Source organism: Gallinula chloropus (genome assembly GCF_964237585.1).
Source record: "Gallinula chloropus genome assembly, chromosome: 2".
NCBI lineage: Eukaryota > Metazoa > Chordata > Aves > Gruiformes > Rallidae > Gallinula > Gallinula chloropus.
This window is the reverse complement of record NC_140086.1, coordinates 13,554,558-13,617,161: the sequence shown is the minus strand read 5'-3', so window position 1 is coordinate 13,617,161 and position 62,604 is coordinate 13,554,558. Positions and strand designations below refer to the sequence as shown.

General features: G+C 48.1%; 1 protein-coding gene across 1 annotated transcript; it reads right to left on the bottom strand.

Moving 5' to 3' along the window:
* Window positions 1–8,571: 8,571 nt before the first annotated feature.
* On the bottom strand, window positions 8,572–33,077 carry FBXO32 (F-box protein 32). The gene is made up of 9 exons (XM_084279894.1): window positions 32,952–33,077; window positions 29,801–29,913; window positions 28,046–28,095; window positions 27,284–27,376; window positions 20,491–20,584; window positions 19,427–19,611; window positions 15,718–15,900; window positions 14,447–14,590; window positions 8,572–13,755 (listed from the first exon to the last, which is right to left on the bottom strand). The coding sequence occupies exons 1-9, from the start codon at window positions 33,065–33,067 to the stop codon at window positions 13,666–13,668; spliced, it is 1,068 nt and encodes a 355-aa protein (XP_084136020.1). The 5' UTR covers window positions 33,068–33,077; the 3' UTR covers window positions 8,572–13,665.
* Window positions 33,078–62,604: the final 29,527 nt, after the last annotated feature.

Genomic DNA, 62,604 nt, shown 5'->3' with positions numbered 1-62,604 from the left:
GTCGTTACCTCACCCTGCCCTTCTCTGTAGCGCGCAGTTGCGGCAGCGCCCCAGCTCTGCGCCGGCAGCCACCCCGAGACAAGGTCCCGCTGGGGCTTTTAACCATTTAGCTGTAAAGCTCCCACTGTCTCCTAACTGCTGGGATGAAGCAAGGGTTCCCAGTCCTTGTTTACAGCCAGTGTAATCAGTTTGGCTCTTTACACTGTACTCGCCACAGAGCGCTGTGCTGTACGAAGCGGGCACAGTTCTATTTATACCAGTGCAAAAACAAAGTCGTCCCAAGTCGAGGAGGCGACACTCCCAGAGTATTTTTTTTCCTGGCTACATGACGCTATTTCTCTGGCAATTCAACTTTTTATCAGGCAAAGTCACACTCCCAGGAAGAAAATACAGCCTGCTGTACGTCAGGAATCCCACCAGTGTTTACCTGTGCCTGTCTGTTTGTCTTGTGAAGTAAATGCAGCTATTTAGCCAGGCAGCTTCTACCAGCTGCCACCTTGCTCATTATGAACGTGCAGCGCTGCCAGCAGAGTCCATAGAGTTGTCTCAGCACAGCTGAAAGCAGAGCTTGATCCGCTCTGCCAGAGGTACTAAAAATACCTTTTAATATGCTAAGGTATGTGCCTGGCCAGGAGTTGTTTTCAAATGTCCATGGAGTTGCTACAAAGTAAATGGAGCCGGACCAGCTCCATCCTGAGATGCAAAATAACCAGTGCTGGGAAGGGATGTGGAGTCCCCCCACAGTCCTGGCTGGGGGGCACCCGTGTGGCACCACCCCCCTCCCTGCTCCCAGCAGCAGGTTGGGAAGAAGGGATTTATTTGGAGGGGATTTGCGGTGTCCTACCTGCCGTTATTTATCAGAGGTGTTTTGCTGGGAAGATTGTTTGCTTAATCCTCATTTAACTTACTTGATAATTATTAAATAAAAGAAAAACCCCAAACCAGGCTGGGTGTTTCTGAGAACTGAAAGGACAAGCAAGGGGCTCACTTGCAGCAGGGAAGACCCACACAGGCTGTGTCCTGCCAGCCTCTCCAGGCTCACACCGTGCACAGAGGTCAGATCCATGCACAGAGGCAAAGCCCCAGCCTCCTTTGAGCTGCTGCCAAAGGCTGTGTAACCAGGAGCAAAGCAGTTTCCCTCCCTGATGGCTGCAGAGCCCAAACAAACCCTTTCTGACGATGCTTTCTGTGGTCTCACTGCTTTGAACTGCAGGTATCCATGGCTGTGGAGCAGATGTCCCCACTGCTGGCTCCCTGCATGGGCAACATGGACAGTGGAGGTGGCAAGGCATTGCCACCCCACTCAGGATGCTTGTGGGGTTTACAGAAATCCTCAGAAATGGGGATTATTTGGGCTTGGTCAATAAGAAAGCGCCCTGATTTAGCAAGTGAACTCCATGGCAAAATCCAACACGTGGAGCTTGTCCAGTATAGAGGACATCTGAGGCCTGACACAGGACCAAAGCATGTGGGTGGAGTCCAAAACACAGGTCACCATCTTCACCATGACTCGGTTTGGTCTGAGATGGCATCCTTGTATCTCACACTAAGGTCTTCTGCCCCACAGTAGAACCTGTTCCCAAGAACCTACCTCTTGCTGCTGCTTAATGGTGTTTGGAGGATGATCTGTGAAGCTCCTGTGGTATGGCCATCAGCACAGCTGGATTAACAAGTGGGAGCTTTGTTTCCAGCTCTCTGTAGTACAATGCTACTGTGCTGTGGCATGTGGGCTGGCTAGGGTTTCACTGCCAACTTGAGAAAATGAGGGCAAAGGATGATTAAATATTAAGTGGGATGTGAGACCCCAGCTGATGCAGTTCAACCGGTAACCTGAGGATGGGCTGGAGATAAAAGCGGCTTCCTGAGATACCTGAGAGGGCACTAAAGCAACCTGTCAGGGCCAGTGAGGAGAGTTTGGGGCTTCATTAGTTTCCAGCACTAGGAGGCCTCAGGAGTAACATGTGCTCATGGAGAGGGACAAAAAAGAGGATCCTTGGAATATCTGTATCCTTTCCTATCTGCATTTCCACCTCCTCCCTGTAAATCAGCCACCATTTCTGGCTGTGTTAGACTGCCAGGCAGGCTGTACTTACATCAGGCAGAATATATCCATGAAAAAAGAGAAACAAACCGTTTGTGATTAATGCAGAAACATTCCTTCCCCACCACAGGATGAGCCATGTCCTAAAGCCTCTCCTTCAGACAAAGCTGCTGCTGACATGGAAATTACTGACCTTCCTTGCGCGACAGAGCAGGGCTTCCGAGGGACAGCGTTAGTTGGTTGTGCCTGTACCGCTGCACATGGGCGCCTGTGTGCTGCTCTGGGTGTTCCTTCCAGTCAGACAGAGCTCCCTCCACAGCAGGCTGGTTTGCAGTGGGTATGGGTGCCCATGCTTGCTGAGCTCACATCAGCGTTGGCAATGAGCAGTGATAAATGGCGTCCTCGCCGCTCCCAGCAGCCATTGGCTCTTCCTGAGGAGGACCCACGCCTTGGCTGCTGCCACCTGGCTGGGTGTAAGGGCTGCCAGGGCTCCTGCTTCACCCCCCTCCATCACTGACACGAGCCAGGGCAAGTAAATGTGGATAAATGGAGGCCCTTTCCTTTCTGAGCCTTGTAGGCCAATGTTTTACCACATTCCTGGTGATTTTAGCTCCAATTGCCCCTCCCCATCCCATACCTCCTTGGAAACATTTAAAGATGTTATTTTTTCCTGATGGAAGATGTGCCAAAGCTTAGTTCCTTTAGGAAGGCAAACTGGCAGTGGAAACATTGACAACCACACAGGCAAATACTGTATTGCTTAAAACCCTTTCTTGAGATTGCTCCGTTGCCAGGGGAGCTCCTTGGTTGGTGCTGTTTGGGGTTGTTCTTTTCTTTTTGGGCTGTGCTAAAGACACCATGACATGAGCTCCAGTATTGTCCCAGTGATCTGGACACTTCACGCATCTTCAAAATTAAAAGCAACCATGATAAATTGAAGCAAATAAACAGTCGTGAGGAGGACCTAATCCCTTTCCCCCACGCTCCCTGCAGCCAACGGGGGTTCCAGAAGGGCAGGAGCGGCGGGGCTTGGGCTGAGCAGCACGGAGGATGCTTAGGAAGGCTTTGTTGCTCTGCCATGGGGATATTAACGGTTCTGGCCGGCTGACAGCATGTGCGGCGAGCGTAAACATTTGGCTCCAGCAAAGAGTTGCAGACGAGGGAGGCGAGTTGTGCATGAGATAAACAGGGTCCTTGCGATAGCGCCCAGCTGGGCAAGGGCTGTCTCTGGAGATGAGAGTGGGACTGCAGCACCCTCAGGGAGATGCAGCCATCAGGTCCTGGGTACTGCCTTGTGTCCCAGTACTCGGCGGGGGGGGGCGTGGGGGGGCTGAGAAAGGCTTGAAAATGCACCATTGGGGGCACATTAGGAGTTGGAGGAAAGAGGTCATAAGGAATAATGAAGATGCTTGCAGTACTGATTTGGATCATGGTGTGTTTTGCAGCCATTTTACAGGGGGTTGGGGAGATAGGTGGGTAAGAAGCACCCAGGCCTCTGCTTTCCAGCTCTTTCTGGGTAGACCAGCAGTTCACACTAGTTCAGGCTTAATTTGTGCTTTGGGTTCACGGCCACAGCCTTTTAAAACTCGGGTCTAACCCTCTGTGTTGGCAGACAGCAGTATGGCCGTGCTGCTGCCTGGGGTCAGTGAGCCTTGGGGCTCTTGCTCTCCTAAAACCCCAAGCCAAGGGATTTTTGCATTTTTGCAGTCCCTAATTCAAATAAAGAACAAGTAACTTTGTAAATATTCAGTAAAGACCTTGAGGGGTGTTACAGACCTGCTCTGCCTGGCCCCATGTGCCGGAGGGCGCGTGGCGCGTGGCAGCTTCCCCCTCGCCGCCAGCGCGATGCACGCCATCCCTGTGCGACACTGGGTAACTTGGCTGGTTTTTGTTCTTCCAAACGTTCAGCATAAGCAGGGAATAATCAAATGCAACTTTTCCACAGGGACCAGAGGAAATGAATTACTGCCTGGGTGTAGCTAAGGGCAGCGTCTGGCTCATTATTCTCTGTGAAATGATTCCCATGAGGCCTTGTGGAAACCCAGCTTGCTGCTTGCCTTTTTCTTTCTTTGTCATTTTTCTACTTCCTTAAACTTTCCAAAATACTCCACTCTGACATATTTTCGCCAGTCACATGTGTTAGTGAGGAGAGAAAAGGTTAAATTCTCCTTTGGTACTATAATGTAATTCATTTCCTGTTTTTCACAACTGTCTAGACACAGATCTAACGAGCATTAACCCCGAATCCTACCATTGGGTTAAAAAAAAAAAGGCTTTAAATATAAAAGTGCGTGGTAAGAGAAAGATTGTAGGTTTCTGCCTACTGCCAGGAGCCAGCTGTTTTAAAGATGAACCATTTAATTGTCTATAAGCGAAGGAAAATAATAAAATGACTTCAGTTTCAGAGGTTTAAAAAGGCTCCTGGCCACCTTACTTACACCAGCAGCAATCCAGGCGCTACTGAGCCGTGGTACCGACGGGCTGAGCCTCCCTTCACGAGTTATATTTGTCTGGATTTACACCTCCAGCTATATCCAAAAAAGAAAGAATAAATTCCACTTCAGTGGTAGAGCTATAAAAAGACTAGGAGAAAGTCATTTCAGAGATATCCCACATTGAAAACTGTGGTTGGGTTCTGGTGAGAGACTCATGGACAAAGTGCCCCCCTCCCCCCCCCCCCCCCAGGGCCCAGCTGAGGAAGGCCCCCCAACCCCCAAGGAGAAGAGCGATTGCTGAGGTACTGAGAGGCACCTCATGTTGGGAAGGCAAAGGTGAAGGCCACAGTGCCTTGGGTCCCAACCTACAGAGGCATTTAAACACTTCTTCAGTCATGACCAGACCCACAGCGACTCTCAGCAGCATAAGCCAGATCATGATTGGGCTGGCTGCTGGCCCTGGTTTAAGGCCTGCAGCCTTAGATCACCCTGGGGAGATGTAGCCTCCTCTGACACTCATCCCACAGGTTGCCACACCGGAGTAGGAGGAGGGAGGGATGGAGAGGTACATATTTCTGGCCCATAACTTGAGTTAAACCCCTCACAAAAGTGCAAGTTTTGCCTGTGGAGGAAAGGCAAGGAGAAAACACAACCACAGCTCACACCGACCCAGTGCAGGCAGCCAGCGAGGCCATCGCTGACCATTTGTCACACTCACCATTCCCATCACAGCTCACCCACAGAGCCATCATTTATGCACGTCACAAACAGCCTTATTCACACAGGCATATATTTTTAACTCTGTGCTCAAAAGTCCTGTCAAAATTCATGGTGCACCATGACTTGCATTTCCTGGACACTTCTCCAGGCATGAACACAAGCCCCACTGGGTCAGCTGGTTATTTATGCTGGGAGCAGGGAGCAGGCATCGTTCCTGTCCCACTACCTGATTCCAACAGCCACATGAAAGCAGCAGCATCCCCAAGAGCACCGGGCCAGGATGGATCCACCACCTTTGCTACAAAACCTGCGCTTGCTGCCCCCTGCGTTCAAGGCCTCTACTGGCCCAGACCAAAAAGATCCAAGGGAAACATATTAGAAAGACATTAGTTTGTTTTCTGCTAAAAAGCACGGGGTGCTATGTATCAGGCACAGCAAGGAGTGAACTGGTGTATTTCCAGCTTGGGGAAAGCCTTTGATCCCACACGAGATGGTTATAGAGCCATTTGGAAAACAACTCTCTCCAATGTCTGCAGTGTTGATGATAGGAGCAGCTCAGGTTTTGTCCAAAATAAAGCATTCCCCCACATTATTGACTGGGGTTCACCCAACACCCTCTGTAAAGCAGAGAAACAGCTGAAGCTTAGGGAAAGCTGGGGAATAACCTTAATATTTGCTGTGTAGGTAGGTTTCAGAATGCTTTTTGCCCAAACTCTGCTTCTTTATTAGGCTCTAAGACAGAGAGTGAGGGTGCTTCAAGGAATTGTACAGGGTGACTTGTTACCATTGATCAGGCCAGGACCACATCCATGCATCAGGCTGCCTCACTATCCACCCGAGTGCTCCTGAAAGGTTGGAGGACTAGTGGCAAGAACAAGAAAATGGGAAGGATTGCAGACAGACCTCACAGACCCACCCAACACATTCCTAAAAAGATGAAGTGTTCACAGAATCACAGCTTGATTTTGGGTTGGAAGGGACCTACCTCAGAGATCACCTAGTCCCAACCCCCTGCCACAGGCAGAGACACCTTCCATTAGCCCAGGTTGCCCAAAGCCCCATCCAACCTGGCCTTGAACACTGCCAGGGAGGGGGCAGCCAGAGCTTCTCTGGACAGCCTGTGCCAGGGCTTCACCTCCCTCACAGGGAAGAATTTCTCCCTAATATCTAATCTAAATCCACCCTCTTGCAGCTTACAGCCATTACACCTTGACCTGTCGCTTCACTCCCTGACAAACAGTCCCTCTCCAGCTTTCCTGTGCCCACAACTCTTTGAGTGCAACCAGCCAGCCAGTTCCTTACCCACCGAATGGTCCATCCATCAGATCTGATGTCATGTGGGACAGTCACATGTTTGCACAAGCCCAGATAGATCACATCTGTCATTCCTGCCTTATCCACCAATGCTGTAACCCCATCATACGAGGCCACCAAATTTCTCTGGCGTGTTTTGCCCTTGGTGAAGCCATGTCGACTGTCACCAATCACTTCATTTTCCATGTGCCTGAGCATAGTTTCCAGGAGGATCTGCTCCATGGTCTTGCCAGGCACAGCAGTGAGACTGACCGGCCTGTAGTTCCCCAGGTCTTCCTTTTTTCCCTTTTAAAATATGGGCATTGTTTTCCCCTTTTCTAGTCAGTGGAGACTTCACTGGAACTGCCACAACTTCTCAAATATGGAGAGGGTCTTAGCCGCTCTCAGGAACCACCGTTGCATCCTGTCAGGTCCCGTGGACTTGTGCATGATCAGGTTCCTTATATGTTCTCAAAACTGATCTTCTCCTGCAGTTCCTCTTTCTCCCTGTCCCTGCCTTTGCCTTCTAGGACTTGGCAGTGGCTGGAGCCCTTGCTGCTTAAGACTGAGGCAAAAAAGTAATTGAGTACCTCAGCCTTCTCCATATCCTAAGTAACCAGGTCTCCTGTATCATTCCAGAGAGGGCCCACGTTTTCCCTAGTCTTCCTTTTAACACTGGTGTATCTACAGAAGCTTTTCTTGTTGCCCTTGATATCCCTGGCCAGATGTAATTCGATCAGGGCTTTAGCTTTCCTGACCTGATCCCTGGCTGCTCTGGCAGTTTCTCTGTTTTCCTCCCAGGATACCTGCCCTTGTTTCCACTGTCTGTAGGCTTTCTTTTTGTGTTTGAGCTTGCCCAGAGCTCCTTCTTCATCCATATAAACCCTCTGGTATTTTTGCTTGACTTCCTCTTTGCTGGGATGCAGTGCTCCTGAACTTGGAGAAAGCCATCCCTGAATACTAGCCAGGTGTCTGGGGCCTCTCTTCCCTCCAGGGCTTTGTCCTGTGGTACTCTACCCAGCATGTCCTTGAAGAGGCCAAAGTCTGCTCTCCTGAAGTCCAGGGCAGTGAGCCTCCTGTGTGTCCCTCTCACTGCCCTAACCACCATTGCATGGTCATTGCAGCCAAGGCTGCCCTTGAGCTTCTCCTTGTTACCCCCCCTGAAAAATTTAATCTATTAAGTAAGTGAAATGGAGCATTTTAAATTAAAGTTTGAGTAGGAAACAACAGCTTTCCTATCCCCCTGTTGAGTAGTCTCTGGTGATCTTGTCGACTGCCAGTGTTACCAGAGACTCGTGTCTGGGGGGCAAAAGGGGGTACAAGCCTCTAACTATACTCCCAAGACACATCATAACTACACCATGACTTACAAAACAACTTTAACAGACCTCATGTGACAGTGCAAATGAAGACCAAAGCATCTGCATGCCGTGCTTGTTTTCTCAGTTGTTGTAGCTTTCATGAGGCAGGTCACTGTGTTGTACCCCAACTTCTCCTGTTCCAACTCGAGACACACTTCATTTGCCTTTGCAACTGGTTTTCCCCAATCTAGAGGGAGTTCCCTGCAGTGGGGTTCTACTCACGCTCCCTCTGAGCTGGAGTCGGGTGACTCTTACAGTCCCGACTAACCAGATGCTGTAACTGAAAAATCAACATCACTTTGATAACATGTACAGGGAGAAAAATTCATTTCCAAAAGCCAAGGTACAGTGAACCAGCAGCTTTACCCAGGACAGCCTCCTACAGATTCACAGAATTGTAGGGATTGGAAGGGACCTCCAGAGATCATTGAGTCCAACCCCCCTGCCAAAGCAGCTCCCTAGGACAGGTCACACAGGTCGGCGTCCAGATGGGTCTTGAGTATCTCCAGAGATGGAGACTCCACCACCTCCCTGGGCAGCCTGTCCCAGTGCTCTGGCACCCTCACTGTGAAAAAGTTCTTCTGCATATTGGTGTGGAACTACTGCCACATCATCCCAGGTTCTGGATGTTCCTGCAGAAGAGTCTCTGCTTACAGTCACCAGAAGCTCGAGGCCGGTGAGGTCGCTACCTTGGAAGCAATGAGACAACCAGCTCTGTGACTCACATGGTTTGAACATTTATTGCAATTCAGTGTCAAAAATGTTTTACAAAAATACGTTACTGCCTGCACAGAACAGCTGTAAAAATCAGAGTTGAACATGCATGGGAAGAAACAAAGTGTGCAAATTTATAATGGAAGGATTTTAACCACACAATAATATTAAACAGAAGTCTTACTATACAAAGGGATGCCTTTCACTTCTTACCTCTAGTTACAACTCCAAGGAAAAACAAAACAGAACACACACTCGCTTCCATCTCTAAGTAGGTATTTCTAATTACTGTAGATTAGTTCCTAAAGGTGAGTGTATTTGCTGTTTCAAATTAAAACTTTCTCTTGGTAGCAGACCTGTTAGCAGCCTGTGTAGCACATGATAGCTAAAGAAATGCAGTTTCCACCCCCAGTTGCCCTCCCAGGAAGGGAAGCAGCCATGCTTGGTTAACTGAGGGAAAACATCTCTCTGCTGTTCAAGGCAGGTTAATCATAGAATTGATACCTGAGACTGCATGGTCCAGGATAAGATGGATTTGTTCTCCCTGGGGCCAGACCCTGTAGAGTCACTTTACCTCCAACAAGATCACTGGAGGAAGATGTGGGATAGAATCGGGCACCAGTGAAGGCACTCAGACATGCTGACAGCCCCATCCCCAGAGCCTTTAACAAGCATCACTGTAAACAGCGAGCTGAGAAAAGCAACGCAAGCAGAATGCCCCAGGGGCCCAAACCCCGTAACCGTGAGTATCAACCAGATCAGCCATCAGCTCCACAGGGTCTGTGATTCTGCAAACAGGCTGGCTAGGAAGAGCAGTGTTTTAATGTAAAGCTAGGGCTTTTTGGCAAAGTGCTGATCTATGGGGAAGCTGTGCAACGTGTTTGTAAGAACAGCCCCAGAGGACAACGCTGGCGTGCTGTACTGAGCAGGAGATAAGCATGGAACAGCACATCTGATTTATTAGCTACATAACAGAATTTGAAATGTTCCTGCTCTAAATCAAATTGTAGTTACTGAGGACCAAGGAATTTTCTGGGCAGGAAAAGCTGGTTTAGTACCCACTTATGTTCTAGAAGGCAACAGCTTCCTAAGAGTAACCGAAGTCAAGCAGAAATGGAAACACAATGAGTTCTAAACCTGGGGGCAAAGAAAAATAATTTAAAAAAGCTATTTCCATATACAGAAAGTGGCAGGGTGCAATTAAATGTTTACATACAAAGCAATGTCTTCCTAAGTTTTCCTAATCACATTAAAAAAAAATAAAAGGAACTAGAAACTCCAACAATTAAAAAAAAAGAAACCCAAACAATGTAAGGGCAGGTGCACACATTTTCTGATCAAACTTTACCATATCATAGCTAATATAAAAGGCTTAAGGTATGTACAGCTGCAGTTGTGCCTCTTGAAGTGGCTATCACATTAAACTGAACTCCAAACACCTGCCTCTTCTAGAAAGCTGAAGTGGAGATCTCTGGGATCTCTCCCCTTCCCAAGTCTCCTTCCCTGCATGGATCTGTTTTTCCTCTTCACAGCATGGCATTCTACACTGTTGCACTGGTTACTGCATCCCTTGAAGATAATGGGATTTCTCTGGATGTGCTGGCAAAGAGAAAACCCTGAAGAGTGAAAAAGCCTTCCTTTCCTGGTACAAGAACCAATGCGTGTCTAATGGCAATACATCAGCTAACTGGAAGGTGAAATGTCATTTGAAAAGAATATTCTGTTTCCAAAACACAAGTAAAAGCCTGTTTTCCCTTTGCAACAGCTTTGCCACAATTGTCCTGAAACAAAGAGAGTTTTTGCCCCAGAGTAGCCTTACCCCATCCTGCCTCCAGGCCCTGTTACACTCTCTCATAACTCTGCCAGCCTCAGCCCAGCACAGCCTGTGCAGGGCTGAAATACTCATCCCTTTGTTTATAAGCAGACGAAGGTATTGGGATACAACAGCATTTTGTTTTAAATACAAGAGCATTGAATCCACCCCAGTATCTCCCTGTACCAGCCACTGGAGAAACAATGGCTCTTCAGAAGAGACCAAGGCCTTTTCTGACAGCGGCTGCAGCAGGAGGGTGAGGGCTGAGGCGGTAACCAAACCAGGCTTATTCAGTTTCCTTTCAGTCTGTTTTGTCCTCTGGTACAGCAGCTGCCTGGTTTGCTGCTGCTTTGCTGCTGCTTCACTGACAGCAACTTCCCAGGCCCCTGCCCAGGCGACACGCAAGTGTCTCTATGTATCAACAAATCGCCTTCAGCACTTTGACCCTTTGAGATCTACACAGTGCTAAGAAATATAAAATACCAAAACAACCCCACGCTAATTGAAGTAAGTTTTATAAATAGGAGCCCCAGTTGCACTTAAAAGTATGCTGTCAGCATGGCCCTTGCTCTCTGGGCAGGGGACACAAACTCTGTGCTCAAGTCCAGTGAAGGGCTGATCAAGGCAGCGACTGGAGCCAAGACATTCCCAAACTGCAGCTGAATGCTGGGATTTTCTGTCTTGTCATGCAGGGAATGCACTATGTCTGAGTCAAACCTGAGCTTAAAATTCACCCAGTCCTACAGTGAGTAAGTGCCACTGGCTAAGCACTGTCTCCAACTAGGCAGAAGCCCCCAGCATTTCATACTGAAATACCCATATTGCATCCCCATCACAACAGGCTGGCTCACTATGGGTAGCAGGGGCAAGACAACAAAACAAACCAACTGCTGAGTCAGGGCTGGAAACAGAAGATGTTGAGGCACCCAGGTCCTCTCGCTGCTAGAAAAATGAACTACAGGAATCTCCCAATACAGTGGCAAAGCTTCACTCTTTCACTTGCAGGTTTCTGTCCTTAATGGCCTCATTCACCAAGCCAGATTTCAGCTTCATCCACCCACTGCCATTGATACAGGAGTGAAAACAGAAACTGGCCTCCCTCACTTACAAACATTCCCCCCAAACAAGCACAAGTTCAGTTTTCCAAGTTAACAGCTTTTAAATCACTTTCAGTTGACATGAATATAGATCAGCAGGCTTATGCTTTCCACCAGCAAAATGATGGATGGGGCACAAACACCAGGATAAAGCTCCCTATCCTGTATGTGTTTTCTCCCCATCTCTGGAGAGCACCAAGCTCTCAGCCATGGCTGTGGGCAACACAGGCTCATGGAGCTCTCTGGAAAAGCAGAAGGTCTGGTTTGCTGTTGGAAGGCAGAAGAGCAGTTCTTGTCAGCATTTGCCTGGTTTTCCTCCCCACTTCCCCGCTGCTCCATCTAGAGGCAGCTATTTTTACCCTTTTCATGCCTCTTCCAAGAGTATGCAAAGTGATCTAGTTTGCAAAAATGCAAATACTGTCAAACTTTTAAAATATAAAGAGCTGCAGAAAAGTGTTGAAAGTCAGTTATAAAAATGTAAAAAAGAGAAAAGAATATTTAACAATAATTAACTCAAGTAGTTCTTCCTGAATTGTCCTGAGTACTCCTCTTCCTCACAATTCTTTGTACATAGTCACACACAACCCACGCAGTATTTACCCTTCTGAGGCATCCTGATTACATCACGCACAGAGAAAGTGCTATACAGGAAATCTACTGGCAAACAGCAAAAAACCTTTCACTGCAGGTTCTCAAATTGTTAGATATGAGCTGGATTCTTCTAGCTCCACCGCAGGGGAAAAGCAAAGCGTTGTATGCAACAGAGGTGGTGAGCCTGACCATGGCCACAGTGAAGTAGGAGTTTGGCCACTTGCTCCACAGCACTGAAAATTTAGCTCTTGGCTAGTGTTAGAAGATCCCACAAATGTGGTCAGCACTGGAAGTAGAAGGGACTAGGTTGGGTCTCTGCCACTGGTATGGAGAAATAACCAAAGATGTCAAGTGCCATGTTGGCACTCCCTTGCTTACAGCAGTCCTGACTGCTGGGTTTAAGCAAGTGCTGACCGACTCCTTCACACTGTCCCGCTCATCACCCTGAACTCCAGTAGTCTGAAATTAAACACGATGTTGCCAGTCTTCCAGTGAGTAAAAACTGCATCGTTTCACTATGTTCAACAGCCCAGCTCTCCCTATGTTTTACCAGCTCCAAGGTGACCGAAGTCACTTGACAGAAGTACCACAGAGCTGTGTATATGCTGGAAAGCTAGGAAAACAGGGGCTTGAAGGAACATTCTACCCTTGGGATTTCAACCAGTGCAATTAACCTAGTGGAGTCAATACAGATTTACATTTTGAGATTACATCCAGTCCTTTGTTTCTCTATTATAGAACTTCCTCCCCTTTAAATAATCTTCATCCTTGTGGCTTCTCTTTTCTCTTTTGCTTAGTTTTTCATAAAACCAAAAAATTAGAAGAGGATGGAGTAAAGTCTTAGGTATTTATACAGTGCCTATCATCTAGGCATTCAAGCACTGAGTAGAGCAAGAAAACTCATGTAAAGAGGTAAGCATTAACCCAAGAAAAGATGCTTACTGTCACAAACATTTCCCTTTAAATCGCTGTACAAACTACAAAAGTTCACATTGTACACCGGATTTTTGTTTGAAAGGTACTCAATCTATCAGAGGTAGAAAGCGGTATGGTGCGATTCTCTTTCGCTAGTAGGCTAGAGTTCCATCCTAAGTATTTCAGAATGTGTCCTTTTTAAAAACATAAAAGTATTATTAAACTTGTCACAGGGATATTTTTCATAAATATTTTAAAAACCTCATATTTATAAATACGTATGCTAAATAGAACCAGATGGAGAAACAGTTCAACAGTCCTAGCCTCATATTGCTTCCTCTCTATTAGAAACAAACCAAAGGAGTTCTCAAATGGTTGTGGGGCAAATTCATTTTTAACTTCTAAAAACAAAACATGAAGTTTTTCGCCCTGTATCTTGTACTCTGATCGTAACAAAGGGACTCTGTACAACATGCTGTGTTTATACACCAGTCCTATGGAAGTCTGTATTCCTTAAGTGCTGCACGTCAGCGAGCAACTTCACCTTTCATCTCTGAGATCCTCTTGTTCCTTGACTCAGGAGCTTTGAACAGACACGAATATTTACACTATTTACAAATGGAGTGTCCAAGCTCAGTGGCATAAAGTGTCCTGTAAGAATCGCGTGAGCTGCGGTGACCCAAGTTCAGAACCTGAACAAGTTGATGAAGTCTTGCGGCGACAGGGAGGTGGAGCAAGTCTCCGGGTTGTTGGCTGTGCAAGGGTGATCGGTACCCTGGGAAAGGAGAAAACAACTCCATTTAGAGAGGCTGTGGAATGGGCGCCAGAGCATCAGCCAACTTCGTGCTGCCGCTCTGCCAGACACCCTGCTCGCAACAGAGTGGAGCCCAGAACAACAGTTCTACTCCCGGCAAAGCAGACAGCTCAGAACTGGGATTCCAGTAGCTTTCGGGGGCTACTGGTAAGGCAGAGGAAATAAAACCAGCAAAGATCTGATTTTCTCTATTCCCCTCTTCTCTGAGGGAAGAGAGGTTAGAGCCTACCATCAGCTATGGCAGTTTAATGCCAGAGACACGCCTTGGGTATCACCATAGCAGCCAGCAGATTTTTGCCCTGGGCTGTTTCATCGCCATCAGCTCTCATCCCAGCTAATCCTGTTGCCAAGACCTCTGCTGCCAGGTAACAGGTGGGAGCTGCTGTCAGTGCTAAGATGATTCACCACAGGCAACCCTACAGCATGCCAGGCTCCCTCCCTTCTGACCTTGGTGGCCACTACTCTTGTTCAACATCAGGAGGGGACCTCAGAGGAGAAAGTGTCTTAATAGTTGTGGGAGAATTAAGATGCAGGAAGCACTAGGTTATGCAGGCAAAGGGACTGCAGCACCCTAACCCAGCTACAGTCAGAGGAAGCGCTGGATAACCCCGGCTCCTGCCCCAGTTGAGTTTGCCCCACCAGCACCTCATACCTTCCAGGAGAGGATGTGGCAGTGCCTGCACAGCTGCAGTGTGTCACCATACTGCTCCTTCCGTGGGTAACACCTGATGAGCTTGAAGTACATCTTCTTCCAATCCAGCTGTCCCTTGTCAGATAAGATTAGCCGTTTGCGAATCTTAAAGAAAAAAGTTGTAGCAGGTCAAAAAAGATTTGTTCTTTCCAGCTCATGTTCTTTTCACCCTCACATACATGTCCTCTTTGCCAGTCCTGTAACAGTTCCCTTTTAACAAGAAAGGTCCTGCTCTGAATATCCAGCTATAACCACCTTCCTGAGGGCAACAGCCTCATCTGATGCCGTTATTGGGGTCCACCCCCCATTTCATGCACATCACTGTACAAAAGCCCAAAACCCTAGGCTACGATTGCCATGGTCTCCAGCTGGCAGGACAGTGAGCATAGCTGTATTTAACAGTTTCAGAAATGAGAGTATTTTGCTTCTTCCTTGACTAAGAATCATCAGTTTGTCACATTAGCTTGGGAGAAACACACCTTTCTTTTAGAGTTAATTAGTTGCAGAAACTGGATTTGAATTTACTTGTTAATAGAAATTAACTCCTCCAGAGTCATTTCCAAAGTGAGATTCAGAATGAGCAAATAAGGCAAAGAAATCTGGTACATGGTCCCTGAAGAGCAAAGGTCTGGTATGAGCACCCAGACATTCACTCAGAGAGTGACTTTTGTTGGTTTTCAGTTTAGAAGACCCCAGATAGACCAGCCTGTAAAGGGACAAAGATGTTTACACAGGTACAACAGGGGTAGCAGCAGGGCTGTTTTCCACATACTGTCCTGTCACTCACAAAACAGCTCAGAGAGGATTTCTTGCTCTAAAGGGCAAGAGAGGACAACTCATCGCTCATGGACCACATCCACAGAGATTCTCTGCGAGGGTGGCAGGCCCTGGGACGTCAGGGTGATTGCTGGAGCTTGCCTACACGTTTTCCCTCCACACGTGGGGTGAGGAGCAACTGCATGACTTGCAGTTGTTACCACCTGGATTAGGGTTGAAGTTCACCGTATGACTAATTCCTCAGGCTCCTATTTCAGGAATCATTGCTGTGGCATGCAAACCCCTCTACATAAATCATCTCCGCAGCCATTCTCATGCCAGCTTTTATTAATCAGCTTACGGCACAGCCTTTTGATCCAAGAGATGGTCGAGTTAAGGACTGTGCTACCCATGTGCATTCACTTGCTTGTGGGGTACAAGCAGTAACTGATGGAAGTCTGCATCCCTCCTCCTACCTGTCTGTCTGTGAAGTGGTACTGGCAGAGCTTCTTCCACAGCAGCCGGTCTTCGCTGAGCACCTGCAGGTCGGGAGCCACCTGACCCAGGCTCACCAGGTCTCGCCCGTCACTCAGCCGCTGCATGATGTTTAGTTGTAAGCACAGCGGCAGGTCTGTGAAAGTGGTTCCTTTGAAGGCAGGCTGGAAGAGACAGAAAAAGATGAGCTTACAGGAAGCTGGAAAACCCAAGCAGTTCTAGCTCGCAGGAGCATTCCTGCTTTTTAAGCATTGCTCTTCGCAGAGAACGAGCAGCAGTTCACTCTTCCGAGTAAGGAGACATTTTACAGAGAGACTTTTGACTTTCTGCCCCAGAGATGCCCTCAAGGAAGGGGATATGTATTGGTATTACAGGAGTTAGGAGCTGAGTTGCAGTTCAAGCCTCCTTCTCCCATCCATATCCCACATCCATAGTCCTGAGACTGCTCGCAGAAGCACCACTACCAGCTTTCACTGCAGCAGGACCTGGGCCCATACCATGGCATGAGCTATTAACCAGCCCAGTCTCTCCACTACAAGGGACGTTACTTCTCAACTTCAGCCTGCCAGTACACACATTGCTGGGAATCTCATGTTTTTCTGATGTGTTTCAGCTTATGCCATTGCAGTGTTCTGTTGTAGCCACAGCAGTGGCTGATGAGTATCCACAGCAAGATTTTTCCCTGCATGGCTTCCCAGGTCACTGCTGGCAAGGATAACTTCTCCTCCTGAAGGACCTGCCCCTTTTCCATCAGCTGCAGCCACAGTTTTGCAGCCTGCTCAGCCACACCAAAGCAAATCCTTATCTGAAGAGCCAAAAGCTACCTTCACCCCCACCCATCTTCACCTGATCTACACAGGGTCCAAGACTGTTCTGCGAGTCTGCACAGTGACACAGCTGCAGGACAAACTTGCCCTAATGGTTCAGCCAGTCCTGCACTTGGGGAAATCCAAGGCACTCATGGGAGCAAGGCATCAGCAGGGACCACAACTCAGGCTCCAGCTGCTCCAAAACCAGCCCCAGCCTTATTAAGGCAAACAGCAGCTTTTAGGATTGGGCCCCAACAAAGAAACAATGTTAGATGGATGTGCCAAGTTTATCATTTACCCTGCACAGAGATGCTGCTATTTTAAGTCAGAGTCACAGCACCCGTCTCACAACTGGCAGAACTATTAACCATTTCAACCAAGCAGCTTGCAGACTGCCACCAGCAGAGGAACACTGCAGAAGGCTGCCTTTAATCATGCAGTCCCATCTCCAGTTGCCCCACTGCATGTGAACCCCCACCAGCACAAGAAGTATGTCTGCACACAAACAGGTCCCACCTTCCCTTCAGTACCCAGCCCAGGGGGGCCACACAGCACTGCCCAGCATCTGCAAGGACCACGGTTTTTCTGTCAAGGCATCATTTTTGGCTATTTCTGCCAGCAAGACAGGCCTGAGACAACCCCTTCAGGAGCAAACTGTCTTCTGCCATCTCCAGAGGACACTTTTTACCCACGAAGACTTTAATGCTGTATGCTGAGAGTTAAGCTGCAGCTAGATTGCCTGGTGACAGGTAGACGCTCCCTTGGTACAACCCACAAGCCCATACTCAGTATCCCTGCCTCACAGTGCAAACTGAGGTTGTGATTTGGGGTAGAAACACCACACCAGAACCTTGGATCAGCTCACATTGATCTTCCTTGCCAGTCTTTCTCCTGCAGTCTCTACATATAAGCTTTAATCAGGCACAACAGGTAGGACTAAACTCAGGAGGCTCCTGGGTCAAAACACCCCTCATGCTTCTGCTTCTCTCATTTCTCAAGAAAGCAGTAGGACTCAAGCAAATCCTTACAGGTTCTGAGAGTCAGGGCCAAAGACTTATCTGCTACTTCTCCCTCAGTACTCCTTCCCAGGGCTTTTCAAACATTACTTTTTTTGGAGAAAGAACACAGATTACATCAGTGCAGATCTGTATGCTGTCACTTTCTGGAAAGAGGGTTTTTTTAAAGCAGCTTCAGCACACACAGTATTCTGCAAATTTATTTTTTTTTTTTTTAAGATGAAGGTGTTGCAAGACATTTTCCCCTTCCAGAAACACCAGCAGTACTCAGTACACTAACCAACTAGCTGCACAGAGCTGAGCTTGTTCTTCCTTCCTCCACACTCAGGTGGTTTTGTTCTAGATTGGCCTGAAACCATCTTGCATAGTGTGATTTTTTTAAGATTGAGATTTATTTTAGAAAAGTGGCTGTAAACCCACACATAAGCACAGATAAGAGACAGTTCTGTTCACAAGTGCTATTTTGATGCACTTTTGGCTGGATAGGCAGGGTTCTTTGAAATGCTTCTGTTTTGCAAGACACCAAAGTATGGGGAAGCCCCACACATGGTACTACTGACTTGAGCAGCAGGCAGTAAGTCCTGACCCTTGGTGTGCTGAGGGCAGCAGATGCCCAGGTGGAGCTGCCCCAGCAGTGCCCAGACACAGGGCAGCTTAGCTTTCAAGCTCACAGACCTGCTGCACCCCAGGAGCAACCCCCCCCAACAGCCAAAGGGAGCTGCAGCCCTTCCCAAGAGCTGGACAGCAGAGATGGGGCAGAGACCACGATTAGATATGGCATGCTGCTTTTGCAGCTCTTAAGACTCCCTGGGACCTCCCAGAGCTCATCATCTGCTGTGTCCTGCTGAAAGACTGGAAATTGTTTCCTAATGTTCCTAGAGAACACAGCCATGTACCATGGAATCAGACCTTTGCTTTATTCTTTGAAAATTCCTCTCTGGTTGACCCACCAGGGAAAAAAAAGTACTTTTTATTTCCTTAAGCCATGCCTTGGTCTGCCCAAGTGGAAATTTCACAGACCAGTTTGCTGCAGAAAAGTCCTACCAGGGGCACACCACTCCAGAGCTCAGCACCAGGGAAAAGCTTTAGCAGTTCTGTGGAATATCCATTTGAAGTGAAAAACTCTAGACATGGTTGCAGGCAATAACTGGTTGTAGGTGGCCCTGCTTGAGCAGAGGCACTGGTCCAGATGAGCTCCAGAGATCCCTTCTACCCTCAACCCTTCCGTGATTCTCTGAAGGTCTGATTCCCATGCAAAGCCAGGTTAGGAATTTATCAGCTAATACATCTTTCCCAGCTGCACAGAGGCTGCTGAAAAGCCAGATGTTGTGAAAGCAGGACTTGTCCGGCTGGAACAGGCAGCTCCAGACTACTGGAAGAATCACTGATCCTTCCAGCCAGGAAGCATGAAGTTATGCAGCTAGCTGGAAATTTGCATTTAATTTACAGATTAAACAAATCTAAAAACCTCAACTATGTGATAAGTCAATTCTGTCTCAAAATGAGAAATGGCCTTTAAAAGTTGTTTTTCATACTGTGGCCTAATCTCTGAAGGCTCTCAGGAGGCAGAGATGGTTTCCTGCCCAGCTCTGTGTGTACAGCACCTCACGGCCATGAAGGAGTGAAGCCACAGTCTGTGAGCAGTAACAGCGAGCACGATCCTGTGCTGCACACACAGAATTTGAATTTGGGGACACAGTGCTGGGAAGGCATCAGCCAGTTATTCTGGCAACTCCAGGTCCTTCCCCAGCACTCTGTGCGTGCACTGGGAGGACAGTGGGATGCAGTCACTCAAGCGAGAGCTGCTACATGAGAAGGTTTCACAGAGGAGCCACGTTACTTTTTGGCTTCGGGACTGTGCTTACCCTGGTGATCTGGATGTTGTTCAGCTGCTGCTGCCAGTGGAGAATACTCTCCATCCTGTGCACCCACATGTTGATGTTGCCAACGAGGACAGATTTGCCAACCCGCTGAACCAAAGTGCAGAGGGATGTGTAGAGGGTCTGCAGCAATTCCCGTATTAGCCTGATGTTCTGCTGATCTTCAAGGACTTTGGAGGAAAAGAAAAGGTTAAACATGAGAACTGCCCAAATCCTTTTCTGAATCTACACGTTATGTCTCAGGCAAGTCACATTACCTGCTATAACCTCACAGACCAAGAGAGCCAGCATACCCTTTTCTTTTTAGAGGAAGCACTTAAACATTAGCCAGGCACAGACAGTTGGACAGCAGATGGAAAGAGATCCTCCCAGGATAAGCAGATATCTGTCCTTTCTGCAGCAATTCCCATTTCCAGCCACTGGCAACCAGCCAGCTTTCCCCTCCAACATGCAACAGAGGTTATCTGTGTGCACCTCTTCCCCATCTAGCCCAGCTGACATGCAGGGAGACAGCTCAGAATCTCCTTTCTCCTGCATACACACACAAACAGAGCACCCTGTTCCCAGGCTTCAGGCAGAGCTAAAGCATTGAGGGGGGAAGTGGCACATCTCAACCACAATTCAGCCCCCGCAGCAGGTGAAGACAGCCCTCGAGCTTTCCTTTCCTCTGGAGCAGTTGGAGCACTTGATGATAGAGCAAACTGCTGACAGCGTGGCAGCAGAGGCTGCAAATGTGCCAGGCTGGGGGCAGGAGCAGCCATCCCTTCTGCAGTCAGAAATAGGACTCAGTAGGATGGAGAAGGGGGGCAGGGCAGCCAGGAAGGTTGGAGGAGGAGTAATCGCCTCTCAGATACCTAGAATACAGACATTTCTTCCCACTCCCCCCCAGCCCAGATCTTCACAGAGGGAAAGTGGAACTACATAAATAAGCAGTGGTGCCCCTCTTCACCCATCTAGTGTCGCCTGACTATTCAAGGATGTGGTTTCCACCATGTACACCGGATTAAACCCGACTCCTCCTCCTCCCCCTCACTGCTTCCGTTTCTTACCTTTCTGCACCACTTTTTCCAAAATGTTCATGTAGTTTTTCTGGGCAATGCCACTCAGTGACGTCAGCTGGGACTTTGCTATCAGCTCCAGCAGCTGTGGGTAAAAATAGAAGTCGCAAGCCTTAGAGCACAGCGATACCTTGCTAATCTTAACTCCTGGTCACATGACACAGCAAAACAGAGACTTGTTTGCTGCTTGGAAATAAAAGGGAGACAGAACAACTGAGCCTGGAGAAGGAGAACAGAGGCCAAATAGTTAAAACCCATGTCGAAAGGGGTTAAAAATGCATTCTAATGATCTTCCGGAGGAAAAACAACCACCCCCTTGATTTCATGGTTGAGAGATGCAGAGAAACCACAGAGCAGTGCTCAGACTGACAGCCTCTATTCACACGGAGAGAACAACGAACAGCCAACGTCACCGTCCTTCACTGGGGCATAAACAAGCCGTGTCATTAGGGAAGATGAGCAAATGCCTGTTTGGATGGGGATATTATTGATGGGGCATTAATGAGAATCAGACTCCACAATTTACGTCAAACTCCTGGGTTGCACAGGTTCTGTCAGAGCGCTGCCGCCACGACAGAAAGGTTAAGTGCTATATTAAAAACAAAACCTCCCCCCAAAACAAACCCCTACTCCCCCAGGGTTTCCTTCTCTCTGCTCAGCTCTTACAGCAGCAACACCAAGCCACCTCTCCCAGTTTGTTCTGTTCACTTGCTACCCTCCCCTAATGGAAATCTGTTTTATTTTCTATTAGGCTTTGCTTCCCACCACCAACCTCCTGACTCACGTACTAGCTGAGTGCTGGATCCGGGCTGCAGTCGCTAAAGGAAGCATTTCCCACAGGGAAGATGCCCTCTCCTCCCCAGCTCTCTAGCATCACAAGAACAGCTGTGAAAGTTTCCTACAGAACACACTCTGCAGAACATGTGGCCCATGATCTTCCAAGCCTTCCTCCTCCCTTCCCCCAGCATTATATAAATACACAGACTGCCCACATGTCAGGCCATTTGTTTTGGATGTACATTGCCTTCTGTTTTAATTTAGAAAGGAAAGGAAAAACCTTTTATGCTACAAATCAATCAACACATTACCACATGACTAGCTTATTAATCCTTTATCATCTGCAGCTACAGTATCCCGTTGCTGGCACCGCAGAGCGCCCAGGGAAGGTGCCATTACTTGTGTCACATAAGATGCCTTTCGACCAGACACGATAAGTCACGAGCTGAACTGTTTGCCCTGCTAGAAGAGTGACAGGAACGTATCCAAAACGTCACCAGCAGCTTGCCACAAAGCAGGCAGCACAGGGAGAGGTACTGCTGCATCTGTTTGCCTGCTCTGCTCACCTCGAGCACCAGCATGTGACTGCCAGTTCGGAGCAGTGAAGTTGCCTAGAGTGACCGATCTCTTCTTCCGTTTCATTTCCAGGCCAACACCATGATCAGGTGGCTTTGAGTTTACATTCTATTAATATCTCCCAGGACCGAAAGAAAACAAGATGAGAGACCTGCACTAACTCCTGTGAAGGGCAGGCTGGCTGTTTCCTTGGCTCATTCAGAGAAACAAGAGATGCAGAGGTATTATTTGGTGTACAGGCATCAGTGGGTCTTCTTGCTATATCATCTATACTGAGACCACAAGGACTAGACACTCAAACAAGGCAGTTTGCAACATGTTTGAAAAGTTTCAAAAAAGGCCTTAATTTCATGAAAAGAGAGAAAAAAAGCAGTCTCCCAAAGTAGCATACACTACTCTGCTTACATGAGGCTATTCAGCCTTCAGACCTATGGCAATCGACTTGCCAGACTCCATCTGTACATTAGCCACACACGCACACAGATCAGCTCTTCTGTGCATAAACAACTGCTGTCTCCAGATTGCACGGTTCTGGAACTGGCACAGAGACAGCATCCTCCAGGCTGGGTGTTAGCAGGGTTGTGCCCATTACTGAAAACACCAAAAAGCACCCAGTGATAAGCATCACGTAATGCAATACCACAGGAGTTGGATGCCAGGGCCATTCTTTGAGAGGAACAAGGATAAAAATCACAGTTCCCTCAAGAACACCAAATTGGTACAAAATTAATTCAGCCAAAGGAACAGATTTGAATTTGCCTTGTCTGTGTTTATCAAGGTTCAGTTTATGTTCAGTGATCCAGCTCAGATACGTGTCACCTCTCTTCCCCTGCTGCAATAAACACAAGATGAAATTCCATATGAAAACTATGTTGTGAATACTTCTAGGACTACTCCACTCCCCAGCAACTGCTGGCTGAAGCAACCAGCTAGAGCTCCAAATCAAAACACTTATTTTCTGTGCTCATATACACAAAACAGGTAATCACTGCAATTATCTGTGCCCCACATGCTTGAAGGTCTTTTAGCGTTGGCACAGTCTGAGTAGGGTCTCAGCTAATGGACTACCAAATTGGGGTCTACAGCATTATGACAAACCCCATAAATCAATGCTGCCACTCACATAATACAGACTAAAAGCAGACTGATGAATTCAGATTAATGCTGAGTAGGGTAAAAAGGCTGAAGAGCTGCAAGCGTGTCATGATGCAGTTGCATTAAGTCCAGCCCACGCTCAACTGAGAGGGACAGATGGCAGGAGAGAGTGCACAGCAAAAGGTTAAGAGCAATTTTAAAAGGTCTGCTTTTCAAAAACACCAAGTGATTGCATTCCAGCTGATTTTCACTGGAGCTAGGAAGTCTGCATCACCTCTGGAAACAGGGCATTAGATCACAGGTCACTCTTCCAACTCCTCAGAAGTCAAAAAAGGTGACCTGGTAGCTTTCCTGGTAAATCCTTCCTACCACCTCACCCTGACATTTTTTTTCTCCCAGAGCCACAGAGAAAATGCAAGAGATGCAGCAGGCAATCCCAGAGCCTCTGCAGAGCTGGCAAGAGGCAGCACCTTCCACTGTGGGGCAATAACCTGCTCCCTTCCCCACAAGGGCAATGGGCTCCTGCTCAAACCTCACTGACTAGCAGCCAGTGCAATGAGCCAGTTAGCTCCAGGAGTAGAGCAGGTCCTCTTCCTGTAAACATTAAGGGAAAAAACTAGTGCCACATGCAGGGAACAAGGGCCCTTGTTTCAGGGCCATGAAAACGTGCTGCTCTGCATCCACGAGTACTGTGTGCAGAATTGCTCAGACCTGCTACAGCCAGATGGCACCTCTGCCACTGTCCCATTCAACACCAGGGTGTGTGGGCTGTTCACATCCCAAGTAACCCACAGCTAGGGGCTCATAGCACACAGAGCCAAGAGGGCCTCAGCAGACCTACAGAGCAAAAGGGTGTAACCTTGCCTCAAAAAGTGAAATGCTTTGTAATGATTAAAATTGCACGTTTCAAACTACTGAAGTGTAAATCCACCTTCTCATACCCCAAACCAGCTATAGGGAAGGTGGGATGCACCCTGTGGGGATCCATAAGCTCTTCTTGGTTTGTGGATGTGGCTCCTCATATCTGGACTGAGAAACATGTTGCAATGAAGAATTCCTCTCCCCATCCTGATTCTCACAGCCCTTCACTTTGTGGCTGAAATGTCACACAGGCTTTCAGCTGGGAGGTAAGGCAACAGCCAGGCGAGGGATAATGATTTACAGCACAGGTGCTGACAGACCTCCATGAGGCAGCATCTAGCTGATACTCTTTCAGCACAGCATAAATCCAGGCCTCCTAGAGCTAAGTGCTATAAAAACTTCAATTTAAAGAGACAACTTTAGCAGGCTGCACACTGTCTAGATGGTGTTATTCCAGAAGAGCTGTGCTCATGCAGCTTCACCTGACCTCAGCTTTCATGATCACAAACAGCACCTTGCCTTGCAACATTACTCCTCAACCATATGGCATACCTTTCTGAAAGCAGCAGCCTGCAAATCCTCACTGTCATCTGTACAGAGTGTTCCTGAAGAACCGACAGCTTCTAGGCTGCAGGCACTTTTGTCTCTGCTCATATTACTTATGCTTAAAGAATGCTTCCGTTAAATCTGTAAGACCAGAGAAACCAAGACTGCTTCAAGGTCTAGAACAGTTTGGGTCCTCTGGGTCAATCACACATTTCCTTACTAGCACGAAAAGTGGGACATTATCATGTAACATATGAGCAGATGCTCTAGTTCTAGTGATCAGCAAGGACCATCACAGCACTAGTATCTATACTTTTCACTTCCAGGGCTGTATCAGCAGACTGTCAAGACAAGACTGAGTTTGGAGGAAAAAAATCTCTTCTGCTTCAGTTACATGAACTCACTGGCTACAGCCAATGGTATTTGTCCATGAAAATTATCTGCCAAGCTCCTTGCAGCTCACACCACTTCACGGGAAGGAGGTGCCCATTTTATCAGTTGGGAACTCCTCAAACGTTGGGTGTATCTTAAGCAGCCAACATTTCTAAGCAGGTTTATAAAAAGAATCAGCATTGAAAGCACTGTACCACCAAAGTTCAGAGAAGTTCAGAAAAGAATGCTTTGAGACAGGCAAGTTGATGTTCAGCCTGAAAACCCGTTTTGCTGTCAGCGGTGATGCAGTTTATTGCTCTGCAGGGTGAGTTTGGGTGTAGCCAGAGGTATCCCAAGCCTGCAGCTTGTTGCTCTTTCTTCCCCTACAGACATCCTCATACTCTCCCCCAGCCTCCAACTCTAAACTTCCCTCCTTGGAAAGCATTTGCTTGACAAATTAAGTAGTGTGACATTAATCAGATACCCCGAGCAATGGGTAGAACTACAGAGAACAAGGAGAGCAAGGGAAGGGAAAAATGTTTTGCCTGCCAATGTTCCAGGCATTTTCCATGTGACAGATTGCTCATCTGAGCTCTAGGAGGCCTGCAATTTGCAAAGGACCATAAACAAGATCCACATCTAGGCAGAGCCTTTTGTGAGTAAACCTGGCACAGAAGGCGTTTTATGAGCTACGATCCACCGGAGACTTGGCCGATACAAGCGCTTCAGTTTAAAAAGTCAGCTTTATATTTGATCCATGGTACCAGGTTTAATATCTTCTGTAATCTGCCAAACCACAAGTCAGCCTCAATTAGAAAGCTTTATACTTCTCAGTAGTGCTGTATCCTTAAAACTACCAGGGGGGAAATTACTTTTTAAAAGCTCAGAAGAGAGGTAATTTCTCAAAACAAGGACACAGAATGCTGCTGTTTTGGGTACACAATAGATTTGGGATGCTTTTGTAAATTTTTTACAGGAGAAGGGGGAAGAAACTCAGCCTGAGCCTCCCGACCTGACCACACCAACTTCACTGGAACTTGAGTTTGCTTTTCAAAAAAGGTAACCAGACTTCTGCTCAGTACTTGCAGTACCATGCAAGACATCCACCACACTAGGCTGAGCAGCAGAAGCTCATCACATGGCACAGTATGACCTGAGGCCACACTTAGCAGAGGTCTTGAGTTCTTCATTGTCAAAAGAGAGTCTGCCAAGGAATCTCTGGAGCACCAAATGCAAGTTTTATTTTCCTCCTTTATATCTGACTAATGGCTTATAGCCTTGGCACAAACAATTCCTTTCACAATAATCCCCCTCAAGATGACACGGCTGTGCGTATACAACCAGTATACGAAAACACTGAGTACCTCAGTGCTGGTGATCACCTCTTCACAAGCAGGAAAACAAACTGTCACAGGAACAGCAGAGCTCAGACAATCTATGTTTCCAGGGACTTTAACCCGCTTTGCCTCCAGTGCCCTTCCTGCACAGCCTGCAGGGAATCACCCCTGTTCCTTTCCCAGGGTGACAGAGGTTTTCAGACTCCTTGTCACCTAGACAGCAGGTGAACAAACCAAGGTGAACCTGCTCAGATTGTTTCTTCCTTAGATACTTTTCCTGTTATTTGACACAGCAAAGGGAAAGCAATACCAACCCTGCTCGCTCCAGAACCTAAAACCTGAACAGCTGGTACCTCACCAGTGATCGACTGCTCAGATGTGAAAAGGAGCTGTTTATAAACAGCCTCAAGTTAATAACAGGTTTGGGCTTTAAGCTTATTGAATTCCAAGCCCTGATAAGCATTCTGAAATTCAAGATCAATTTGCAGATCACATGCACATAAACAAGGATCTGTGGTTCCCCCAACCACCACCACCCCACCTTGGGCACCCTGAGCTAAAAGACCTGACCTGTTATGCAAAGCCAGAGCATGGGGAACCTGGGGCTGATGACTGTCCTACCAACTAATGGCATCACCCACTGAACCTGCTGCCAGTCACACAGGATTAAGAGAAACAACAATCCTTAACAGAGAAGTTAAGATCAGTGTCTCCATGAGGTCCAGCACATCCTCTTATTCCCAAAACACTCAGGTCCCCAGAGTCTCTCCTGTATCACTTCAAAGGAGACAAAGCTCCACAGCAATTCTGGAGCTGGAGCCTCCTGTGCAGAGGTCCCTGGTGTGCTATGGCCTCTGCAGTGAGCCCTTGCTCCTTTTGGGGTTACAGGAATCACATTTAGAAACAGAACTAAACTCAGGAAAAAGAAGCTAAATTTGCTGGGTTTCAGAAGTCCCATTTCACAACTATAAAGTAGTAGGAATGCTAGGCTAAGGACAGCCCATCTTCTACATTCCCACCAACTCCCACTCCATGTTAACAGGTCAAAGAGGAGACTTTGGGGATCTAGCCATACAATTTCCATCAATTACTTCACGCAAAGCCCAATGCTCCCCTTACATGCTCCAACCTTTTTACCAGTGCTTCCCATCACCCAGCTGGTGCTCAGTTTAAAGCCTTCACCACCATCACAACAAAATAAACTCTGACCTTTCACTTACCCTCACAACATAGTTGAATCTCCTGGAGTCCAGGATAGCACTGGAGAAGTCAAGTCGGTTGAAGGCTTCTCCCAAGGTGCAGTAACCATGGCGCTGAAAAGAAAAACAGTCTGGGTCACGTTTTGGCAGACAAGTTCAGACAGCATCAGGAAGACATGACCCAGGGCAACTCGATTTAGCAAGCTAACGGGTACAAACCATGGGACCAGCTCACAGCCAGAGGAGGCAGGCCTGTCTCCCGCAGAGCTGCACATACTGACGTCAAGATTGGGCATAGCCCAATGTAGATTACGGTAGTTTCCCAAGAGCAACCCGAGCTTTGCTCATGACCCGTGAATTTATGGGTGAGAAAGCCACACATTCCTGGGGTTCAATATATGGTGTGAGTTCAGAGTGGTCTCATACGGCTGCTTCTCTCCATGAGCGCAAGCGAGCCGTTGTGATGAATTCCAACCATTTTCCATGTTAGGACTGTACTGGGTGGAAGCCAAGAACAGTATTATGGCTTGGTTTGCAAATGGCTGTTGCTTTTTTTTTTTTAACTTAGGGAAGCAAACAAGTCATATTTTAAACACATGCACCAAGCCTTGTACATCAAGCCCTGGCTCCCTGACTGGGACTTAAAATCGTTACTGAAATTCCAACCACAAACCAGATCTCCCACTTATCTCAAGAGCTTCTGATGATTTATATCAGTACAGGATCTTCCACTGCTTGGAAAAACACAGTAGAAAAGGGAACAAAACCTATGGAGGCACTCACCTCTTTTGTGCTCCCCTTGTGAACATATATCCACTTTTCCTGGTGGAAATCTGTTTGGACAAAGACACATTTTACTCAGTTAATCTTCCCCCACAGAGGGCTGGACCTCTGTTCTGCTCTCGCTTTCTGCCCTTTCAGTGCAAATTAAGTTATTTTGTGTTCACACCACTGCACTGGAAACCAAAACCTGCATTACACCAAGCCACTGTTACATTTGAGACTGCTGCCCTGAGCCTTATGAAGGGCTTCTGTTTCAGTGACACAGTTCAAGACTGTAAATGTTTAATCTGTCGGTCACTGATATATCATAGCACCTCTTCCTCTTCGGTCCCAGACAGTAAGTGTGGCTGACAGCCAGGTTCTGTTGTTATTGATTTTATTAACTATTCATTACCTTGGTTACAGGCTTGGGATTGAATGTCAAATTTGAAGTTGAGCAAAAATGTCATGAGACACCAGGCATGTGGGAGAGAGCTTTTCGCAGTGAGGTCAGGCTCAGAGGAGCATGCTTGTGCCTGCAACTAACTTGCTAAAAAAGAAAAACTTATTTAGGACCAAAATTTTCCTATTTCTAATTGCCCTTCCCTCAGAAATGGGAGTTGTCCCATCCACTCCCCAAAATAGATTCCCTGTACCCACCACATGCTGCTAACTTGGTTTGCAGAGGAGTCCTTACTGTAACAGCAGTTACGCTCCTTGAGCCTCCTCCCATCCCCTTCTCCCATGGGCTTTTGACCCTTCTTTTGCTACACTCTCTCAATTCAACAGCTAATATAAGAAAAGTTCTCCTCATCCTGCTAGATTCCTTTCCTTAAAGGAAGTATCACACTCCTGGAGTCTTTTTCACCTAAGGATGCAGCAACATACTCCTGCCTGGTACGGTGAGGCCAAGGACAAACCCAGTCTTAAGTTACAGGCGTACAGACCCAGCATCAGCCCCTTTTAAATAGGTCACAGCAGAACACAGGCAAAAACTGTCATGGTAACATTTGTTTGTTCAGAGAACCGAATGCACAGAGGGGCCAGATTTTGGCACCAGTTTCCAAAATCCTGGGGGATGCACAATGAGCTAATAGTAGTGTGGGAATTGTAACTCATTTCCTCTGTGTGTGTGTGTGTTTACACTTGTAGCCTTCGCATCTAACTCCAGTACCTATCTGGCAATCCGAGCGGCGCAGCCCTCGCTGCCCCCGCGGGCTCCCCCGCACGGTGCTCCCAGTGTGCCACCCCAGACCCCCGGCTGCTGGCTGTGCCTACAGAAAGGTTCCAGACCTCCCTCCCATTGTTTTGAGCCAGCTGAAGTCTTATTTCATTTTTCATGCACTCTGTGCACAGATAGGATCAAAGCTCACATTCAGGCTCGCAGCCTCCAGTCATGTAGATTAGCACTCAAAATGCATATGGAAGGAAGAATAAATTTAGCCTGTTGTGCACAAGGAAGTCTACGGGGAAAAAAAAACTGGAACTGGTTCATTTGAATGTACCATAGGAAAAAATTACTCTCCTTCTGACAAACACAAATGACAAATTTGAACACAACAAGCACAACTCCTCAGAGCAGGGATTACTAACAGGGGCATAAATCTTCACATTAAACTTGTATCCAAGTTCTCTGCTTAGGTCAAACATGGGCGCAAAGCCCTTCAAGACTCTGGAAGACTCCTCAAGCACTATGCAAAACCCATAGATATGAAGCCTTTTCCATTCTTCTGCAGCAAGCTTTACTTTTGAAAACAGCCCAAATAGACATCTTACATTGAATCTTGGCTTTGTTATTCAGCAGGTCTTTTTTTCTCTTCTTGGCAGCAACATCATAGTTCAGGCTGTTGAAGAGATTCTCTTTGTTGTGATCATCCTTTTTACAAAAGCTGTGAATGACACAAAGAAATGACTTGGTTTATTTCTGCAGTCTGCCCAACACCATGTTTCCTGTAAGGAGAGAAAATACACAGGTTTTCGTGGCAAGCTCCAAAGCTGCCCCCTCGCAGGCTGCTCAAGAAGTCTGTGTGCAGTTTTTGCACCAGTAATGGTATTTTTTAATGAGCCTCTGGTGCCTCATTTCTGTGCTAGCTAAGCTAACAGACAGAAGTGGGAAATACAGATTGCTGTGTTACTGCTGGCACACAGCTGGCCAGTCTTTTCCTCTCCTTAAACTGTTTCTACTTTTAAGTAACACCGTATCCTCCTACTGTATGTGGGATCCTCTGAGCCAAACTGCTACAGAAGGACATATTTAGACATCTGAAAACATACACCTGTATGCACTAAAATACTCATTAACAAAGGATTCCTGCAAAACATTCTTCGAAGCTTACAGAAAGAGCTCAGCCAAGCCTGAACACCACAGTAGTGACTGGACAAATTAACAGCTAGGACCTCTTGTCCAAGAGTGCTCATCTTCTGCATCTGCTGGAGCTCTGCTGTAACTATATTATTAGTGAAGGGAACTATAACCCCTTATTTTCTTTCAGGGCAATGAAAGGCTATCTACAAAGAGGCTGTGCATCAACATCACCATCTACAGACCTAAATAAGCAGATCCAAGGAGCACCCACCAGGAGCTCTCAGCGGAGCCCCCTCCCCCCCACCATGCGGCCCAGAGCCAGTGAGAAGACAGGTGATGCACCCAGGAGAAGGACAGAGCCACACTCACTGCTCCAGCAGCTTACAAGGGACAGTATAGTGCCTGTCCACAGCTCTAACTCAAAAAAGAGTCCCAGGCACCTGGCTGCACCTCTCTGTGCGTGGGACACCCAGGACCTCAACAGGTGCTGAAACATGCTGCTGCTCACTGCAGTGGGCAAGGGGCAAGCTGCTTCTGCAAGAGTCACAAGAACCCTTACACAGCCAGACTGCTTCCTCTACAGACCTGTTTACACTGCTTGGCCTCCAAAAAAATATCACGAGCACCACCCCAAGAGACACCAACAGCTACTCAGCACTGGCTCCTGCAAAACCTGTGGGACAAGGCTCCTTGTTTCCCCCACTGATACGGGGATCACCAGCCCAGGCCCAGGACAGGGAAGTTTGCCACCTGTCAGCACAGCCACACCACCACTGCACATAGAAGTGACCCAGGCAGAGTTTCGGCCCCACAAGGGACCCAGCAGAGGCCAGATGGGTGCTCTGGTTTGGCACCTGCACATGGCCCCAGAGGTGAAGGAAACTTGCCTCAGCTTCAGGGCAGCACAAGCCTCAGCTCCCCACCCCTGCTCCAAGACAACCCTGGCCTGGTGTCAGAGCTGCAGGGAAGGCATCACTCCTGCAGCTCCCCCCAGCACAGGAGGGGAACAGCAGCAGCAATGCAGGCAGACAAAATCCTCAACATCTCAGGGAACCAAATACTTCCACCAGCTGGGCCTGGCTCAGAGGAGCCTAAACCTGAGAGCAGAACATCTCAGCTACACATTCCCCCCATCCATGATGCTTTCTCCTGAGGGGACCAAAACCTGAGAAGAGAGTACTGCAGTAAGGGAGAAGCTCCTTGAGCTTTTGAGGTGTTCAAGCTCCTATTTTATCAGGCTTGCACGAGCTCAGCAACAGACCAGGGTAACATGCCCCACGCAGCAGCAGAATCCAGGCCCAAGAACACAAGACAGATCTGCTTTAAATCTGACATGTCAACAGCACACCCTGGTCTGTTGACTTCCTACTGAATGACTCTGTAACCTGAAACCTTCCCAACAGCAACAGCAGATGAATTCCAGCATGGGAGGCAGATTGTTCTCTGTTTATGTACTGCCAGGTTTCCACATGCTTCTCTGAGGCATCTTGATGGGCTGAACAGTTGGGCATCAGGACCTGACACTGCAGGAACCTCAGTCCAGGGCCAAGGATGTCATCGCCTCACTTTTTAATGGGAAAAAGGATGTATAAACCCATGCCAGACTTGGTACTTCCAACACACACTACCAGCTAGACATTTTTCTACCTATTTACAAATCTATCGATTTTTTTCTACCTATTTACAGAATTCTAAACTTCTTATTTAAAGATTAGATAAAAGGCAGCAATAGAAACCTGCTATGTAAACCTCCTCAAAAAGTAACATCTCAGCAACAGTCCACAGCATGCCCATTTGCTCCAAGTCCCTTTACAGTGGATATCCCTGACCCAACCCTCAGCCTGATCCCAGCAAACCCAAACTTGACTGCATGCAGATGAAAACACGGCCCTGCAAGAAAAGTTTGGTTTTGGCAGGAGCGATCTGGTGAGCTGATCACACCCACGCTGCTGCAAAGGCTTCCTGCACACAGCAACGCAGCGCAGCACCACTTCACCATCTTGAGGGTTTTGTTGTTGTTCTGCAGGCAGATTAGTCAAGCTGCACGTAAGGTACATTACTCACGGTCTGGGGAAAGATCTACGGCTCCTGACACAGGAGGCTTCTCTAGGACGCCCGGGAAAGGGCAGCTTCGGGATGAGGAGGGGACCCCTCCAGCCCCCAGGCGATACTCCCCGAGGGCACGGCACCCCGCCCGCGGGGCTGCCGCTGCTTTTACCTTTTCCTCGCTTTTCCACCCCATCCCGCAGCCCCAAGGAAGCCCGTCTGCCTACCCAGCGCTCCAGGACCCCTCCGGGGCTGACGAAAACCCGGTTTGGGTTCACAGCAGGCCAGGGGGAAAACCGCCGAGCCCCTCAGCGACATCAACGCTCGGGGTCACCGGTAGCCCCGCACAGCGACACCGCTCCCACCCCCACGGGCGCCCGGAGCTCGGTGGCCGCTCCGTCTGCGCCTCAGGCCGCCCCCAGCCCAAGGACGGGGGGAGCAACCGCCGCCGTCGTCCATCTTACCGCCCCCCCCCCCCCCCCATCTCCCCACCGTCCCCCCGGCCGCGGCCGCATGGCGACGCCCCCTGGCGACTCCGCGGGGTGAGGGGCCCGGCACCGAACCGCCGGTCGGTACCTGCTGATGTCGCCGACATAACCGCCGCTCTTCTCATCCAGGAAGCGCGTCCAGCCGTCGGCTGTCTTCACCCAGCTCTGCCCGGGGGAGCGCCAGTCCTGCCCCAGGAACGGCATGGCGGCGGGACGCGGCGGGACTAAAGCCGGGACGGGGACCGAGACCAGGAAGAGCGGCGGGAGCGGGACCCGGAGCGGGACACGGCGATCGCGTAGGTGCAGCAGCAGCGGCGCTGAGGGCGCCGAACCGCTCCGCGCTATTTATAGGGCGGCGGGGCGGCGTGTTGCCGGAAGCGCGGGGCTGGCTCCGCCCCCCCGCCGCACGTGGCGGTGTTTATCAGCACCGCCCCAGCCCTACCCGGCCTGCCCGCTCGGAGGGGGCGGGTCCAGACTAGCGGAGGCGGGTCCAGACTGGCGGGGCATGACCAGGCAGCGGGGGGCGTGGCCGAGCGGGGGGTGGGGGGGGCGCCGTGGCCGAGCAGGGGGGCGTGGGCAAGCGGGGGGGGGGCGTGGGCAGCCGGCTGTGTCTGGGGGCGGCGATGGACGCTCATTGACACGAGTAGCCTAACAGACGATTTTTTTTTCCGCTTACAAACATATTTTAGCTATTTATCGCAAAATTATGCCCTAGTTATAGGAAGACAAACCTAAACCATTCAGATAACCCCAGAACGTTGTGAAAACGTATGGAATATATACATCACGGCCATGTACATACACACGTGGCCAGTTGGTCTAGGGAGGTCATTGTACCCCTGTACTCAGGATTGGTGAGGCTGCACCTCGAGTGCACCATAAGGACATTGAGGTCCTCGAGTGAGTCCAGAGAAGGGCAGCCAGGCTGGCGAAGGGGCTGGAGGGCAGACTGCATGCGGAGTGGTTGAGGGAGCTGGGGGTGTTTAGCCTGGAGAAGAGGAGGCTGAGGGGAGACCTTATCACCTCCTACAGTTACCTGAAGGGAGGTTGTAGAGCGGTGGGCGGTGGTCTGTTCAGCAAAGTAACAGGTGATAGGACAAGGGGAAATGGCACAAAGCTGTGCCAGGGCAGGTTCAGATCAGATGTTAGGAAAAAATTCTTCACTGAAAGAGTTGTGAGGGCCTGGAACAGGCTGCCCAGGGAGGGGGTTGAGTCACCATCCCTGGATGTGTTTAAAAAAAGGGTAGGTCAGCTACTTAGGGATATGGTTTAGCATAGGATGGGAACGGTTGGACTTGATGATCTTAAAGGTCTTTTCCAACCTTGTAATTCTGTGATAATGTTATATATACATTATAGAGAATGGTCTAGATAGGTCATTTTCTAAATGTATGTTTCATATATATCCTTTTTATATCTCTAATGGTTTATGCATGTATATCATGGTTTATGTTTTACATATGCCTGTGCTTTTATATGCATTGCGTTCTTACATATAATGCTATTTTTAATGTTTTAGAGATAAATATTCATGGAAAAGATACATATAAAGGAATAATCTATATTAAAATATATATAAATACAGCTTATTAGGTGCATGCACTGGTAGGTGTTAGAGAAGGTCTTGTGTGTTGAACATCGAAACCATGGTGGGGGGTTTGCATTCAAGCCCAGGCCGAAGTGTTACATTCATAGCCAGGAATGCACTACAGCTCGTTTCCTAAATTTAGGGCATTTTAATTAGGATTGTGACATACTTGCCCTGTGCTATGATATATGTATCTCAATGCAGTGATTTTTGCATTGCCAAGTTGACATTATAGGGGGTCCACGTGTGGGATGTCCTTGGGTGGCTTTGAGCAGCTGCATTCCCATGGGAAGGGGCAGGGAATTTTCAGGCTGGGGCAGCCATCAGCCTGTCCTGGCTGGGGCTCAAGGCTGAGGGATGAAGAGAAGAGACATGCCAAATGTCTCTTATCCCCCAGGCTGTGGGCCAGGGGGATAAGAAATCCTAACCTGGATCACGTTGCTAGCCGTTCGCCGGCTGCACAGCCTGCAGCCACGGGGGATTCAGCAACATGTGGCACTGCAAGCGATGGTGTTACATCTTCACCCGCAAAACCTCAAAATCCTCTAACAAAAACAAGCACCCAAGGCATGCTGTGGCTCTGCTGGGCTGAAGGCAGCAGGAGCTCTGCAGGCAGGCGGGCTGTGGGACAAGTGTCTGCTGAGCCTAGAGTGTTGGCTGCCCCAGCCACCCCATCTCTGTCTCCTGCCAGGGCTTACCTGGGCAGGTGTTAGAGATCGGAGGAGGAAGAGTGAAAACCCACCGGCCACCAGCTGCCACGTCTGAAGGGTGCCTGTAGCCCCTGGGGACAGAAGGGGCTTCAGAGCAGTGGTGACCTGCAGCACGTGCAAGAATTAAAATCTGAATATAAGGACACCAGGGCCAAGGTCTCCTTCTTGTGCCCCTTTGGGCAGTGGTCCCACCTTCCCTTGCAGGCAGAGACAGCTATTTTTTTTGCATGACAGAGGATATTATTTAAACTGCAAGAGATCTGACCTGCCAAATCATCTTTGGTGGGCTTCTTCCGTGTGCCTTCAACACGTGAGTACCTTCAGATAGCAGCACAGTGGGTGACACCATCCTCCTCGTGCTAGGAGTGCCTGAAGGAGACCAGGTCTGCAGCCATGATGCTACTTGGGGTGAGGCCACCTCCAGACAGTGCCATTCAGCATGGTATGATCCCAAAAGGCTGTGGCTGCCAGTCACTCATGTCCTGCCCTGCCGAGTGGGTTAAGCTGGGCAGATCCATGTCACTGAAAATATCTTCAGCCTTTTAATGAGGATCGCTCGGCAGCTCTGAAGTGCAGGTTGGGTTCAGTCTGCAAAAGGGGATGGAGAGAGAAATGGGTGGTAGGGATGGCAGATGCAGGGATTGATTTGTCTCATCTCTTTTAAAAGCTGTCCTGAACTCAGCAGTAACCAACAGGCACCGTCAAACCTTTGTGAGCAGGCAGGGAGCTGCCATCAGTGTGCAGCAGGCGCTCAGCTGCTGATCGAAAGCGCTCTGTCGGAGCGGGAGGCAGCCAGCCATAGCTTCAACTGAGCAAGGGGGGTGTTAAACCCTTTGGAGAACTTAACATGGTGTGGCAGGAGAGCTGCTGCCATTGGCACCGCTGGACAGCCTGAGGCCAATCTAGAAATTTTTACGATTAAAGAGTCAACAACAAAGCAAGAGTGAAACTTGCTGTGTGGATACGCAGGCGCAGGCCCGGGATGGGCCGGGCCGGGCCCACCGCAGGCACTGACATTTTAGAAAGGGTGCTGCAGACAGGAATTCCAGCTGTTGCTCTGGAGCTCGGACCCTTTCCCCAGACACCAAAATGGATTTGCTCGTAGATGAGCTGCTCTGTTCCCACCGGCTGGGCACGGTGGCAGTGGCTTGTGTGCAGAAGGTTGTGGAGGGGTGGCTCTCTCAAGGGCCTCTCCAATAAGTGTGTTTACTCACTAGGGTGTTGTAGGGCAGCAGTCTCCTTTATCTACTCCAGCCTTTACTGAACAGGTACCACAGGCACTCAAACTCTGCCTTGGGCTCTCCGCAGGCCGTTGGCATGCAGGGGCTAACAAAGCAGGGATGAACCCATGCACTTGCCCCTGGAGAATGCAGAGATTTGCAAACGAGTCCTGCAGAGGCATCAGCTTTGTCCAAAACTGGTGCATCTGTAACTGATTGTAGCTCCCTGTTCATGGATCGGGGCATCGGCAGCAGAGGGATTAAAAACTGGGTGTTTAGCTGCGAAAGGAGAATGTTCCCTCCCCATACCATTGCAGTAGCTCTTGCAGGGGCCTTGCCGCAACATGTCCATCACAGCCGATATTTCTGGCTCTGTAGAAACTTGCCCATGGCTGGCCCAGTGTGCATGCACGTGCACGTACACATTGCACAGACATCAAAGCAACCTCTTACACCTCCTCGTAGAATTCACACACACAGCCCCACTACTCAAACCTTGTGCCCCTCCAAGGCTGTGCTCCCTCCACTGAGCAACGAGTTTTATCTGGGCAGAGCAGCTCTGCCATTGCTCACAGCAGGCTGGAGCCAGGGGGAATCAGTTGTGGCAGAGGTTCAAAGTGAAAAATTGAATTTTTAGGATGATCTGGGTACGGGTTGATCTTGTCAAGCATCCATGGGATGCAACTGGGGGTGGGCACAGTCCTGGGTCAGAGGGACATCACAGGGGGTGGTGAGGACTTTATTCCAGTGGTGTCTCAACTTTGACCTGTGCAGATTCATGGCCAGCACATATAGATACTGCAGGGCAAAGTTCAGGCAGTGAAAATGGGCCCTGAGGCTGCAGGTGAAGGGTGCTGTGTGGGGCAGTGCCCAAAAAAACCTGTCAGCACTGGTTTACAGAAGGGCAGCGGGCACTTGACTGTTGGTCATGACTCTCCCAGGTTCTCACTGTTAAGTGGACTTGGGGAGAATTATCAGTGTGGTCAATGTGTCACCAATGTCGGCATTAACCGATGCATTTCCCACATGGAGAAAAAGCCAGGAACCCTCTTTTAGAGCAAACTGTGGGCAACAAACTTTTGTCCACTCCACAGGCTCAGGCCAATCCAGAAGTGCTCACACTATCCCATGGGGAGAGGCAAGGAGCCTGTGTTTGGCTGCAGCAGCCTGTGCTTTCAAACCCCAGAAGCAAATGTGCCTCTCCTGCCTGAAAAATAATCCAGCTGATGGATTTTTCCTCAGGGGGACAGGCCTGGTAGCCTCCATGCCCCCACCACCCCTGGATGGGCATGCCAGCAGCTGAGTTGGCATGCCGTGGCGCATACTGCTGTGAGAGGGTTTGCTGTCTGGCAAAGCTGCATGGTGACAATGAAGGATACCTAACTTTGGAGCGGTGAGTCATGGCCCAAGCTTTGTTTGCCTAGATCTCTGTTCCCTGAAAGCAGCAACTCCCTGAGCGAGAGCAAATGCTGAGACTGAGCTGAGCCTAGCATGTGTGTTAGAGGGGTGCTTTAGGAGAGCTGCCTTTGCCCTGGGACTCTATTTTTCCTGTCTGAATGCTCATGGATGTCCCATGAAACCTTTTATATCCAAAATTTCAAGCCAGCTCTACCCCGGATCAGGTTTCCCTTTGGTCACAGGCACTGGAAGGGCCCTCCTTCCCTCCCTACCCTGCAGCCTCCTGGTGACTAACTTGTTGGACATCGGTCCTTTGATGTACCTGACAGTGAACCTCTTTGGGATCTCCCTGGGAGGGGGATGTCACATAAATGCCAATGACATAAATGCTTCTCACCACGGGCTCATCATGCCTGTGCATTGCCAGCTCCTGGTTGGAGGTGGGCAGAGCACAGGTCTAACAGCAATAACAGCGGCACCCAATGATGTACACTGTTCTTCTCATCTTCAAAGCATTAGCTGGTAGGAATTGATCCTCATACCAGGCAGGTGAGTCTCATGACCCCCTCACCCCAGACAGAGTAAATGATGTGATGAAGGGTGAATCAGGTCATGGCTGTGATGAAATCACAGCAGTTCCTGCCTGCCCATCCTGTGACCATTAGACCTTATGCACTCATCAAGGAGGTAGCTGGCATCCAAGGAGGTGCAGGAGCTGCACATAGCAAGTCATGCAGCCCATGGGGAGGTGCTGGACCATGACTCACATTTGGAAGCAGGTTCCAGTGCTGGAGGTGGCTGGGGAGTTGCAGGGTATGGCCTCTGATGACTTGCTCCCTAGGTCTGGCAGCATGAGACCACTAGCTAAGGATGCTGAAAGGCTGAGGGAAGCTGCTCCTGGTCGGATCAGATTGGGGTGCCAAAGTTTTTCTTTGTTGCCTTTGAAAAGCTGAGCCCAAGCTTTTAACCCTCCAGATGGGCTCTTGGCTGCTGGTGTTGGGGTGAGAGAACTGTCTGTGTAAATTGCTAGTGGGGACTCAAGCCAAGAGACTGGCCTCAAGGGCAGATTTGGTCTCGCCAGCTGCTGCTTGACCTTGGGTGAGTTACTCGATCTCCCCAAGGAGAAGCCTGCTCTGCACTGAAGTGGGAGTGGTGCAGAGCAGCAGCTCCTTGGGAACCAGAGGGAGAGGAACGGCGTAATTTCCTGGGCGAATACCTGCAAACAAGTTTGGTGGGCAAATATAAAATATTTATAGAAAGTAAAATGACGCCCTGGCTTTACCTCTGTTAACAGAAACGTACCCCTGAACACGGGGTGATGTGGTTAGGACAGATACAGAGAGGAGAAAGCCGCAAGAGTACTGGCAGTTCCCTGTGCACAAGAGACAAACAGCGGGGTGTTGCCTGCAAGCCAACTTCCACGTCTGTGGCACGCAATGGGCCAGCCTGTCCTCCCTCCCCCTGCGCCATAGGTAGCTCTAAAGCAGGAGAGAGCCTGGCAGCAAATAAATGCCAGCGAACTGAAAAGAGGTGCAGCCTGAGGGACCTGTGACTTGTCAAACTGGAAGTATAGCTGAGAATTATTTCTTGCTTATAGTAAATTGTCCACGATGTAGCTGATGGCGGCCTTGGGGATTTGATTCCAGAGAAGATGTATACTTTCCCTGTCAAAGGATGCCTCCGCCTCCCGCCTGCTGGGTTAAGCCCAGGATTTTGGAGCCAGGAGTTGTTAGTACTTGACGTTCAGTTCCACAAGGGAGAAGAGCAGGAGTTCAGAGCTGGCAAGCGGCCAGCAATGACAGTCCTGCAGGACACAGGTTTCTCTGTGGGACAACAACACACCAAGCCAAGAGCTGGATCAGCTTCAGGGCCTCCCTGAGGTCCACGGCAGTGTGTGCTCTGTACCAGCAGCGCTGGGGAAGGAAGGCAGCACTAGAAGGTACTAAGCTCTGAGGGTACTGCACCTCCAAAGATCAAGTCCACAGTGGGGTTGGCTTGGTCTGGCTTTGCAGTGCAGGTCACGCCCGACCTCCCAGTATAAGCAGTGAGTTCCTGTAGTTACTCTGGCAGCATCACGCAATGGCCGTGCTCTTCATCTCTTCCATCCTCCTTGTGTCAGGTCACAGCTGTGGCTCTGGACTTTACTAGCGGTGCTGCGGTGTTTTCTGTGGCTTTTGGAGTAGATGTTTTGTGGCCCCCTGTGCAACAAACATCACTGCCTGGTTGCCTGCAGTCTCAGAGCATCCAGCCTGGTGACCCAAATTCTCCCTCTTTTGACCACTGCTACTGTTCTCTGGATGCCTGTTACAGGGAGATGGTAAATGCTGGGTACTCCCTTTTGCAGCCTCAATACATCTTAATTTTCCTGTATCCTCTGGGGATTTTGAGCCTTCAGAGGCAGTAAGATGGTGCAGTCCAAGGGCAGAGCATGCAGCAGAGGATGGATATCCCTGGAAGGGAAGGCAGGAACACAGATGGATGGAACAGAGTGTGAAATTCCCACCCTTCTGTCCCCTAGCAGCCTGCAGAAGCAGCTGTTTCCATGGTGTGAAGAGCGGTCCCCTGGCAGGGCAGTTTCTGAAGGTGAAGGGTGGCCCCAGGCAAGGTCTGGGAAGGTGCCCATCAGGCATGCTGCCTGCTCCAAGTCTCTGTTCAACATGATGGGCAAGAAAACCTGAAGGCAACACCTTGCTGTGGGACCACACAGCAAATCAACTTCCTCTCACAGGCTCTGGAAATAGTTTTTATTCTCACTGGCTGTTAAGCAAATGCAGATTTCATGGTCACGCTGTAGAAACTGCTGCAGGGGAAGCAGCCCAGGAAGTTCCTGGGTGGATTTGAAGCTGTTCTTATGTGGTGGTTTGGTCCTGGCTAGAGGCCAAATGCCCACCAAAGCCACTCTACCAGTCCACTTTTTCAGCTAGAAAGAGGCGAAAATGTCTGTTGAGAAGCTTAGGATTCAAGATAAGGACAAGGAGAGATCACTCCACTTCATGGGCAAAACGGACTCAACACAGAATAAAGAAAAAAACCCTAATTTATTACACTGCAGCTACACACCCAGTGAAACCACAGTTGGGTAATGGTAAGTGCGGCCAGGTCGTAAAGCACCTTTACCCAGCCCTCCCTTCTTAGCAGACTTTATTCATGATTTTACTTCCTTCTGCCTCCCCCTCCCCCCATCGTGATACAGGGGGGGGAATGAGGGAATGGGGTTTCAGTCAGTTCTATTCTACTTCTTAGATGGGGGTAGGGGGGGCATTCCTCACACCCTTCCCCTGCTGCACTGTGGGGTCCCACCCTTGGGAGACAGTTCTCCACGAATGTCTCCATGAGTCCTTTGTGTTGGGGCTTCAGCTCCTCACCAGTTGCCTCAGTATGGCTCCCTTCCATGGGGTGCTGACCTTCAGGCCCAGACTGCTCCGGCCTGGTCCCCCAGAGAGTCACAAGTCCCCTGGCAAACCTGCTGCAGCATAGGCCGGTCTCTCCACAGGCTGCAAGTTTCGCTGCCAGGAACTTGCTCCAATGCAGGCTTCCTGCGGGGTCACAGTGTCTGTCCTTCAGGTGTTTCCACCCACTGCGGTGTGGGGTCATCCATGGGCTGCAAGTGGTATCTCTGTACCCTGTCATCATCCATGGGCTGCAGGGGGACAGCCTGCTTCACCATGGTCTTCTCCACAGGCTGCAGGGGAATCTCTCTCTCTGGCACCTGGAGTGCTTCATTTCCACACAGCCCCCCTCTTCTTCTGTGCCCTTGGTGTCTGCACAGTTCCTCAAATCTCCTCACTCCCTTCTCTGGTGGCAAAATGTGCCTGCTAGCATTTATTTTTTCTCCTAACTGTGATTCCCAGAGGTGTTGTAACCACCGGTGATGGGCTTGGCCTTGGTCAGCAGCGACTCTGGCCTTGAATAGGCCGGTGTTGACTCTCTGTGACCTGCACAGAGCTTCTGGGTGCTTCTTGCAGAATCCATCCCTACAGCCCCCCCTTCTCCACCACGACCCAGCCACACAAAACTGCGCCACCTTAGCTGACCCTCTGGTCCCTTACATGTTTCTAACCCAGAACTACCTGTTGTGCAGGACAGCTCATTTGTCCACATGTGAGAAAGCCCTCTCCTGTGCCAGCAGCTGCTTTCCATGAAAGCCAGAGCTTCCACTGCTCAGTCTCAACGAAGAGCCCGTGGGAGTTTCTTGGAATGCTCACCTCTGTGTCTGCAGGAGACTCCAGCCTGGGTCACTTTACACTTTGCTTACCTCAACACCACCCTGGCAGCACCAGCAGGAAGCAGCAAGCATCCCTGCCTGATGGGGTGGGCTGTACAAAGCTGCGCTGGGGTGGCTGGATCTCATGGGTGGTCAGCACATGGTGCAGGCATGGGAACAGGCTGCAAAGGGCAGTGGGACCATTTACTGAGTAAAACCCCCCGTTGAGGAGGAGCATGGTTATTAGAGAGTTCTGATCCTCCTCCCTGTTGGTAGGATACACAACTTTTCCTAAACAGAGCCTGTCCAGCTGCATTCCTGAAGCATGCATTCCTTGCTGGCCTAGCTCACCCAGAGTGTGGCCAGGAATAGCACTGTGGCTTCTTCGTGTGGGACCTCTCCCAAATGCATCTTTAATTGAACAGGGCCACTTGGCCTGTGTGCTTGAACTTGGACCAGGAGAGAAGTGTTGTAGTTACTGGTGTTTTTGCCATATTCTACCCAACACCACCTAGTCTTTATCCCTTACATCTATGACTTATAAGCACCACCACTCTTTCAGCTTCATTTTCTGTTTCTTGAGGATGTGATGGATGCTGTGCACATATCGCTGCCCTCTACGGGACTGCATGTGGGACCAGCGCAGATTCTGGTGAGCAGGGACACCACTGGAGTCACCTTCTTGAGTTAATATAGTTAAGTCTTCTTGTTGTGTAGCTGGAGGTACCTAATTTCTGTTTCTAAACCCACATAGCTGAGATTCATCTGTCTGCTTGTAGCCTCAAAGAATGCTTTGCTGGAAGGGCAGTTGACAATTTTCTGATTTTTATTGTAAGTCTTGTGATAGCTGGCTTTCTTTTTGACAGCCCCAGTTTTTGGAGCATAGTTGTGGGGTGAGAAGCTCAGCTTTTGGTTTAAACCCAGAATGCATATTTGTAGCCCTGACAGATGCAGAGGGGAGCTGCAGAGTGCCTTCCAAGCATGCTCCCGAGGCTCAAAAAATGTGAAATACTCCATGGTTTGGTTAAGAAGACAATCGAAAAAGAAAACTGTTTTTAAGGCTAAGTTTTCATCTTTGAGTACTTAGCACTGGCAATCCCATGGGAAGATGCCAGTGTGCCAGGTCTTTTTGTTGTGGAGAAGCTACCCATAATTTTGAGATCCAGGCCTGCAGGGATTTACATGTCCTGGAATTGATACCAAATTCTTCCCTTCACTCCTGGGAAGTGCTGAGAGGGGCACAGCTGCAGTGATGGGCTCAGTGGGGCTCCTCTCACGCCCAGGACCTTTTAAAGGTGCAGGTAAGAGGCATAAGATGACACTGGCTCCTTTCCCTTGCCTGTCACTGCCCACAGGCAGCCTTAGCACACTTAATCTAAATTCATACAAGCAAGATATTTTTATAACCCTTTTCTTTTTTGTGTGTGAAAGAAGAATGTTTTCTGATCAGCCCTCCTGCTGAAGACCATGGCACATCTGAGCTTTTCCTTTCCAGTAGGTAATATGAAGACATATTAGAGGCTTTGGCTTCAGCTCTCTCGGGCTTGGTATTTCTCCAGTAGAGGCAAAGATTTTGTGGCTCAGCAACCACAGGTTTTAATCTGCTTTTTTGTGCTTCCCTGTGCTGTGTGCAGACATAATCACAGTGGTCAGTCCTTGCTTTCAACTTCCCCCTTGCTGCCTTGTGATGTTTACATGGTGTGTAGTGTTTTGCAAGCTTCAGATAAACAGAAATAAAAATCAGTGTTGGTTTTCAATCCCTGGAGTCAACAGCCATTCACTGATTGTAACCTTTAACTCTCACACCAAGATGTGACTCTGCAGAAGAAATAAATAGGGTATCGACCTGGGGTTCCCGTGTGTCACACTGTTTTTACATGAAAGCATTAACAAACTAAACACAGCATGGGAATGAAGCAATAAAGCATCTGGACTTTCTTGGCCAGGCATAGAGTAGAGTGTGCCTGATTTTTCCAGGAAGCAAGTGGATTTGCAGAGAAAGCGCCAAGGAGTCACAGCAGCATCACTGTTATTAGAAGGAGGGGATTTTCAGCACACACTGTGCTGAAATGCTGATGGGTGGCTACTATATGTTTAGGATCTTTTAGTCTTTCTGCAAGCAATGGGAGCCAAACTAGAAGATGCTGGAAAAGGGGACACAGCTCAGAAATAGCCCAAGAGTGATACTCTCAAAGGTGTTTTCCATTAGTCCAGAGCTGGTAGCTGCAAGGAAATGGAACAACACTGTTACCTGTAATAAAAGGAATTAATTCAGAGTTTAATACCTTATTTTTTTTGTTACAGTTATCTCTTTTCCAGTTTTTAGCTTGAAAAGAGGCAGTCTTCTCCTTGCAAAGTATAAGGAAGATCTAATACCAGATCTGTCTTTGTAAGTATGCATCAAGTGTCTTGACTTACTGCAGGAAATAAAGTACCTTGATGCTTTCAGGGTCTTCCCATTCAAAAGACAAGTCCCGCCTCTTAACTGGGGCTAATACTACAGTTACACCACCTTGTGCTCAGTTGCTCACCTCAACACTTGGCTGTTGGACAGAGGCATTTTTTTGGGTAGCATCAGAGGTTCCTTTCCCAAAGGTTGAAGTACAAGCCATGGCAACCCCTAAAAGTCACAAAAAGGCCTTTTTATACATTGGTTCAGGTGTTTGGGGTAGATGGAAAAAATAATGCATCCCTGCCAGAATAGAACTGGGATATAGGGTTGCAAGACGCTGAGTAAGTCAAGAAGCTCAGTGGGCTCGTAATTCAGAAGAAGCCCAAGCAGGCCACCTGCGTGGCTGGAACACTGATTTTGGGGTTTTTTTATTGGTGAGAGCTGCTGCTCACTGAGAGTCTGTGAGCTCTGCAGAAGCAGTTAGGTGCCCTACCCAGCCACCGCAGATCAATCTGAAAGGGAAAAAAAAGTTAGCTGACATCCTTCCTTGGCTCATGGTAACATATGTGAGCTGTAACATTACAATTATAGGTCAGAGCAGGAGAAAATGTTGTCCCTCTGAACCCAAATGCATCACCTAGCACAGGAAAGGGCCTTTCTTCTCGTTTTTGGCAGCTGAGGTGCAGCATTTTCCCAGGTTTAACAAGTCCCCATGCAGGAGAGCTGCAGGGACGCTGTAACTCTGTGCTCTTCACATACACCAGCTTGCAGAGTGATGCAATGTGCCTCCCCACTTATAAATGAGGTCGGATTACCTTTTGTTTCACTGGAATCAGAAGTGCTCAGGGACAGTTACCATGGCTCAGCTCACAGGCAGGAAAATTGTTAGATTTCAGTAATTACCTGAAAGAACAAGTCTGTCAGTTGAGTCTGTCCCAGCCAGTTCTTTAAGCTGTAGGTCCCTGGAAGCTGGAGTTGCTTTTTTGTTTTTAGAGCTGTATTCCCTAATGTGATTTCCCACCCATATTGCATCAAAAAAAGTGAGTCCTCCTAAATTTGCATTTACTTTGAAGGTTGAAGAAGAACATGGAACTGTTGGAACGGGTCCAGAGGAGGCCATGAAAATGATTGGAGGGCTGGAGCACCTCCCCTACGAAGAGAGGCTGAGGGAGCTGGGCTTGTTCAGCCTGGAGAAGAGAAGGTTCTGGGGAGATCTTATAGCAACCATCCAGTACCTGAAGGGGCTACAGGAAAGCTGAGGGAGGGACTTTTTAGAAGGGCATGTAGTGATAGGATGAGGGGGAATGGTTTTAAATTGGAAGGGGGCAGTTTTAGATGGAATACTAAGAAAAATTCTTCACTGTAAGGGTGATGAGGCACTGGAACAGGTTGCCCAGGGACGTGGTGGATGCTTCATCCCTGGAGGTGTTCATGGCCAGGTTGGATGGGGCCTTGAGCAGCCTGGTCTAGCAAGAGGTATCCCTGCCCATGGAACAGGGGCTGGAACTTGATCTTTAAGGTCCTCTCTAACCCTAACCATTCTATGATTCTATCATTCTATGAAATCTTCTACTCATAACTCACCAGGGGTTGGCCCAGGCAAGGTGGAACAGTAGCTCTCTCAATCTGAGAGTGCAAAACAGCCGCCTCTGGTGCTGCCAGAACAGCTTTGGCTGTTTGCAGCCTGTTTGGCATCTGTAGCTGCTGTTGGCAACTTTCCTCCTGATATTAGTTGTTCTTAAATTTGCAGTCTGTGTCCCTAAGGAATACTTCAGCTTGAAGCTCTGTGGTGGTTCAAATGAGGCTTTTTGTTGCTGGCTGCAGTGGACCAGTAGTCCTCTTCCTCCAGCACTGTTGTCTGGCAGCAAAGCTGCTGGCTAAGAAAGAAAGATTTCCCAGCAGATACCATGCTATTTATTGAAGGGTGTTGTCCACTGTACAGAGTATGTTGACTTTTAAAGTGTGACCACTGTAAATACACCAGCTGGAGCACAAGGAAGGAAAACACTTCTAGATCTAAGTTTAGTGATCAGCTATTCCATTGAGCATGAAAGTTGTGGAAGAGCTTATAGCATTCATCTTTCTGTTGGACATCCAACAAGTACTGCAGCAAAATTAATTCCAGAAAATACAGTTGAGGTTAACTCAACAGAGAAAGGGCTTGGAAAGCGTTTTTGGAAGGAGATGTGCTGCGTATATCTATATATCTATAGCTATTATGGGAAAGACGTTTGCTGTGGTGTGGGAGGGTAATGACACATGGGGCCTAACAGAGGTCTCATCATGTGTCTGTGGAAAATACGTATCATCTAAGGTTCTGTATGTAGCCTAGGAGAATTAGGAAACCTTGAACAAGTGACAGCTGATTAAGCTGCTGAATTTTTAGATCCCTGAGCTATTTGCAATGCAGAGGTACATAAGACATGAACCCACCTTAAACTGCTTGAACCCAGCCTTTTCCTCCTGTTCCCAGCCACTGCAGCTTACCTTGTCCAAAGCTGTTAGTTTAGCCTGTGCAAAACCAGCCTTTGTCATCATATTGGCCTCTAACTCCTCCAGCTAAATTAGATCATTGTAGCAGTGTAGACAATATATAACCCAGCAAGCCAGAATGCAAATTTATTACTTTTCCCATAAAACTAATTTCATAATGTTTTTTGGAAGAAGCCTTCCAGCTCGTTTGAATAGAGCACTAAAGCTAAAGGAAGCATCATAGAATCACAGACTGGTTTGGGTTGGAAGGGACCTTAAAGCTCATCTAGTTCCAATCCCCTACCATGGGCAGGGGCACCTTCCACTAGCCCAGGTTGCCCAAAGCCCTGTCCAACCTGGCCTTGAACACTGCCAGGGAGGGGGCAGCCACAGCTTCTCTGGGCAGCCTGTGCCAGGGCCTCACCACCCTCATAAGGAACACTTTTTTCCTATATCTAATCTAAATCTCCCCTGTTTTAGTTTAAACCTGTTACCAGTTGTCATGTTACTACACTCCCTGACAAATAGTCAGTCGCTCTCCATCTTTCCTGTAGCCACTTCAGGTACTGGAAGGCTGCCAGAAGGTCTCCCTGGAGCCTTCTGCAGGCTGAACAAGCCCAACTCTCCCAGCCTGTCTCCATGGGAGACATTCTCCAGCCCTCTGACCATCTTTGTGGCCTCCTCTGGACTTGTTCCAACAGCTCCATGTCTTGTATTGTGTACCCTAGAGCTGGACACAGTACTGCAGGTGGGGTCTCACCAGAGCCGAGTGGTGGGACAGGATTACTTCCCTCAACCTGCTGGTCACACTTCTTTTTATGCAGCCCAGTAGACTGTTGTCTTTCTCAGCTGCAGGCACTCATTGCTGGCTCACATTGAGCTTTTCATCAAGCAACACCCTCAAATCCTTCTCCTTACAGCTGGTCTCCACACATTCTTGGCCCAGCCTGTCGTTGCGCTTGGGACTACACTGATCCACATGCAAGGCTGCACTTGGCCTTATTGAAAATTCATGCAGTTTGCATGGGCCCACCTCTCAAGAATTGTCAAGGTCTCTATGGATGGCATCCCTTCCAACCAGTGTGGGAAGAAAGAGAAGGTAAATTCAGCTTAAAATCTCCAGACCTGAGATCAGCCCCAAAGCAGTCTGTGTCATCAGTCAGAAGCCACGTTATCTTCTGACCACTTTAGCTGAGAGCTTACAAGAATGGCTGATACCATGAGAACAGTTGATCCCTTTTTCACCCTTCCTTGGTGCAGGGATTTGTGCAAGATTACATTCAAATGTGTTTCTCAGGAAAAGCCAGCTGAGGATAGGACTCAACTTCCTTATCTTAATGGATCTTCGAAGCCATCCCCATCCCACTGCCCAGCCCTATCTGGATGTAAACAGAGATCCTCAGCACATCTCTGTGCCATCTTCCCCGCACGGTCAGGCTGCACAATCATTTCAGCAGCAGAGGTTGATGTAAAACTGATTGGTGTGGGGGGAGTCAGTCCTGCTCCCTGTGGGTCCTCCTTCACTGGGGTGCATGGGGCCTGGGTGGGTGTCCCCGAGGGGACCCTGGGTAAAGATTTGAGTTTTTAGATGATGTCAGCTATACGGTGAATTCACGTGTCATCACACACTGTCTGAACAACCACAGTTCCCTCTAGAAAGAGGAACCCGTTTTCTCTCCTGCCGGGGGCTGAGGGATGGAGAGCAGAGCATTACTGCACAGATCTGACTAAGCTGACATAATAGGCTTCAAAGAAATAAGTCCGAGGCAGACAGTAATTGCAGTAACATGGGCTTAGTGGTGAAAACACAGATCACCACGGGCATGCCCCAGCTGCCAAGGATGGCATTGGCTCTTTCCTTGCTCCTCGGCAGATAGGACTCCATTTTAGAATTTACAGTTCTAGCCTGATTGGCACCACAGACCAGAACCAACAGATGAAATGAAACCTGATAGCCCCTCCCTGCTATTTAAAATAATATTCCAAAAATATCCCCCTGTTCCCCAGGCATGGATAGCACAAAGGGCAGAAGAGGACATCGCCTCCCAAATTCTGACTCCACCTCTCCACCCTGTAGCCTGACCATGTCTGGACTGTCCATACAACGTGCCTGAATATTTGTTTCATTAACAAAAGAAAGGAAGAGGGGCATCCTCTGTCAGCAAAATGTCTGGCTTCAATGTTTCCAGCAGGAAAAGGTTAAATCACAGAATCACAGAACGTTAGGAGCAAGGACCTCAAAAGATCACCTAGTCCAACCTCCCTGCCAGAGCAGGATCACCTAGACTAAATCACACAGGAATGCATCCAAGCAGGGTTTGAATGTCTCCAGAGAAAGAAACTCCACAACCTCTCTGGGCAGCCTGTCCCAGTGCTCTGTTACCCTCACAGTGAGAAAGTTTCTCCTTATATTCACATCCACCTTTATAACATTTTTCATGAAGTGTCTGCTTTCCAGGGAAGCTCTTGGTTTAGAAATATGAGACTTCATTGCTGTGGTGATACTACCCCAGTGTGCTCCAGGAGGGAGGATCAGTGGCTCTCATAATGTACCATTTTCCTTTTCCAGGAGGACAGATATCAGTGTTTCCTGGGGGCTTTCATCTTTACCAGTGAAAGGTTGGCAGCATAAAGTGCATTAACTACAGGTTTCATAGCATTTAACAGGCATACAAAAATGTCAGCACAGGAGTTAGGCCTCTTCAAATGTAGACCTAATTTTCTGACCAACCACATGCATGGTTTTGCTTTACTTTATTCTGTACAGTCTATCAGCTGCACTCAGTCTAGTAACAAGCTGTTGCTCTTTTTTTCCTCTAGAAAAAATAACAGGGAGATGATGTACAGGGTCAGGGCTGGAACAAACCAACCTGATGTAAAGCACATTCAAAACAGCATAAAAATGAGCCTGCACCTGAAAGCTTTATGTGGTGCAGCACTATTCCTGCAATTAAACTGGCACAGTATCCATCAGACCACTGATCTGGTTTGCTGGACTAACAGAGGAGGATAAAAACTCAAGCTGGCACATACCAGAATTTAGTTCTTGGACTAAATTCCAACACTGAAGTACAGCTCTGAAGACAGGAGCTCATCCAGTGACTGGTTGATACCCTGTGCTGAGAAGCATTAAATGACATCGTTTTTATCAAGTGAACCAGATGGATGTGTCTTCTCAGAAAAAAACCTGTTGTGAACTTCAGAGGCATTGTGTTATATACAATGTTCATCTCCCTGGCATGTTGGATGGGAATACTCTATCCATAATAATAAGACAATTGCCTGTCACAGAATTGCAGAATCATAAGGTTGGAAACGACCTTTAAGATCATCAAGTCCAACCATTCCCATCCTATGCTATACCAATCCCTGAGTACCTCATCTACCCTTTTTTTAAACACATCCAGGGGTGGTGACTCAACCCCCTCCCTGTGCAGCCTGTTCCAGGCCCTGGCAACTTTTTCAGTAAAAAATTTTTTTCTAACATCTGATTTGACCCTGCCCTGGCACAGCTTAGTGCCATTTCCCCTTGTCCTCTCTCCTGTCACCTGGCTGAAGAGACCATCGCCCACCGCTCTACAACCTCCCTTCAGGTAGTTGCAGGTGATGATAAGGTCTCCCCTCAGCCTCCTCTTCTCCAGGCTAGACATCCCCAGCTCCCTCAGCTGCTCCTCATATGATTTGCTCACCAGCCCCTTTATATGTTAGATGTCATTTAACATACTAAGAAATGTGGCCTCAAAAGTCATCAGCTGTTAGTCCCTTGTGCAGGTAATCATGGTGTACATTCTAGTGGTGCAGGTAGTACTACAACTGCCTCTTGAACAAACTACATTATTCCAAGCACACAGCATGGACCCACCGAGACCAGTATTTGGTGCACAGAGGAATCCTGCTGGTTCCAGGCGGGTTTCTACTTTCCCTCACAGATAAAATGCCTTGCAGACCTAATGGTAGAATTTGGCTTTCAAAGCTCGAAAGCTCCAACTGTAGCCAAAGTAATATCCTAAAATAGAAAGAAAAATGAGAAACCAGAAATGTTGTTTTCCTCTTTCAGAAGTTTCAGCAGGAAGCTAGCAGCAAGAAACTGCTCAAATGGCTCTCTCCCAATTACCTCTCCCAATTACCTCTCCCAATCGCCTGAAGTGCTCAAAAAATCCCTCACCCTAAGGTCCAAAGGAACTTTGATTTCATGCCTGTGGCTCCTGTATCACTGGAAACCACCTTAAGGTAATTGAGCTCAGGATTTGGTCTTTCTGTATGAATTAGTTTTAGGGAAGCTGACAGCTACAAATCCCCGTGTTTTTGTTCTGATGAAAACAGCCTGAAGATCTAAATTTAACAGTTGATTTCACAATGCTCATTTTTGACTGTAAGTAGAATCACCCTTGAAAAATAGCTTATAATAGGAAGAGATGTATTCTTTGAATGCTGGGAAAGCAAACCAAAAAAGCAAACAGGACAAATTTATCCTCATTCACAATTTAGATCACTTCTGATAGAAGCTTTCATCTCTCTGTTTGGGATCTTTGGGTAAACACCGTGAATAAAAATAATGTTAGTTGCAAAAGACATTTGTAATTCCTGACCCCATTTCAGAGAAAGATACAGCACATATCTGTGGTGTTCAGGTCAAGGGAAACACTGCCTGCAGACTGAATCTGGGATGTGAATACTTTTTTCATATGAGGAAAGCAGACAGAATATTTTTTCCAAGATGAGAAAGACTCTTCTTCATGCACACAGTTATTCAAATGGATTTCTCCTTCTAGACAAGTTATCGCTATCACTTACCCCACAGCCACATTACTTCACTTTAATAATGTAAAGAGTCCATAAAGTGGATGTAAATATGATTTATAGTTGAAGAACAGCATAAATCACCTGCAGATTATGAGGCAATTTATTGTAAATGAGTGGGACCTCTACAGAGAAAATCTGCTCCCAGGAGTGACAAATGGCATCTTCCGCCCAGCGCTCTGTATCTGAACCAGTCTGCTTTCAGATGAGCCAGGATGGATACCAGAGAATGACCCACATCCCGCTCCTCCTCGTGCCATGTCAGCAGTTCACCAGGTTCCAGCCAGGCAAATTCAGGGAAGAGAAGATGTGCATGTGTCCTTGGAAACATGACTTTTATTTGGGAACATCCTGAACTTCGGATGCCAGCAGCATTCGTCAGGCCAGTACTTAGGAAATAAACCACTGCAGTTATAAACTGAGTGCAGCAGAGATCAGCTACTGCAAGAAATTACACAGAGGCTTTTATAACACTGTGTACCATGTCATGGCTCCCTCTTCCCCCAAAAAAGAGAAAGAGGTGCACACCCACTATGGCTCAGGGCCTGCCTTTGGCCATGTGAGGTGACAGAGATGTCACCTCTGCTTGTGCAGGTGCACATCTACATGGACACCACTGATGACCCAGTTGGAAGCCAGGTCCCAAGGGCACAGGTATGGCCCTGGCTGTCCTTGTGGGCCAGGTCCTTCATGTCCCATCCTGGATGTCTCCCACCATGGGACATGGGAATGCAGGCTCAAGCATGCAGGGTGACCCAAGGCACCGTCATCTTGCACTTCCCTGGAGGTGATTGTCCCAAAGCTGTCTGTCCACTCTAGTGGGGCATGACACCTGTAGGCCACCACTTCTTTCCTGGAAAAGCTCCTCCTGCATCCCCCAGGAGAGCTGCTGGCAGAGGAGCTGGTGCTGCATCACTTGCTGTGGCAGGCAGCTGGGTGTGCCATAAGAGCCACACTCATGGCAGAGGAATGTGACCTGCCTCCCCGGGCTGTGAGGAGGTCTGTGGGCAGGTTCAGCACTGCATGGCTGGTGCATTGCTCCATCTGCCCTATGATGGATGAGCAGGCAGTGTGGCATGCTACTGCTCTTCAGCTATCGGTGGGGCCCATCCGGAAGAGCGAGGAGTTGGTGTCAAGCATGACGGATGCTCAGATGTGTAGCAGGGTGGACCATGAGGCTCTGGTAGGGCTATCAGCTTTGGTCCCTCCCTTTTTTTCCCTGGGAAAGCTCAGGGCATGGTAAGCTTCACCAAGAGGAGCTGAAGCAGAGCTGATATTTGACCCATGATCGGTGCTATGTAGCAGTCCCACCCGCATTCCCACTCCTGGTAGCTGTGCATGCTGCTCCTTTACATTCCACTTCTGTTTCAGGTAAGAGCCCAGTCCTCAAGACACAAGCAGCAATAAAACCATCTCTTTTTATATTGCTCCTTGACCTCGACCATGACAGTTTCCTGGACTTTTGATTCAGAGCAGACTGCAGCTTCCTTAGTCTACCTCATGGCTGCCAATCTCCAGCTGGGCTCAAACCTGGTCCTACTCTTTGAGCCTGATTCTGCCTTACCCTGTTCATGTTTACCTGGGAGGAAAAGGTCTTTCTCTGTTGGGTCCTTGCTCTTCCCTTGGGGAACAAATTCTTCCCACTCTGATTGACTTGGTGTCTGTTCTGCAGAACCCACGAGCTAAGGTTTGAGCTGCAGCCCTGGGCTGCTGTGAGTTGCCTCTTTAGGGCCTGGGAGCCTGGAGACACTTGACAGTAAAACTGTTGTTTCAGGTGTTGCTCAGCCTCTGTTGTATACTTCATGTTCTAAAAGTACAGTTTAATTCCTCTGAGGTGAGGCTGTTAAAGAAAATTTAAAAACATGAGAGACCTGTCATGATACAAGGACTATTTTTGTTGACAAAGGCCAGCTCATCAGCTGGAGTTACTCGGTTTAGCATCAGTGAGGCTTTGTTGATTTGCACAAGCAGAAGATTTGGCCTCAGCATCCAGTCCATATTATTTTACAGCAGATAATGAATGCAGCATGTCGTGCTTGCTTTTCCTACCCTTCTCTGAAGCTGCAGTGTTGCTGACCTGAAAACATTTTCCCACTATTAAACTTTCAATCAGGACATAAGTCCTTTTTAAGATGCTGAACACGGCACAATGCCTTCTCCTTGTGTGGGAACAGCTCTGCTGTACCAAGAGGAGGTGTGATCTTGACTTTATGGTATAGAGATTCCTTGTGGCACTGACTCATACACTGTACATTTGCGCTCATTTTCACATCTTCCTTCTGATCCTGTTTTAGGCTGTGTTTCCATTACTCCTCCACCCTGGGGGAGGAATCCTTAGCCAACACAGCTCTAACCCGGAAACCACAGAGGATGAAAAGACCTTTCATAGCAGTAATGATGCCACATTCCTCTCCTCTGCAGCTGCATTTTGAAAACAAAAGACCAGGAAGCAAATTCACCACCCACAAGCAGAACTTGCAGCTCCGAAGCCATCGGGGACTGGTGCAAATGGTCTTAATGCAGATACCAGAGAACATACTTCTTACTGACACAGGGGAACAACAAGAACCGAAACTATAATCTAATCTAGGATGAGAACAAGTCTATTTTTGTACATTTGGCAAGGATAGGCTTGGGCCTTGAGCTGAGAATTAGCTTTGCCTACACCCTAAAATCTTCATGTTGATAATTATCTGTTTGGGTCAGTCTATTGTAAGGACTGAGGATGGTCAAGCAGGCTCCCCAGGGAAGGGATCACAGCACTGAGCTTGACTGAATTCAAGAAGCGCCTGGACAATGCCCTCAGTCCCATTCTCTGACTTGTCTGGCCCTGTGTGGAGCCAGGAGTTGGACTCGATGGTCCTTATGGGTCCCTTCCAGCTTAGGAGATTCTGTGATTCAATGCTTCTATGACTGGGGAAGGTCTGCGAAATAAAGTGGTGTATGAACTTCCACTTTGTGGCCCCTCAGTAGATACCCAGGTCTATGCACATATTCCTGCTGCAGTGGCCATGAAAGATTTCTCACAAAAAGATAAAGGAAGATAGGTGGAAGCTCAACAAATGGTTAGGCAAGTCTGTTGTTTAACACAAAGTATAGAAGAAGGCCATGTGCTGATGACCTCTTTTTCCTGCAGGCCAGGTTTAGCTGTGTGCTCCTGGGCCAAAGCACTCCTTGGGTCTTGATTTTCCAGTATGGATAGCACATTTGAACTCGCAAAGGGTAGATGATTGACATCAGACAGAAGGCCTGATTTCATCAAGTCTTTGGCATCCCACTTGATGGAAAATCTATTCCGATAAGTGCCATCCAGTGTTATTAAATTTGGCACTGAAAGGTAAACTAAGTCCATGCCAAGGAACTGCCACGCTGGACTTGTTTGCTCTCTTATTGTACAGGCAGACCTAATGTTAGCCATCGATGGGAAAAAGTCAATGGGACTAGGAAGGGTCTGGCTGCATCTGGCTGCAACTTTTGAAAGCCCCAGCCACACAGCAGCACTGTAATCCTGTAAGCTTAGTATGTCAAATCCAGTTCTTCCTTCTCCTGGACAGGCTTAAGAGCGTGAATTGGAGGTAAACTATGACTCAAAGCTCTATGGTATTTCACATGCACTTTACATGCCAGTGCCCACACAAGAGGCAGGATGGTGGAGAACACCATCAGACCTTGTGCTAATTCATTTCTTCTTGACCCTTCACTCCCATCGCTGCCCAGGGCCAGATAATCTTCTCCAGAGCATAGTGCTCTGCTTGTATTTCTGTCACCGCCTCTGTGTGACCTGTCTTCCAATAGGCATAAACCTGTGGGGTCACACAAGGCAGCGTGATGAGCTGGAAACATGGCAATGGGTTATTTCTTCTGAGTTGAGTGGACTCCCTCTTTTCAAGTATCATTTGGTGTGGCTGAATGCGTTTGTCTTCTCCCACATGCGAGGTAGGGAAGAGCTATTTTCTCCCCAGCATGGGAAGGAAACAGGAGAACTGAGACACCAATGCCCACATCTGTGAAGGTATTTGAGCACTTGCTGGGATCTGCATGTTGTGGACAAGTGATCTGTTGATAGTCACACGCAGTCTGGAACAGCAGGTGCCTAAACCCCGTGTTTCCAGAGTTCTAAGGTACAGTTCTTATTGCAGGGTTGGGTTTCTCCAAAGGTCCTTGCAGAGTCAATCCTAGGAAAGGGCTGATGCTGCAGGTCCAGTTCCTCTGTTTATTTCCACAGTGCCCCATCCCTGCAGACACTTTCCCACCCCGCGTCACGCAGGCACCTCGGCAGAGGCTGCTTTCAGCACCCAGCTTTGCTCGTTCCTCATGGGTGCTGTAGAGGAACCACCTGTTGTGCTAAATCTGGCGGCGTTTCCTCATCTCCCCTGCATCCCCATTTCAACTTCTGTACCTACAACTGTGTGACCTGTTCTCTGCTGCTATGTAGAAACTTGGGCAGTCACATGGGGGCATGCGGGGTCACTTGTACTCCCCTGACCCTGTAAATGTAGAAGGGTCAGTTTATTTCCAGAAAGTATGGTTTACATATGGTTTTCCTTTCATTATTTTTGATGTCAGCTAGAAGGGCTCCACTTGCTCCCTGCAGCAACAGCAAGTAAATACCCGACCTGTTTAGAAAACTGTAACACTAGAAACCTGGAGAAATCTTTGGATGCAAGATGCATGCTGAACTGTGTGTGACCCTCTGAAGAGAAACATTAGCTTAAAATATTCGTAAATGTTTTTTGTTGAAGATAAAAGAATATTAGAAAAAATATACAGGGCTTAATGTCAAAGGTCCTTATGCAGTCCATTTCCCATTGAAATCACATAGCCAAAACGAAGAGGTCAGCAGAAGTTTGCCTGAATTCGGATTGAGGAAAACAAGGAAAGCTTTTTGCTCACTCCAGGCAGTGCTCTTATCTACAGGATCTCATCACACAGACCGATGCCAGTGTTTTCAAAAGCCGTTAATTGGTTTGCTTGCTTCCCTTGAAGCACGCTGAGCAGAGCTGCTTTTGGGAAGGTGTGATAAATGGTGGAGCACCAAGGAGCCCTGGGACGCTTAACCAGTGCCCTGAGGCTGCTTTGAAGCATTTGACTAATCTACTGTCAGATCAAACTCCAGGGAATAAATTAGGGAATTTTGATTTGGACAAGTGCAGGTGAAGCATGCTCTGTTGAACCTACTGGGCTGCCAGCTTGGGCAACTCTACACTGTGTCCTCTTTTGTGTCAAGACAAACATGCAGAGGCCAAAGAATGGAGACGCCTCATGCTAGCTTTAAGATTTCAGGAGGAGCTGAGCTCACCAAAGCAGGTGGTGAGTGACCTAAAGAGCTGTGCTTGGAATACAAAGTTGAAGGACTCCTGCAGTTCGCAAATGCTACTTGGGAACTGGATAGTCAAGTACTGCCAGTTCCTAGGATCAGCTTAAAGTTAATAGAGCCGTGGCGGGTGCTCAAACATCCTTGCAATCTTACATTTGCAGGCAGTTTTCATCACAGAACAGACAAAATAAAAGGTTTTTTAAAAAGAATACACCCTTCAGGTCTCTTGTCCTTGCGACTGGCTGTATGAAATTTAAACTACAAAAAAGGCCACCCCAAACTCACCCAAACATAAACAAAGAAAAAAGGGGAATGGATTCATATAAATAATGTAATTAGAGAACCTTGAAAGTAGCAAGAATGTGTGAGCCTTTGATACATTTTTATCCTTTTAAAATAAAACACATGCCGAGGGGAGGTTACAAGAAGGCATCTCAGAAAGGCTGGTGTGAAAACTTTGAAAGAACTGAAAAACTTGCTTTTTCCAGAGAACAATCAAGGACCTGGTCCCACAGACCTTGGATGTAGAAATTCGTGTTATGGAAATGCCATATTTTGGCATGATCTGAAATTACAGGCTTGGGAATGAAATGAGTGCACCAAGTGCTCCCTACCTCATTACTGTGAATTTAAAGAAAAGAAGTCATTCAGATGACCTCAAAGGGATGACTGTAATATCCAGGTAGCCAGTATGAGACTTAAAGCTTACTTGAGAGATTGCCTCCAAGCAGAAGAGCCCTTGCTTGAGTAAAAGCCTGCTCCATGGGCATGCTTCACTTCCAAACGTGCATTTGTCTGCTTTTTGAGGCCTGTTCTTCTTCCAGAGGGTCTGTAACTTGATATTCAGTCCATCCTTGATTCCTATGGAAAGCAACGTACAAAACCAAATCACAGCAAAAGGAGATGGGGACTAACTTCAGCCCTATTATTTATAAAGGCTTTTCTTAACACTACTATTTTTTACAGGAGCCTTTAGGGCGCTTTGTTATATATTTGATGGTGTAGGCTCAGTCACAATAAGACCTATATTAATTTTATGAGCCTTTTTACTTATCCAGCTGCTTATCAGTTCATTTAAGATCACTGCTATATTCATTTTAAGAGCACAGCACTGTTTCTGTAGGTGAGGTTTACTTCCTAAATAGCAAAGAGTTGCAGTGGAATGGTACAGCAGCAGTCCTTGGCTGTTCATGAGAGACAGCATTTTCCAGGCTTTAGTGGATTCATTCTCAGTGCCCTTGTGGGGTTGGTGTTATTTTAACAGTGTTGCAGTGGGTACACAACAGAAAGAACATGTTTTGTCCATGACCACGTAGCAAGCCCCAGCCTTTCTCACCTGCTGTGTAACTCCGCTGCTGGTACATACTGGCAAACTGACATCTAGCATTAGTGATAATTAAGAGTAAAGTATGAAGTAAGGCAAGAAATAGACTCCATGATCCTTATGGGTCCCTTCCAACCTGAGATAGTCTGCAGTTCTGTGCAAAGATAGTCTCACTGTTAGACATGGAAATGGATGAGCAGAAAGTCCCCTGTAATGAAGGGACTTGTTTCCCCACTGGTGTGCATCACATTTGTCCTTTCCAGCTCTCCCACCTCCAAATGTGCTCATGTGGGTGTCAGGGGAGTCCCAGCCGCCCACCAGGCAGGGAGATGGAGGTCTGGCTCCACAGGGATGCTTTGTACTGTCCTGAAAGCATAACTTAATCCTGCAAGTGGCTGAGAAGCAAAGCAGTGAGGATAATGCAGTCTTGAGTTGCTGGCTCCTTTGACTCCAGCCCTGTCTTGGATAAACTTTCTCTCATCTCCAAGTAGTTAACTGAGTACAGACCTCTGTATTCTCCTCCCTAGAGTTTATTATGAATTTACTTAAAAAAAAAAAAAAATCCAATCCCTTCAGCTATGAAAATTACCCTCATTTGTCTATAAATAGGCTTAACCTCTTAAACTGTGTCAGATGCTGCTGATTCACCAATCTGATCTAGATCTTCAGATGCTCCCTGCTCCTACAGCTCCAGGGCAAATGACTCATGCCTTTTGCAAGTGCCATATCCCACTGAGCCTAGCAGTACCAGGATTCTGCTAGCAGATTTCTACTAAGACCTGGGCAAGGGATTTTCTCCTGATTAAGATGAGCTCACCACCATCCCGCAGTGACAAAGCAGGATGCTGTATTTACATGGAAAATCCACGTATTAGTCCAGCCACAGATCAACAGAGAAAAAATGCATTCTAGAATCAAAGAAATATGATGAAGGCAAAAACCAAATAATCCATGTAAAGGTTTCCCCATCTGTGCTTCCCTTCCCAGGTGAGAGCTGGAAAGTTGGGCTGCATTACCTATCACTTTATCTTTGAAATTGCTTTGGAAATATGAAAGGGAAAAGCCAAACAATTTTCAGTTAATCAAAATGGCTTTTTTTTTTTTTTCCAGGAAATCAGAGAGCCCTGAGCTGTCTGAATGGTCTCTCCTCACTCTATAAAGCATTTGTTTTTAAAAGCAGAAGACATCCACATTCCCAGTTGTGTGCTCATTCCTAGAGTTTTCCCAAACCTTCTGCTACCTTTCCTGGAGAAAGAGGAAATTTAGATCTTGAAAACCAGGGAAAAACTCTTCTCCTAGGTGTGTTTTAGGGTAATGATGCCCATCTGGCTATGGGACACCTGGGGAGAGAAGAGGTTGGTGTTATACACCTAATGCCCATCCGCCACAAATTGCCTGAGTTCCCAGGAAGGCCCAGACCTTAGCACTTGTTTGATGGGGCTGATGTGTGGGAAGGACTGTGGGTCAGGGAGCCACAGGGAAGAGATTTTTTTTTTTCTGGGGGAGGGGGTATATGTCAGCTATTCAGGTTATGGCTAAAGGTGCTGCTCTTCCCTAATGAATGAACTGCATACATTGAAACGCTATTAGATGATGCTCTGAGGGTCAGAGTAGAGTGTCCTCCACTCTGAATCTCCTGGAAAGTCTTTGGAGTAAGGACACGTGTGATTGTTTTATGCTGCCATCACAAGTAACAGACTCTCAGCTTGAAATCTGTGATTGACTCTGCATGCCATTGAAATGGCATTTCATGCCATTAAAAACATAAGCTCAAGTTTGGAAGGGTGAACATGCTTTTGGCTTCTCTGCCATTTGTATTTCAGTCTCCAGGTCTGCAGGCACCACTTCTTTCACTAAGTGTTGCTGTTTTTCTCTTGAGAAAATTTCCAGAGCCTCCTATGCCTGGAGAAGAAACAGGCTCTATTTACTGACATTTGTTCCAAGTTATAATGAGCAAATAGACAACTCGTACATTCTAAACAGGATCTCTCAGCTAGAAGCCTTCGGTCTTCAGCCAGCACCTCCCAAGCCCTAAGACTGCCTTCTTAAGGACTGAATTATCCATTAAATATCGCAGCATCTTGAAGAACACCCAGAGGAACTCTCTGGTTTACTCCTTGGTCAACACTTGAGCTGTCACTCAGTTAAGCTGCTGGGAGTCTTCTCCTCAGGATGCCACAGCTATGCATGCATTGCTTGCATAAGCATGGGCTAGTTTATGCCGTGGGTAAGGGGAATTTGGGATCTCATTAACGGCTAATTAAGGTGCAAGCTCCACTGCAAGGGAGACCCAAGAGTGAAGCATGCCCTGAAGCACATGGAGGCACTATGAACACAGCCTGGGTGACAAGTAGCCTTTCCATGCGTTTGCACAGGGTGAACCCTGGGCCAACACCTTTGGAAGGAACCGTCCATTGCCATCGGCTTCCTCTCTGTGAACCTCAGTGCACGGCAGGGGAGTGTCCTCTGGCAGCTCATCCCTTTGCATGTCTCAAAGTGATACCATCCTGCCAGGTGGCAGCAGGCAGTGTCTGTGCATGCTGTACCCCCTGGGGCTGGCTTCCCATCACACGCTCTAACAGTCCTCATGCCAGAGTCAGAGTTTTCTTGACAGGGGCCATATTCTGCAGTGCTCAGGCTGTCTCTAAGAGTAAGAGCCCTACCCAGGGAACAGATAAACAGAACAGTGTTTGAACCTCTGGTACTCTTTAAAGTCATATTCAGGGAAATATATGTGTCATAACAACATAAAGCAGGCATAGTTCTTTTGCTTTTGATCTGCCCGGTGCCAGGGTCCACGTCATTTCAGCATCAAAACAGATCCAGCAAGTTCATGGTAACTTTGCTCTCTCAAGAGCTGCCTCTTTTGCCCCGTTGGTCTGTACTTGTCTCTTGTCTTCCAGCAGTCTTCCTCAGCCCTGTCAGGGGATGTCACATATTGTTATGGTTAACATCAAATTTTCACTGGAAGCCCTTGGGAATTGGGCCCTTATCTCCACATACCATGCACATCAAAACATTTTAATCAACTCTATTAATTCCAGGGCTTGCTGCTGATCTGGATAAAACACTGAACTTTCCCAGCACTGAAGTTTTGTAGCCAAGATTCACATACAGTTTGCTCTTGGCTCTTTGGGGCTGGGCACATTCCCCTGAAGTCCCCTGGCTCCTGCAGAGAGGTGCCAGGGCTCTGCTCTAAGGCTTACATTGAACACAGCTGATTTGACACATCAGAAGCATTCCATCACCTTGAAAATTTGGGTTTGAGTCTCCTTGGTGTCACTTCTCTGTGCTCTGAGTAGTCATTTCCACCTACAAACATGAATTCCAGGCAGCTCCAGAGCACATCCACCCAGTTGTTTGGCCCAAGAATGTGTCTGAGAGCAGGGAAAAACCTCGGTGATGCACCAAGACCATGGCAAAATTCAAGGATTGTTGCTCCAGCTGTGGCACTGGTGCACCTGAGGAAGAGGATATGCCTCTACCCCCATCACACGTGCTTTAGGGAGGGGTGGTGGGACATGGCTTGTTCATCAAAAACCGCAGCCTGACTGAGGAATAAATTTAGGAGGACTAGACAAGGGAAGATTAGATGTAAGAGGATGGTTTATAGATATCTTTATCACCAGATGAAGAAGTGGACCGAATTCTTCCACCTTTCCCCACCTCCAGCTGTATTTTACCCTATGGTTCACCCCCACCCTAAAGCCAAATGTCTCCAGTAGCTGTGAGGATGCCTCCGTGTTCAAAACATCCACGAGGTATCCACCTAATGACCAGGGGCTGCTCGAGACGTGCCGTGCTGCTCCTTGTTTTTCCCAGAAGGGGTTCTTGCAACATGAAAGAAGTGCAGGAAAACAAAGAGCCCCAGGGAGAAAAGTGACAAGCAGCAGCTGGAGCTGGTGGGTGACTCCCCGAGTGACAGAGCAGTTGGGCTCTTTGCAGCTCTGCTACTATTTTGGAAACCTCAGTAAACAGAAGAGGCCAGATCAATCTCTCAGTACCCCAGCACAAACCTTGAGAAGCCCCATTGACTGTGGTGGCAACTGCAGCCTGGAACATCAGTTTCTTCATACGCACCGGGCTTTGTTTGTACCCCAGGCAAACTCATCAGAAATAGCCACTGAAAACATTATTAGCAGCTCACTAATTAGCAGGTCTCTGTTCCTTTGTTGCTGCAAGCTTACACCTAGGAATTCATGCTCACTTGTGCCATGGAGAATATGACTGTTTAACTTCTGTATGGGAGCTTTCAAGCAGCTGGATAAAAAAGTATGGATGTTTATATTTTTAAAAAGGGATTGGTTTTGCTGTTG

What these genes read in the sequence shown, in the direction of transcription:
- FBXO32 (XM_084279894.1), bottom strand. Translation starts at nt 33,067, where the DNA reads ATGCCGTTCCTGGGGCAGGACTGGCGCTCCCCCGGGCAGAGCTGGGTG. An exon ending in GGAAAAAGTGGTGCAGAAAG is followed by an intron (nt 19,612 to 20,490) that starts GTAAGAAACGGA and finishes TTTCCTCCAAAG; the next exon opens with TCCTTGAAGATCAGCAGAAC. An exon ending in ACAACATCCAGATCACCAGG is followed by an intron (nt 15,901 to 19,426) that starts GTAAGCACAGTC and finishes TGTCTCTTCCAG; the next exon opens with CCTGCCTTCAAAGGAACCAC.